Source organism: Ipomoea nil, unplaced genomic scaffold, assembly GCF_001879475.1.
Source record: "Ipomoea nil cultivar Tokyo-kokei standard unplaced genomic scaffold, Asagao_1.1 scaffold3016, whole genome shotgun sequence".
Classification (NCBI taxonomy): Eukaryota; Viridiplantae; Streptophyta; class Magnoliopsida; order Solanales; family Convolvulaceae; genus Ipomoea; species Ipomoea nil.
Genome location: NW_017619444.1, coordinates 1793356 through 1854303, shown reverse-complemented (window position 1 = coordinate 1854303; position 60948 = coordinate 1793356). Strand labels below are relative to the sequence as shown.

At 34.8% G+C, this 60948-nt stretch overlaps 2 protein-coding genes and 2 long non-coding RNA genes across 4 annotated transcripts; 1 reads left to right on the top strand and 3 right to left on the bottom strand.

The window, feature by feature from the left end:
• Positions 1-291: 291 nt before the first annotated feature.
• Positions 292-18135, bottom strand: LOC109163246. The gene is made up of 3 exons (XR_002051233.1): positions 17923-18135; positions 2358-2365; positions 292-302 (listed from the first exon to the last, which is right to left on the bottom strand). It is a non-coding gene; the product is annotated as an uncharacterized LOC109163246 (long non-coding RNA).
• LOC109163247 lies at positions 9189-10987 on the bottom strand. The gene is made up of 2 exons (XR_002051234.1): positions 10873-10987; positions 9189-9611 (listed from the first exon to the last, which is right to left on the bottom strand). It is a non-coding gene; the product is annotated as an uncharacterized LOC109163247 (long non-coding RNA).
• Positions 18136-18629: 494 nt separating the features above from the next.
• On the bottom strand, positions 18630-20242 carry LOC109163268. Its single transcript, XM_019312022.1, has 3 exons — positions 19808-20242; positions 19573-19705; positions 18630-19477 (listed from the first exon to the last, which is right to left on the bottom strand). Exons 1-3 carry the CDS (start codon positions 20240-20242, stop codon positions 18630-18632), a joined length of 1416 nt encoding a protein of 471 aa, XP_019167567.1.
• Positions 20243-57697: 37455 nt separating this feature from the next.
• LOC109163267 lies at positions 57698-59258 on the top strand. The gene is made up of 6 exons (XM_019312021.1): positions 57698-57756; positions 57867-58041; positions 58450-58578; positions 58664-58807; positions 58893-59099; positions 59220-59258. Exons 1-6 carry the CDS (start codon positions 57728-57730, stop codon positions 59256-59258), a joined length of 723 nt encoding a protein of 240 aa, XP_019167566.1. The 5' UTR covers positions 57698-57727.
• The last annotated feature ends 1690 nt before the right edge of the window (positions 59259-60948 follow it).

The following is a 60948-nucleotide window of genomic DNA, read 5'->3' as shown; positions in this document are numbered from 1 at the left end:
ACGAATCAACGCGCGACACGTGTCCAGATCTAATAAATTAAAAAAAAATGCGGTGGCATTTTCGTAAATAATTGAACATCTAGGTGCAAGTAAAATCATTTACAAGTGCATCTACTTTCACCTATAAGTGCATGTAATTTTTCCTTGTTAACATTCACTTCCCTCAACCATTCATTCACCTGAGTGTGCTTATAACTATATGTGCAACTATTTATAACTATAGGTGCAACTACTTATAACTATTGGTGCACCTACTTTCACCTATAAGTGCATGTAATTTTGCCTTGTTAACATTCATTAATCTGAGTTCAGCGGGTAGTAATACGCCTGAAAACCACTCGCAAACATTCATACACCTAGGTGCAACTACTTATAACTATGTGTGCAACTACTTAGAACTATAGGTGCAACTAAATGCTCAGTGTAAATTTTTACTTGCACCTATAATACATTTTACATGCACTTGTAATACATTTTACTTGCACTTCGATGTTCAATTATTTACGAAAATGCCACCGCGTTTTTTTAAAAAATCAGTGTTTCTCATCCATTAGATCTGGACACGTGGACGGACAACATCCATTCCTATTTCGTGCCTGGGCGAGCCGTTCGCACCCGAGTGCAACTCTCTCTCTCTCTCTCTCTCTCTATATATATATATATATATATATATATATATATATATATATATATATATATATATATGGGTTGCATTCAAATACAAACCCCCTTAAATACAAACTTGAGCTTGTGCTCATATTAACATACTTACATGCACACAGGGCGCACTGCCAACAATTTATGGGATTAGCTCGTGCACACATTAACATACTTACACGCACACAGTGTATATATATATATATATATATAGTGTCGGTTATTCGGTGACTGCAGTTTTCAATTGCTAATTAGCGATAAAATAACCGAATGGCCGAATAACCAATTTTTTTTTTCTTGTAATCGATAACCGACCGAAAATTGAAATTTTTGATTATTGGTTATCGATTTTTCGGTATTTTTGCTCACCCCTATATAAATCATATGAAAATACAAAGGACTAATATCGTTATTCACATATCCTTGTTTTAAGAGAAATTCACTCAGACGACAAAATCACATTCTTCCATATTGTTTTAAACCATATAATGATGTTTGTAATTTGACAATATACATGTTTCGATCTTTCTTACCCTTCCACAATGGGTTTTGGGTACCTTCGGGTACTTCCATGTATATATCAACTTCTAGTGATCCATATAAGTAGGCGATCACAACGTTCATTAACTGCATATCTAAATTCATTTTTGCACTCAGTGTTATTAAGTAGCGGAACGAAGTGTCATCAATAACAGGAGAATATGTCTGCTCAAAATCAATACCGGGTCTCTGTGAAAACCCTTGAGCCACCAACCTCGCTTTATATCTAACCACCTCATTATTTTCATTTCTCTTTCGTACAAACACTGTTGGTACTGATAGGGTGGTAAAAAGTCTAGATGGGGGGTGAATAGACTTTTTAAACTTTTTCACAATTAATAACACTTTGGTAATTTCAACTCTAAGTAACAAGATATGAAACTTAGATGCGCATCGGAATAATTTAAACAACCAAGTGTTACGTAGAATCAAAGAGATATATCACATGCAATATTATAACTATGCTTGGTATGGCTCAAATAATAAGTATGCTAATTTATGCCCTCATGCATACGTGAAAACCACTAGAACCAAATGAATAAATTCGCACAATATAAGATGGGTCAGTGAAATATTCAACATGCAAGACAACAAAATATTTAAAGAGATGGTTCACTCAACATGTGTGTGATATCACGTGTGAATCAATGAATGAATCCAAATGGAATAGTGTTTGCATGCACTTGTAAAGTCACATAACCCAAATAATGAGATAGATAAATATGACGAATAGTAAATGGGTTAGTATGCATGCAATAATAAATAAAAACAGTAAGTAAATGAGAGAGGCAATTTATAGTGGTTCAGAGGTGGTGTAATCCTCCTAGTCCACTCTTCTCCTTTCACTCCAAGGAGGAAATTCACTATCTCGTTCACCCAGATACAAATAGTGAATCAAGTGCACACAAGCATTTCCCGAGTGTTTTGCACACAGCTACACTCAATCCGAGTATGTCGCACAAAGCCATACTCCCGAGTATCTCGCACAAAGCTATACTCATACACTAACTAAGTGTCTTGCACCCAGCTACACTTAGCACCACCGAGCGTGTCGCACACAACTACACTCAGCAACCACGAGTGTCTCGCACAAAGCTACACTCACGAGTGTCTTGCACAAAGCTACACTCAATAGGGTAGTGTCTTGCACAAAGCTACACTCAACCCTCTTTCTACACACAGTAGAGGTAAGATTTAGAGAAAACAAATTTCTCTTCTAATGACTTGAAGAATATCTCTCGTGTAAGCTCAGACTAGATATTTCAAATTTTTGCTTATATTTTCTTCTTTGTATTGCCTTGCCTTCTCTTTTTCGTGTATTGCACTCTCTTGTCTCTACTTCATGTCTTCAAGTCTTCTGGTATATATAGCTGAAGAAGCTATATTACCGTTGTAACTTCAGTTGATCTTGATTGTTTATCTTTGATAAGCTACACATTATTGCCAACTTGCATTGTGGTGAATTAATGCAAGAGATGGGCTTCTTACAGTGAGTTTGAAAATCCTCACCTGACAAATCTTCCCAAGTCGTATATGTCGGCTCATCAGCTGAATCTTCTCCGAAAAATAATTTCCTTATCTTGACGGATTCAAAATGATGAAATCTTCCAAAAGATTTTCTGCTGATTCTTGCTTGAGTAAAAAATATATCTTCGTCCATTTCTTCTTCTGAAATGATTTGAGATATGTAGTAATAGATTTAAATGAGAAAGAAGATGTGTAGAAGAATTCACGTGCATCTTCCTTATCATGTCCACAAGCTTCCAAACTTGTAGTCAACTTAGCCTTACATGTGTCCACATTGTAGCATGCACTCAACAAGTGTCATCTTTAAAAAATATACTTCAAATGAGATTCAAACACAAGCCCAACAACATATACCTCTTATACTTTTGCCATTACACCATATTAACTCATTGGTTAATAATTCTGGATTTAATCTTTATTCCCAGAATGGCTTTAGTAGCATTTTAGATTAATTCATAAATTAATCCGAGTTGCTTCTTGGTTGTCCCCTATCAGCTCCTTCGTCGTCCCCTTCTATATATCTTACTCAAAAATGTAGAGATTAAATTTCAAACCCATGACCTCTGACTTTAGTCACCTTATTCCTTATCCACTTCACCACTTGATCCTTTGGTGTTTTCAAAGATAAATAATTCTCAAATAGTAACATTCTGGATAAGTATATTTTGCTAAGAATTCGTAGACTTTATGGCTTGACTTGGGACTTAGACTAATAGACAACTTAGACTCAAAATAAAATAGGGGGTTCTAAAAATACAAATTTGGCTCATCAAAACTATTACATTTTATTCCTAACAAATTCCCCTTTTTTGATGATGCCAAAACCTATACCCGAACATTTTGGCTTAGTCCAGTCAAAAACTATAATCTTTTATTTTTCTTTCTTTTATTTTATTTTGACTAGCCAATTTGACGAGTTTAACAAAATTTGGACCTAAGGACTTTTTACTTTTAGACACGTAAAAATGTTGCAATTTTTGAGGATTAATTTTAATTTCTTTTGTTAACTTGTTTTCTTCCATCAAATTGCATTTTACAAAGCTAAACATGTGTCTAAAAATTAAAAAGCATAAAGCTAAATAAAATATGACTAGATAGATTAATTGCATCAAATTCAACAAGCCATATTACAAACTTAGCAAAATGTACTGAAATCTTAAGCATCTTCACGGTCCTATCATGCTATTTACTCTAGCTCTTAGCTTAATAAAATTACCTTTGCAATTAGCATGATATAATATAATTGCTTCACTTGCCCTTTGAGATAGCATGAAAAAGCTCCACGTACATCTCCCTTGCTTGTTGGAAAAACATTTCTAGTGTACCACTTGGCACATTCGAAAATGCTCCTTCCTTCCTTTAGTTCGTCCACATTCGGTACGAGTGCGGCAAATGATGCAATGATATCTTCATTCGGTGAACTTCCTTCCCCCCTGAAGGTATGCACGGCTCGAACTGCTCGAGCCTTGTCCACCATGTCCAAATCCACCACCAAAATGAGAGGGTTGTTCCCTTTCCCCCTTTTTGGTGTCATCAAAAATCATCTTTACCATATCAGTGCCCTTCTTGGATAAGGTCACAATTTCCTTGACCACCGAGTCGGTACGCAAAGTCGTGCTAGCCATTCCTTGGAGAAAATCCTTAATTATGGATAACTCCTTCTTGATCATTCGAATATCATCTCCATGTGTGTCAATCTTTTCAATTGTTTTTCGTAGATCCTCAACCTTCACGCACACTTTGAAAAGTAACTTCTCATGCCTAATTTTGTGCATCATATTCTCGGCATGGTGAGACTTTTCAAGATTGACTTGAGCACTTCTTTCCTCCTCAAGGGCTATAGTTAACCTGTCCACAAAAGAATTCAAAAACTCAACAATTGTCGGGTTAGAATCTTCAGCATGTGCTTCAATGGCCTTCTTTAGTTCCTTCAAGGCCTTGATCACCTCAACATTAGAACCTTTTTCTTTGTCACTTTTGTTGATTTCTTCATCTTCATTCGAATGTTCATCCAAAATGTCAACAACAATATGCTCATCATCATCTTTTCGGACTTATCTTCCTCTGCTTGGTTGTCCAACTCAACATCTTCTTGTTGTTCTCTTTCCTTGGCCTCTGGATCAGCCCCTAAATCAGCATGTAGAACTGGTTCATCATACACCATAAAATCAGTGTTCAAATATGCCACAAGGTTAGTATCCAAATCAGCCATAATGTCATCCCCTGTGTTGTCTCTCTGGTCATCCCCTGTGTTATCCCCTGCTTCTTCTTCTTGGATTTCTTCATTTTCATCTGCCCGGATGGTGTTAGAAGTGTCCAAGACCTCATTCTGTTCCTCAACAGCAACTGTATCATCTCCAGCAGCCACATCTTCATCTCTAATCTCAACTCTTGGTGTTCTTTTCTTTCTAAACACACGACTCAAAGGAATGTCATCATCCATTTGTTCTTCTTCACTTTCATGTTCCTCAACTCTTTCTCTTTTGACATTAACTCGAAATAAGTACTTGCTAGAAAGAATTGACTTTCTATCTTTCATTTGGATGCCTTTCCTCCTTAAGAGTTCACCAATCATGAGACCATAACTAGGCTTGTCTTCTTTATTCACCATTGTGACCAATCGGTTGAAAATTACCTTGATCCAATCCAACTTCTTTCCATGAACCACAACATGCATCATACTTGCTATTTGTAATGTAGATTTATCAAATCCACCTAATTTACACAATACACACTTGGCAAGAACTTCAACAAGTTTACAAAATTCCCATTTGAACAATTCGGACTTCCTCCCAGAAAATTTGGTTACATTCAAACTGTCATTAATTCGAACTTTTGTCCAAAACTCAAACTGATCAAAATAATAATTATCTGATACCATTTGTTCAAATTATTGAGTATGGAAAATGTTCAGCTCAAGGATATCTCAGATGAATTAGATACATGCATAAAAGATACATGCAAAAATATTTTGTCAAAAAGAGATAATGATTAGTTCAACCAAATTCATTGGGGTAGATGCACAATAAATTTCATTCTCTGACACTATGTACATGTGTTATGCAAACAAGACAAATCCTTTTCCAAGGTAAATTTTTATGTGCCAGGTAAAAACTCTATGACTTTACAGATGGCTATGCTAGTGAGTAGGGTAAAAATTTTGTAAAAAATACACATTAGACACGTACAAACTTTGGTTTAATTACATGCACAAGATAACATCAAACTTTAAGGATTATAAGACACGAATTTTTATAATTTTTTTTAATAATAAAAAAAATTGCATTTTAATTTACACAAAATCACATAACATGCAAAACACAATTAACACAAATAATTATGCAATTAACACATATAGGTACGTGACAAATAAAATAAACATAATAACCAAAATTAAATTTAAATAAATTGAGCTTAAGGATAGAGAACGTGATACTTAGCTCATTTCAATCATGCCCAACTCATGCCTTAGAGTGATAAATCGTGATTCACACAAAGGCTTTGTCAGAATATCTGCTAGTTGATTTTTTGTTGGTACGTGATCGATTTTGATGTCTTTCTTCTCAACATGATCTCGTATAAAATGGCGTCGGACATCAATGTGCTTTGTCCTTGAATGAAGTATTGGGTTTTGAGAAATTGCTATGGCGCTAGTATTATCACAGAAAATACTAACTTCATTCAGGGCCGTTCCATTAAATATAGGGGCCCTGTTTAATTATTTAATTTGGACCTTCATTGTTTTTATTACGAGATGCAATCTAAATATAATATAGTAAATAGACAAAGATAATAATAGATAGATAAAAACATAGGGAAAAAGATTTTTTTTAATACTTAAATTTCGCTATAATGACAGAGATTTCTATTTATAAATGTAAGGAACATAATCCCCAAAAACCTAAATTGCAAAATAGATGTTTAGAGATCTAGAAAATCTCTATGTAATTGAGTTCAAATTCATTTGAACTCCAAGTTTTTGTATTCTATAACAAAAATAAAAATGTAATTAAATTTTTTTTGTCCAAATATAAGGCATAAAATTTTAACAAAGAAATAATACAATTCAAAAGTTAATTTAATCGTGCCATTTTTCGTTCATATTTAAATACAAAATTATTCACCAAAATTTCAATGTTAATTCATTTTAAAGTTTTATTTTCAATTACAATTAAGACCAATCTATGAATTCAAAAATTATCAAGTATTAAAAAAAAATAGATTATATCTATAATATTTTTTTAAAAAAAAATTGGGCCCCCGAAAATTGGGGGCCCTGTGCGGTCGCGCCGGGCCGGCATGGCCAGGACCGGCCCTGACTTCATTGCAGTTGACTCCATAATCTTTTAATTGTTGCTTCATCCATAGAATCTGTGCGCAACAACTCCCTGCAGCGATATATTCAGCTTCGGCTGTGCTTGTTGCAATGGAGTTTTGCTTCTTGCTAAACCATGAAACTAACCTTCTCCCTAAGAACTGGCACGTTCCTGAGGTACTTTTTCTATCAATTTTGCAACTTGCAAAATCTGCATCTGAAAAACCGGTTAGTTAAAAATTTCCTTCTTTAGGATACCATAATCCAACATTAATGGTTCCTTTAAGATATCGGATAATCTTCTTGACGGCAAGTAGATGGCTTTCTTTTGGCTTAGATTGGAATCTTGCACATACACCCACTGAGTAAGATATATCGGGTCTACTCGCAGTGAGATATAATAAAGATCCAATCATTCCTCGATATTGCGTCTCGTCAACATCTTTGCCTTCATCGTCTTTGTCTAATTTGACTGATGTGCTCATTGGAATTTTCACTGAACTCTTTCCTTCTTGACCGAATCTTTTAATAAGATCTTTGGTGTATTTGGCCTGATTTATGAGTATTCCTTCCTTCAGTTGTTTTACTTGCAGTCCAAGGAAGTAGTTTAGCTCTCCCATCATGCTCATTTCAAACTTGTTCTGCATGAGCTTAGAAAATTTCTCACATAGTAATTTATTAGTACTTCCAAAAATGATATCATCAACATAAATTTGTACTAAATAATATATGATCATTTTCTTGAATTTTAAATAAGGTTTTGTTCATTATTCCACACCCCGACCCAACAGACTCAACTGAACATGTACCGTAGAGGCCAGACAGGCTAGACCGGTGCTCATTGCACACAAGGAGCCCCCCTCACTTTGAGAGGTTGCTCCCACACTGCCGCTAGTGAGACTCGATCCCTGGTCATTATTCCAAAGTTTCACCTCTATGACCAGTTTTGTACTTTCAAAAAAAAAAAAAAAAAAAGGTTTTGTCAACAAGGCCTTTGGTAAACCCACAACTAATTAAGAACATTGATAAGGTGTCATACCAAGCTCTCGGTGCTTGTTTTAACCCATATAATGCCTTCTTTAGTTTATAGACCTTTTCAACATTACCTTTTACCTCGAAACCTGGGGGTTGCTCAACATATACTTCTTCTTTGAGTAGGTCATTTAAGAATGCACTTTTTACGTCCATTTGATAGACTGTAAAATTCTTGTAAGCTGCAAAGGCTAGAAAAATTCTTATTGCTTCCAATCTTGCAACTGGGGCAAATGTCTCATCAAAATCTATTCATTCTTCTTGTGAGTAGCCCTTTGCGACTAGCCTTGCTTTATTCCTAACAACGATTCCATCTATGTCCTTCAGTTCAACCTGAGAAAGAAAACATGAAAATAGGGTTTCTTGTAATGCGGATCTAGTTCTCACCCCATCATGAATATCTCCAATGATTTGATCTAGTGGATGATTTCTTAGCCACTTCAAATCCGGTTGAAAGTTGCTTTGAGAAGTAGAGGGTTCGTGTGAAGTGGAAGGGTTTGGATTTGCAGTTTGATCTATTTGTTGATCCTCACTATTACACAACAAAAAAACACGAAAATAGCGACGGACAGATTCCATCGCTAAATAGGGAAAAATCCGTCGCTAATCACTTTAGCGACGGATTAGCGACGGAAACGGTCCGTAGCTAAAAGTCGCGTCGCTAGAGCTTTGCGACGCAATTTATTTCCTAGCTAACTTTAGCGACGGAAATTTCCGACGCTAAATCAATACAATCCGTCGCTATTTTTCTCTCGGCGACGATTTAATGACATAATTTGCGAGAGAATAACAACGGAATATTCCGTCGCTAAATCTAGCGACGGAAATTCCATCGCTAAACCAACAAAAAATCCGTTGTTAATTTTCTACCACGACGATCTGGTGACGAAATTTGCAAGCGAATAGCGACGGACTTTTCCGTCGCTAAATATAGCATCATAATTTTTCGTAGCTATCGTCCGTCGCTATTTGCTTGCAAATTTCGTGACTATACGTCACTATCGTTCGTCATTATTCGCTTGCAAATTAGCGGGTTTAATATTCACTTACAATATTTATCTGTTGTATGTTAAAATTTAAAAATTTAAAAATTTTTTAAAAAAAAACTACCCGCTAATTAATATCACATACCTACATTAAACCTATAATATAGTACTTCAATAATATAATTATAAAATATATTATATTAAAACATTCAAACTCAATATCAATAACAAAAGTGTAGCACTGTGCAATATTACATTGTTAGAAATAGTACCAAAAAATATTAATAAATATAATCTAATCGTCTCCTATATTTTTAGCATTTGAATTAGCATAATGTTCAGCTTGAGTAGTTGGACGTCGTGGCATAGAAGTTGATAGCATACCGTTTCAACACAACTCATCCATCACACTTGTAATCTGAGCTTGCATTTGAGCATGCATTTGAGTTATTTCAGTTTGTAGTTGAGCCTGCATTTGAGCCTGTAGTTGAGCTGCACTGCTGCAATCTACCACCTCTTGCTTTTTACTTTGCCATGTCACCAAGTTCCTCCAACTATTATATCAAATGTGTTACTATTGAGTGATAAGTAAAAATAATCTATGGGGACAAGATATCAGTTCTCATTTATTCAGCATCTTTTTAGGAAACACAAAGGGTATGATATTTGTTTCTGCAAAGTGAGAACACAACAAACAGCTAAACATGATGGCATTAATTTTATTTCATTTTAACAAGCAGCAGCAACTAGAAGTGCATGTTAAAAGAGAAAAACATCAACTATAAATTATAGACTACATCTAATTGAGATCACTGCCAGGTTTGTAGGTTTAATAATATCAGATAAAGATAATCAGATAATTAAAGATAAAGACCAAGTGCAAGGTCATCATCTCACTACGTACATTCTGTAAATGCAAGGTTGGAACTTATAAATATTGACAGATAAACCTATATTTTACATATATCCAAAAAAAATTCAATAAAGTTGTAGATATTTTATGTCATTTCAACTACATAACATTGACTTTCAATTTTCAAACAAAACTTTTTATAAGTTGATTACATAAAACAAGGATAACAGATATACATGAGATTAATATTATTGTTTAAAGAATTTTCTTATCATATGTCTCTAGGGAATAAGAAATAGAAACAAATATAAATCCAATCTACATCATATTGTTAATCAATCATAAAAAAATAATAACATCATATTATAGAACACGTAAAGTTTTGAATCTTTTTTAACTTTAGTCTATAATATAATGACTCATAAATATATATAAGAATAATAGCCTTATTCGATCTTAATTTAGGTATTTAGTTCAAAAACAGCATCATTTTTAATGTATACCATTATATACATAATTGAATAACACATAAATGATTACAATATTTATCCCCCAAATCATCATGAAAAATCACTCACTTTATTCCCCCAAATCTGAATTTCTTGAAAAACCACTCATACAGTTCATGTGGTTATCTAAGTCGCCAAAACACACATTTCATAGTTTTGTCAAAAAGGAACTACCGCCTAAGCAATCTAAGCAAATCAAGTTCTGTGCAGATATCTAAGCAATTGGGGTTAGTCACTAATTGAATCTACCGCCTCCAAAACACTGTAAATAATTTTACATCAACCCACAAAATTAAAATATATATGGATATTGATATTAGATACGAATCAAATTCATGTACAGTGACCTACTTGTGCGATGATCGAAGCCTAGAGTGAACAACAAATACATACCAGCAAAAGAAACGCGGGTAAAGGACGGGGACTCTAGCAGTAAAAGAAACAAATACATACCGGCAGAGAGATGCGTCAGAGGAAACGACGGTGGGCGGTGGAGGCAGAGCTGACGACAGTGGGCGGAGGAAAATAGCACCGCAGCAGTGGGCGGTCCGAGACTACTGAGATGATTTTAAGATTGATTCTGTTTAGGGTTAGGGCAGCGTTTATAATTGCTTCATCATTTAATTTGGGGAAAATCGCACTTTTGGTCCCTCAATTGTTCCCAGATATGCAATGTAGTCCCTCATTGTCAATTTTGCAAAATTAGTCCCTCAATTGTTTCAATTGTAGCCAATGTAATCCTCCGGTCAGATTTTTCACTAACTAGTGTTAAAACTATGGACAATTTTGTAATTTCGCAACCCATCACTTTTACCCCTAATTTCTTCTTTCTTCTGAATTGACCTACGCAAAGTAGACCTAGTACTTCACGGCACTCTCTCAGCCAGAAAGCTCATGTGTCACCGGCCAACGAGAAGGGCTCACCTCCGGCACGACGGCGTCTCCACCGAACAAGAAGACTGATGTCTACGAATGATTTTAATCCGTTATCTGTTGATGTTTGCTCCGGCGGCCACCAAATCCGGCTCCGGCCGATGGAAGATTTCTTGACTGTTTTCGAAGATTTCGCTCCCCTGTTTTACACCTCCGGTCAGGCTATTGCTGAGTGCTGACTGGTGGTAAAGATTTCCTGAAACTTCTTTGGTTGTCATGAAGGTTGGACGTTTTTACGTCCATTTTTTCATGTTGGTGGTGTTCTTTTGCTGTTGGTTTTTTGTGTGAGATTTTCTGGTGTTAAATTGACTCTCTAGCGAATGGATTACCTCTGGCGTGCCTATTGACTCCCCCTTTTGGACTGCTTAAATCCAAATGGCGTCTGGAGTTAGGACGTAGTTGGGGATGGTGAATGGTGGCCTCAGGGTCCAGCATTACTCTCTGATGATCCATGCTCTTTTCCGGTCATATTGGTTTGTCTGTGATATGTACTGTTGTGTGGTCGTCAAGATGGTGGTCTCAAGCTAAAACAATTTTCGTGTTGTTTTGCAGTTCTCCAATAGCATTTTAGATAGCGCAATTGACATGAAAGATGCTCAACACAACGAACATTCTCAGACTTGTAAGTAAAATCCAAAACTTGATCTGTGTTTGTACTCAAGCTCCTTCTCATTGATGACGACATTTTGTAGAACCACATAGAAGGGTATCATGAGTTGTTTGCAAAGAGAAAATGTTTCTTCTCCACTGCTGTTGCGAAATGGGATGCTGAGTTTTATGTCAAAGTTGACGATGATATCATGTCAACTTGGGTATATCTGCTTACCACTTCTCCTCCTGATATGTAACACTCCTTTATATGGTTTTTGCTGATTGTTTTCGGTGCATTGAAAACAAATACCTGATTATCATAATACATACGCAGGTACTGGACCAGAACAACCAGAACTCAAATTCAGTAGCCATTAGTCCACCAAGCTACATGGACCCCCCCCCTCCTTTTTTTCTGGAACACATTCAAGCAGTAGCAGCCCCTCCCTGAAAATAGTTTGGAGCTACTACTGTCCAGGCTTCATTTCCCAAAGTGGGATCAACCCAAAATAATGCCCAACATACTCTAGATTTCCTTCGGCCATCATAAGCCAAAAACACCATTCCAGAAGCTTCATTTCTCCATCCAGACGCAAACCAAACTCCAGCATTCAAACTGCAAGGTTCCAGAAACAGACCAGCCTGCAGATTTATACCATGCTTCTACCTCAAAACAGCCAAGCCTCACTCATCATCACTTTAATTGTAACAAAAATAAAATGATGCTTCCCTCCTGAGATTTCCTGGAAAACAGAATTAATTTTCCAGACCCTACTACAGCCCCCTTCCCAGTCCACACAAATTACTCGTTTGGATATCCCCGGCCATGTTTTCTCCATGCCCACCGACACAATTTTCCTCCTAACCATTCTTGATTTGTTCTTACTTTGCTTTCCACTTCCAGCGGTGATTTCCTGGTAGGTGGTTCTGGGTCTATGGATCCCGGTGGTTCGCCGGCGACACATGAGCTTTCCGGCTGGGAGAGTGCTTGGATATGTGCCGGAAGCACTCGTTCACTTAGCATAGGTCAATTCGGGTGAAGGAAAAAATTAGGGGTAAAAGTGATGGGTTGCGAAATTACAAAATTGTCCATAGTTTTAACACTAGTTAGTGAAAAATTTGACCGGAGGAGTACATTGGCTACAATTGAAACAATTGAGGGACTAATTTTGCAAAATTGACAATGAGGGACTACATTGCATATCTGGGAACAATTGAGGGACCAAAAGTGCGATTTTCCCTTTAATTTGTCTACCTTAACGACGGATTTTAGGACCCGTCGTTAGAGTTAAATATTCTGATTACATTATTAAGAAATCTCGTTTGTAAATATGGCGACGGATGCTCAAATCCGTCGCTATAGTGTTTAAAAAAACAAGCTTCATAAGTTTAGTGACGGATTTAAGAATCCGTCGTTAAAATATTAAAAATTCGGTTTGCAAACTTAGCGATGGAATAGATAATCCGTTGCTAGAGTGTTTAAAAAAAATCTTGCTATATAATGTAGCGACGGATTTAAAAATCTGTTGCTAAAATATAAACACAATCAAATCAAACTTGAAAATATAGCGACGGATTAATATATCCGTCACTAATTTGTAGCAATTAAAATTATGAAATTAGCCCGCGAAAATTTTGTCTCAAATCCGTCGCTAATTTGTCTCTAATTTTTGCGCAAAAATTTACCGCTAAAATTAGCTACGTATTTAACGACGGAAATATTCCGTCGCAAAATCGATTGCAAATCCGTCGCTAAATGTCTATTTAGTAAAAAAATGAAAATCTGTGCTAAGTTGTCGCTATTCCGTCACTAAATTAGCAACAGAATGATTCCGTCGCTAAATCCATCACTATTTTCGCGTTTTTTTGTAGTGTTAGTTCCAACTCCAACCCCAACACATTCCCTTACTTCTTCCCTTATATCATCTTCCACATCGGTTTCTGTTCCGGAGCAGTTTAGATTACTATTTCCTTGCAAAATATCTTCAGAAATTTTATTAGTATTATTTTCATTATTGATGCCAACTGTCGGATGTTCCTTGTTCTTCGAGAACTCATCAAATGCGACATGAATGGATTCTTCAACCGCCATTGTTGATTTATTTAATACTCTGAATGCTCTGCTGGTGGAAGAATATCCTAAGAATATTGCTTCATCTGCACGTTCATCAAACGTTTTTAGATATTTTTTACCATTATTAAGAACAAAACATTTGCAACCAAATGAATGAAAATAACTAAGGTTAGGTTTTCTCCCTTTCCACAATTCATATGGTGTCTTGTCGTGCAGCTTGTAGATTAGACTTCTGTTTTGGGTATAGCAAGCAGTATTGATTGCTTCGGCCCAAAAGCGTTTAGGTAGCTCGGCTGCAGCTATCATTACTCGTGCAGCTTCTTTAAGCGTACGATTCCTCCTTTCGGCAACTCCGTTTTGTTGTGGAGTTCTTGTAGCTGATAGTTGATGCATAATTCCTTGAGTATTGCAGTAATTTTGAACTACGCTATTCACAAACTCTGTTCCTCTATCGGTACGAATTTTGACAATGTTGGCTTCCTTTTCATTTTGAAGTTGTTTGAGAAGTTCTGGTAGCTTCTTCTCTACTTCATTTTTCTTCCCGAGAAATATCGTCCATCTGTGCCTAGAAAAATCATCAACAACAACAAGAGTATATTTCTTACCACTCATACTTACTGGCTCCACAGGACCAAATAGATCCATATGTAGTAGACTAAGAGGTCTTTGACTTGATTCGTGTGTTTTTGTCTTGAAGGATGATTTGATTTGCTTTCCCTTTTAACATGCATCGCAAATCTGATCCTTTCTGTAAGTGATGTTGGGTAGTCCTTTGACAAGATTTCTCGTCATGAGCTTGTTAATGGTTTTGAAGTTGAGATGACTCAACTTTTTGTGCCATTCCGAACCCACATTGCTTGAGTTGTTTGCTACAAGACACACAGAGTCTTTGGTTGTGTTCCAGTCTACAACATACATATTTTTCTTTCTAATTCCTTCTAGAACAATCTCGCCTTTGGATCCGTTCTTCACTTGACACTTGTCTTTGAAAAACTCTACAAGATAGCATTTATCGCAAAATTGACTTGTGCTCAGCAAGTTGAACTTTAATCCTTCAACATAGGATACGTCTTCTATTTTTAGACCATTGCGGGATACTGTTCCTATTCCTTTGGTTGTGCCATATCGATCATTTCCTCCAAACACAACTTTTGGTCCTTCGATATATTTAAATTCCACAAGACTAGATTTATTTCCAGTCATGTGTCGTGAGCATCCACTATCGAAGTACCAAATTTCCTGCAAACAGATTACGCATTTTTAGGTACCCAACTTAACTTGGGTCCTTGAGTGTTAGTCTTTTTTGGTACCCAAATCCACCTAGTTCTTATTGATCCAAGATTAGGTGATTCGTAACCATTGAAAACATTATAATCATACTTAATTTTCGAAAAAGGTTTTGGTGCCGGATTTTGAAAATTGACTCGATCTTTTGGCACTTGGGAAGAGATTTGTTTGAGCTTATGAAAGACATTAAATCTGGACTTAGTCCATGGTTTAATATCATCAAACCAATCTTCTTCAGAGGGATAAAGTCTCCCTGCCCCAATCCTTGGAGTTCTTCCTGTTCTCCTATGAGGACTTTGTGCACTTGACTCATTGGTATGTTTCCATTTAGGAACAAACTTTTGCCCATTATTTGACTGCTTTGGCGAATTGAATTTTCTTTGAGGCTTCGGCCTTGCAGTAACATTTTTGGCATTAGCTTGATAACCAATTCCTTGTCTCATTGTGCTATCTTGACCTTTTACAAATTTTACTACTTGGACTTTATTATTTAAAGCAGTAGTAGAATTGGTCAATTTTTCAGAGGCTTGAGAACACGATGGATCATAACCAAGTCCGGTTTTATCTCCTGAGGATTTTTGCATATTTACCATTTTATCCATTATTTTGGATGAATGAGTAAACGTTTCTATAACTTCCCTTAGGTTGTGTTCTCTCACTTCCCTTGATTTACACTCTTCTTGAAGTCGAATATTTTCGACTTTCAAGTCTCGTATTTCAGATGGAGCATTTTGCAAATTTTCATTTAGTTAATCTTTTTCAAGAATCAGTAAATTATTGCGCTCCTTGATTTGCGAGTAAGTGTCCATCATGGTTTGACAATCCTTCATCATATGAAAGATAGACTCTTTAGAAAAAGATGAACTTACAGAATCAAAGGATTTAGAAGTTACCTCACCATCATCTGTTTCGTGTGCCATAAGACATAAATCTTGACTATTTGAATTGCTTGACATGCTCATTCCAAATAGTGCATTATCATCTGTAGAACTGTCACTTTCGTTGCTAGAAGATTCCTCAGACTCACTTATTTCTAGTGGGTCACTAATAAGAGCTTTTCTTTTGTCTTTCTTGTTGAATCTCCTATCCTTGACTTTGGTTTCCTCCTACACGATGTTAGGTTGATTTTTGCTTACCTTGGGATAAGGACATTCGGCCATAAAGTGTCCAGGTTTTCTACAGTTGTAGCATAAATTTGAATTGTCCTCCATGGGTTCCTTTTTATGCCTTCGTGATGTGCTTGCTTTAGGAAAACTTTTATGATTGTTTTTCCTCAAAAACCTCTTGAATTTCCTGACAAACAAAGCAAAGTTTTCGTTATTTAATAATTCACTATTATCTACTGACCTTGACGTGGACGGTTGTTCGGCAACTAGTGCGTTGTTCTTTTCTTTGCGTTCTTCCTCCGTCCTTGACTTCATTTCAAACTCATAAGCTTTTAGATCACTAAAAAGCTTATCAGTTGATAGAGTCTTTAGATCTCTACGATCACGCATGGTAGTGACTTTCATGTCCCAACTTGACGGTAAACCACGTAGGATTTTGAGTGAGATTTCCTTTTGATTAATGTCTTTTCCAAGATCATTAATTTCTCCCAAGATTTTGGCAAATCTTGTTTCCATGTCGGTAATATTCTCGCCACTTAGCATTTTGAAATCCTCAAATTTCTTTAATGCTATGGTGAGTTTATTATCCTTTTCCTGTTCGTCTCCTTCACCAATTTGGATGAGTGTCTCCCAAACTTCTTTTGCGGATTGGCATTTTCGGACCTTTGGAAATATCGTATCGTCGATAGATTTGAACAAAATATCTTTGGCAATATTATCCAAGTTATTTTGTGTTCTATCTTCACGAGTCCATTCCACTTTAGGCTTTGAAACATACTGTGGAGTATCACTTGTTTGTACAGAAGCAGTGATCACTTGCAAGATTTCAATTGGACCATTAGTGATTACTTCCCACATTTCATCATGTAGTGCATGTAAATGTACCTGCATGCGAATTTTCCAATCATCGAAATTTTCAAGAGAAAATAATAAATTTTGGGCAAGAGCCATGTCTCTTTTCATCATCTTGATTTTTTGAGATATGTCTAGCAGCCAAAATTGACTCAAATAGACAACTGCTCTGATACCAATTGTTGGTCCCGATAGGGTGGTAAAAAGTCTAGAGGGGGGTGAATAGACTTTTTAAACTTTTTCACAATTAATAACACTTTGGTAATTTCAACTCTAAGTAACAAGATATGAAACTTAGATGCGCAACGGAATAATTTAAACAACCAAGTGTTACGTAGAATCAAAGAGATATATCACATGCAATCAAACTTTTTAAAGCGAAAAAGCGCACTAAAGCGACAAGCCCGAGCTTTGCTTTAAAGCGAAAGCGCAAAGCGAAGCGTCGCTTTTTCACAAAAAGCGACGCTTTAAATATATATAAATTATACATATATATAGTCAAAAACTTCAAATAATTATGCAAAAGATCATCCAAAATAACTCCTAAAGTGATAAAGTCACAACTCACAACATCATAATAATACAAATATCATAAAGTCAAAACATCATAACAACACAACATCATAAAGTCACAACACAAATACACAATCATTCATAGACTCAAAGTCATTCAATCATCCATATCAAACTCATCTTCTTCTTCACACAAATCCAAATTGTCAAATTCCATAAATCCATCTTCCTCACATGCTTCTTCCTCATCTTCCTCATCTTCATCTTCATTCACTTTTTCCTTTCCCTTAGACCTTGAAGTTGAACTCCCAACCTTTTCTTTTCCTTTTGAAGCACGCCTAAGAGAATAAGGAGTTTCATTTGCACTTGAATATTTAGCAATTTCACCCCAAGTCAAGCTATCCCCATCACCAAACACCAACTCCTCATTTGCATCCTCCGGGATACCTGTCAACCATTCATTGGCAAAATCAATTTGATCTAAACAAATTGGATCAATGGTATCCCGCATTTCCCATCGTCGCCTCAATGCCCTATTATACTTGATGAAAACTAAATCATTAAGGCGATTGTGTTCAAGGCGACTCCTCCTTTTTGAATGCAACTGGAATATTTAAAATGAATTAGTACATGAATATGTTATAATTGCTAATTACTTCTAAATTGACTAACTTACATGCTCAAAGACACTCCAATTCCGTTCACATCCGGACGCACTAGTTGTGAGACTAAGAAGCTTAATTGCGAATTCTTTCAAATTGGGAGTTGAACCCCCAAAAGAAGTCCACCAATTAACTGTAAAATTTGAAAATTATTCAAAATTTGATTATAAATAAAAATTGTAAGTTAAATCGTTAATCGTTTAAGAAGTAAGAACCTGGAGTTCTAGAACCACGTTGCTTCTTTGCAACTGGCAAGCCAAATAAACCCTCGCCAACTTCCCACATAGATACTTCCTCGGTAATTTTTTCCTGCAGATCTTGATCTGGAACCAACCTCTCCAAACAAGAATAAAAGCCAGCAACAACTTCTGGCGAATGAATTGAAGGAGAAACCTTTTGCTCACTCCTATACCGGAAGTAATCTGGATTCAGGTAATACGCACCTGCATGCAATGGTTGACGAAGTTGGGAAGTCCACCTTCTGTCTATGATCTCAAATACCTTCTTGTACTTGCTTGTGTTGTTGTCGAAAGCTTTTTCAATTGCTTTCTTTGTGATCTCCATCGCAGGATAAATATATCCCATTGATGGCTTAACATCCCCATCAACTAATCGAAGAGTGCTAATCAATGGACCGCCTATTTTAAGTGCTTCTAGAATTGTATTCCAAAAGCTTGGCATTTGCACAATTCTAGAACACTCTTTTCCTGCCTCTTCTTTGAAGTAAGAGCTAGTGGGGAATTCTTCTGAGTTGAACAATTTTCTCAAATTGTTTTTCTGCTCGTGAAGCCTCTTGAATGTCAAGAATGCTGTAGCAAACCGAGTCTTAGCAAACTTGACCAAGTCACGCTTCCTAGTATACTTCCTCAACCAATTCAAAAGCTTTGTCTTTGAATGGATATACACCGATAATTTCAAAGCCCGCTTGTACGCCACTGAAAAATGACGAATTTCAAAGATGTCTTTAAACATTAAATTGATGCAATGGGCAGCGCAAGGCGTCCAGTACAATGTCGGGTACAACTCCATTAAATCCTTGCCTAAATTATGTAAAGAATTAATAGGTTAAAAATTTAAAATTTACAAATCTTAAATTCTTATATAAAAAAAAAAAAACCAAATATTTTTAACATACCAGCTCTCACATTCTCTGAAGCATTGTCAGATATGACTTGCACAACTTTGTCCTTCCCCACTTGATTGACAAAAGTTTCAAAGAGCTCAAGCATTTTCTTAGCATCCACCATGTTCGTGCTAACATCTACCGACTGGAGAAAATACGATCCAAGTGAACAATTAACTAGGATATTTATAAATGCACGACCTCTCCTATCTGTCTACTTGTCCATCATCAAAGAACAACCATATACATCGCATGTCTCCTGATGTGACTTGAACAACTCCTTAACATGCTCAACCTCTTTCTTAAGATATGGCACTCTAACTTCATGATAGGAAGGTGGCTTCATTCCCGGTCCATGTTGTGCAACACACTCAATAAAGCCTTGTAAGCTTTTAGTGTATTGAACACAATTAAATGGTAATCCGGCCTCGTACATCCACCGTGAAAATTGCACCATAGCCCTTTCCCTCAACTCCTTCTTACATGCCTCCAATGTTACTTGCTCGCCGCCTTTTGCCCTTTTCAAACTTTGGTGTTCCTTTTTATTAAAATACAAATCCATAGGACCTTTAGTTGATTTGTTAGAAGATCCTAAACTAGATCCCATAACCGGATTTCCCGCCACCTCCGGGAAATCCATACCATCATCATCTTCGTCATCAAAGTTTGAAGGAACACCCATTGTCGCCGTTGAACTTACCTCCTCCTTTCTTTGCTTCTTATTGAGCATAAACTCTCTCATTGCATCCCTAACAACTTGAGGACATTTTGTACATGCTTGGACATTTCTATTTCCTCCCACGAGATGCAATTTATGCCTATAAATACCACCCTTTGTTATTTTTTCACAATACTTGCAACGCACATGTGTAGTGCCTTTATCCAAAACCGGTATGCCATGCTCCCATCCCGGATCTTGATTTCTTGAATTAGACATTATTATAAATGATAATATTCACCTACAAAATTACAAAGTATTCAAGTCTTCAAGATTCAAGAATAAAATACTCAACTAATTAACTAAATGACTAATAACTAATTAACTGTAAAACTGTAAATTCTAATTTTTAAAATTAATTAACTTTTTAAAGTTTATTAACTCTTAAATAGTTAAATATTAATCTTAATCGTATATTCTTAGTAGTTATTAGTTATTATCATTTATTCATTTAATCAAAATAAATTATTAAATATTTAAATGACTAAGAATCCTAAGAGAACGCAATAACAGACTACTGTGAATGCTACTGCCTTCAACAATCAACCATAAATTAAGGCTTCAAGCCTTAAACTCATATATAAATATACATTATCTTCCATCTTTACGGAAGAAGAGAAAAAAAAAAAAAAAAGAAGTAAACGAGAGTACAGTCACCACTCACCAGTGTGAACTGTGAACGGCGAGCGGGCGAGGAGTGGAGGAGGACGGCGACTGGTCGGCGGCGAGCAGGGAGCGGCAGTCGGCAACTCGGCGAGAAGAAGCTTAGCGGCGTAGTGCAGCAGCAGCAGCTTAGCGGCGGCGACTCGAGGGTTTCTATTCTATGCGAACGACGAAGCTTCTCCTCCACTAGTATTATTAGCTTAGTTTATTATTTTTATTATTTTTTTTAACTTAAAAGACCGTTGACCTGCGCTTTTCATGACAAAGCATCGCTTTTTTGCGCTGCACCGCTTCGTCGCTTCGGTAAAAAAGCGCATTAGGTGCACGCCTTCTCACGAAGCCGCGCTTCGTCAAAGCGAGGCGACACTGCCTCGCACGCTTCGCTTTTGCGCTTTAAGCGCAAAAGCGAGCGCTTTTCACAAGTTTGCATGCAATATTATAACTATGCTTGGTATGGCTCAAATAATAAGTATGCTAATTTATGCCCTCATGCATACGTGAAAACCACTAGACCCAGATGAATAAATTCGCACAATATAAGATGGGTCAGTCAAATATTCAACATGCAAGACAACAAAATATTTAAAGAGATGGTTCACTCAATATGTGTGTGATATCACGTGTGAATCAATGAATGAATCCAAATGGAATAGTGTTTGCATGCACTTGTAAAGTCACATAACCCAAATAATGAGATACATAAATATGACGAATAGTAAATGGGTTAGTATGCATGCAATAATAAATAAAAGCAGTAAGTAAATGAGAGAGGCAATTTATAGTGGTTCAGAGGTGGTGTAATCCTCCTAGTCCACTCTTCTCCTTTCACTCCAAGGAGGAAATTCACTATCTCGTTCACCCAGATACAAATAGTGAATCAAGTGCACACAGGCACTTCCCGAGTGTTTTGCACACAGCTACACTCAATCCGAGTATGTCGCACAAAGCTATACTCCCGAGTATCTCGCACAAAGCTATACTCATACACCAACTAAGTGTCTTGCACCCAGCTACACTTAGCACCACCGAGCGTCTCGCACACAGCTACACTCAGCAACCACGAGTGTCTCGCACAAAGCTACACTCACGAGTGTCTCGCACAAAGCTACACTCAATAGGGTAGTGTCTTGCACAAAGCTACACTCAACCTTCTTTCTACACACAGTAGAGGTAAGATTTAGAGAAAACAAATTTCTCTTCTAATGACTTGAAGAATATCTATCGTGTAAGCTCAGACTAGATATTTCAAATTTTTGCTTATATTTTCTTCTTTGTATTGCCTTGCCTTCTCATTTTCGTGTATTGCACTCTCTTGTCTCTACTTCATGTCTTCAAGTCTTCTGGTATATATAGCTGAAGAAGCTATATTACCGTTGTAACTTCAGTTGATCTTGATCGTTCATCTTTGATCAGCTACACATTATTGCCAACTTGCATTGCGGTGAATTAATGCAAGAGATGGGCTTCTTACAGTGAGTTTGAAAATCCTCACCTGACAAATCTTCCAAAGTCGTATATGTCGGCTCATCAGCTGAATCTTCTCCGAAAAATAATTTCCTTATCTTGACGGATTCAAAATGATGAAATCTTCCAAAAGATTTTCTTCTGATTCTTGCTTGAGTAAAAAATATATCTTCGTCCATTTCTTCTTCTGAAATGATTTGAGATATGTAGCAAGAGATTTAAATGAGAAAGAAGATGTGTAGAAGAATTCACGTGCATCTTCCTTATCATGTCCACAAGCTTCCAAACTTGTAGTTAACTTAGCCTAAATATACTTCCAATGAGATTCAAACACGAACCCAATGACATATATCTCTTATGCCTAAATATGCTTCCAATGAGATTCAAACACGAACCCAACGACATATATCTCTTATGCTTTTGCCATTACACCCTATTAACTCATTAGTTAATAATTCTGGATTTGATCTTTACTCTCAGAATGGCTTTAGTAGCATTTTAGATTAATTCATAAATTAATCCAAGTCTGCTTCTTGGTCGTCCCCTTCTATATCTCTTAGTCAAAAGTGTAGAGATTAAGTCTCAAACCCATGACCTCTGACTTTAGTCACCTTATTCCTTATCCACTTCACCACTTGATCCTTTGGTGCTTTCAAAGATAAATAATTCTCAAATAGTAACATTCTGGATAAGTATATTTTGCTAAGAATTCGTAGACTTTATGGCTTGACTTGGGACTTAGACTAATAGACAACTTAGAATCAAAATAAAATAGGGGGTTCTAAAAATACAAATTTGGCTCATCAAAACTATTACATTTTATTCCTAACAAACACCCATTTGGATCCTATTGGGATCACACCCTTCGGGGTAAGTACGGGAAGACCAAGAACTTTTCTTTTATTAAGTGAGGTAAATTCTGCCTCAATTCCCTTTTTCCATTTTGGCCAATCAGAGCGCTTCTGGCACTCTGCTATAGATTTTGGTTTTGGATCTAGATTATCATAAAAAATATTAAGGGCAATTGTGTAGGTAAAATGGTTGTCAACGATTGTTATATTTCTATTATAATTTTCTCCTATTACCACAAAATTTATACCAGTTTCTATATTTACATCAATTAAGTCGTTATCACTTATCAAATATATTTTGATAAAGACGTTTCACATCCCAAGTATTATTTTTAGTTAAAGCACGTGCATTTTTACTAGGTTCTCCGTCTTCAGGACCACCATCTTCAGGATGGATAATAATTGATTTATGGAGTGATTGTGATTGTTTATTAATTTTTCTTTTCCGTGAATTTAGATCTTTTGTACCAATTGTCCTTCCTCGCTTCTGGCGATGGGGAGTATCGGTGCTAATACTTGGTCCTTTGGGGACAGTAACTCTTGACGGAGCATTTTCTGAAGGGATATGGGACCTAGTCACTCCTTTATAATCAGTGAATGCATATGGCAGGTTTGTTGCTAACTTTTGCAAGTTTATTATTTTCTGAACTTCTAGTTCAGTCTGACTAATACGTGGAACAAAGTACTGAAGATCTTTCTCTAGCCAACTAGGCATGCAATATGGCTTTGCACCAATAGAAGGGGGTCGGTGGAAATCAATTCAGGATGTTTCGCTTAATTCTTTGCCCAAAACTGCTGTTAGAGTACAAGATTATTCACGTGAAAAGAGGACAATGTCTTTGCAATCAAGTCCGTGTTAGAAAAATTCTGCTTACACAACTTAAGTTGGGGCACAATTTTGTGTAAAGCTGATATATCATTAGTCATTTGCTTAAAATCTTTAAATCTCAAGGTAAGTCAAACAAATTGTGCCTAAGAGAGGACCAATGATTTTTGCTAGTCATTAATGGTTCTTGAGGGATTTCCATAAGACATAAGGGTCCTTTTCAGTAAGGTATTTATTTCAGGCCATGGTTTAGATGATGGCATAAAAAAATTAGGGTTTTTAGCTTTCTGGGTTGCATCACTCGTGGGGGTTTGATTATATTACCCTTACAGCACGTTTGGTTCACGGAATGAATTTTGAGGTAATAGGAATGCTATTCCATAAGGAATAGAATATGCAAGGAATAGAATAGGATTTGTATTCTATTGTTTGGTTCGCGGAAGGAATAGACTTTAGGAATTATATTACAGTGTTTGGTTGATTTAAGGAATAGAAATGAAATATGTTTTAAAAGACATAAATACCCTTATAAAAATATGTGATGGTGGCGATAGTGACGGTGGTGGTGACAGTGGTGGTGGTGGTGGTGGCGGTGGCAGTGGTGGGGGCGGCGGCGATGGTGGTGGCGGTGGCGGTGGTGGTAGTGGTGGTGGCGGCGGTGACAGTGGTGGGGGCGGTGACGGTTGTGGCGATGGTGGTGGTGGTGGCGGCGGCGGAGATGGTGGTGGTGGTGGTGGTGGCGGCGGCGGTGATGGTGGTGGTGGTGGTGGCGGCGGCGGTGGCGGCGGCGACGATGGAGGTGGTGGCGGCGGCGGTGATGGTGGTGGCGGCGACGACGGTGGTGAAATAGGATAAATTTATATATATGATAAAAAAAAATTAGGTTAAAGAAAGGGGTAAAAAAGGAAATAGATTCTAAAATCTATTCCTGAGCGTTCAGTAATAGGCTAATACCAGGGGGGGCCCTAGTAATAGCTATTACCTTATTTGAGGTAATAGACTATTACCAGGAATATTATTCCTGGTAATAGAAATGGTTACCAAACAACGGAATAGACCTATTACGGGGAATGCTATGCCATTCCCGACCTATTCCGTGAACTAAACGGGCCATTAGGCCTTTGATTATATATTGCTATTTGGGCCCTAAATAATTCTTTTCTCTTTTATTTGGGCCTCATATAATGTTTCATTTGAGCCTGTTTTCATACCTTAATACTTTGTTCTAAGTTTTTGCAACCCACAGACATATCTTTTGGGCCTATTTTTTTTTCTCAAAAATTAAATTATATGTGGGCCGTTTTTGGAATAATAAAATATTCCTAATAATTTTTGTAGATTATGGTTGTCCTCACCAAGCGTGAATTTACCGAACTAGCCCTAGACGGGAGAAACTATATGACTTGAGCTCTTGATGTTGAAATCTATCTCACATCAATTGGGCTAAAAAATACTATAGTTGCTGACTCCACGAGCGATGCGGCCCAGAAGGCCAAATATCTCATTTTCCTCCTCCGCCACCTAAATTACGACCTTAAAAATGAATACCTTATAGAAAAGGACCCCCACATATTATGGAAATCCTTCAATGACCGCTTTGACCAACAGACATCACTTGTCCTTCCCCAGGCACAATATGACTGGCTGAACTTAAGATTCCAAGACTATAAGTTAGTGGCTGATTATAATTCAGCATTACACAAAATTGTGTCCCAGCTCAAACTCTGTAAACAAGAAGTTTCTGACAAAGACTTGATCGAAAAGACCTTGTACACCTTCTATGTTAGTAACCTTGTACTCTAACAGCAGTATAGGGCCAAAAATTATAACAAGCATGCTGAGTTGATCTCCACCCTCCTTGTAGCTAAGAAGAACGACCAGCTGTTAATGCAAAACCATAATGCACGCCCAGTTGGCTCTGCACCAGTGCTCGAAGCACACCATGTTGCCCAGTCGAGCAATACTAGGGGAGCCAAGGTAGAGGACGGGGAAGAGGTCGAGGAAGAGGTCAAAGACGTGGTGGCATGAATGGAGGCGATAATAATAACTCCCGCAACCAGCAAAGGCAGCCAAATGATCAAGCTCGGTAAGGACGACCAAGTTCATCCAACAATCCTTCTTGCCAGCAGTAAGTCTGCTATAAATGTGGGTGCAAAGGCCATTGGTCCCGTACGTGTCGCACCCCGAAGCACTTGGTTGAGGCATATCAGCGAATGATGAAGAGGGACAAAGAGCAATCCAAAGATGAGTCCCACCATGTTGCGTTGCTGGAAGAAAATGCAATTGTCAATGCTGACGATGATGGCCTCCTGACATACGATGATGATTTTATCGACCAAGAATGATTTGTTTTCTCTCTATTATATTCTTTTGATGTAATGTCGGGGGTTGCTCTCGACAGTTTCTTTTATAGTTTTCCATGCATGCATGCATTTTGAATGAATCCTCTATGTCTTTGACTAAATCTTTCTTATGAATAAAATATCCTTTCATCGCCCCTTTACATTATGCTAATTACTCATTTATGGCATGTTTTGTGTTTCCACTGTTTTGACAAATAGAAGATTTTACAATAAATTTTGTGGAAACACAAAACAGGCCATAAAATGAGTAATTAGCAGAATGTAAAGGGGGAATGAAAGAATATTTTATTCATAAGAAAGATTTAGTCAAAGACATAGATGATTCATTCAAAATGCGTGCAGGTATGGAAAGAATATAATAGAGAGAAAACATAACATTCTTGGTCCATAAAATCCTCAAGCTCGTACTTCAGGAGGTTATTATCGTCAGCATTGACAAGTGCGTTTGCTTCCGGCAATGCAACATGGTGGGACTCATCTTTGCGTTGTTCTTTGTCCCTCTTCATCATTCGCTGATATGCCTCGACCAAGTTCTTCGGGGTGCGACACGTACGGGACCAGAGGCCTTTGTACTCACATTTATAGTAGACTTGCTACTGGTCAGAAGGATCATTGGATGAATTGGGTCGTCCTTGCCGAGCTTTATTATTCGGCTGCCTTTGCTAGTTGCGGGAGTTATTATTGTTGCCTCCATTCCTGCCACCACGTCTTTGACCCTTTCCGCGACCTCTTCCCGTCCTCACCTCGGCTCCCCCTAGTATAGCTCGACTGGGAAACATGGTGTGCTTCGGGAACTGGTGCTTAGCTTATTGGGCGCACATTATGGTTTCACAACAACAACTGGTTGTGCTTCTCAGCTACTAGGAGGGCGAAGATAAGCTCAGCATGCTAGTTTTAATTTTTGGTCCTATACTACTGTTAAAGTACAAGGTTACTAGCATGGAAGCTGGACAAGGTCTTTTCGATCAAGTCTTTGTTAGAAACTTCTTGTTTACAGAGTTTGAGCTGGGACACAATATTGTGTAATGCTGAATTATAATCAGCCACCGACTTATAGTCTTGGAATCTCAAGTTCAGCTAGTCATATTGTGCTTGGGGAAGGACAAGCGATGTCTGTTAGTCAAAGCGGTCATTGAGGGATTTCCATAAAATGTGGGGTGTCCTTTTCTGTAAGGTATTCATTTTTAAGGTCGTGATATAGGTGGTGGCGGAGGAAAATGAGAGCGTTGGGCTTCTGGGCCGCATCGCTCGTGAAGTCAGCAACTATAGTAATTTTTTTTAGCTCGGTTGATGTGAGATAGATTTCAACATCAAGAGTCCAAGTCAGATAGTTGCTACCGTCTAGGGCTAGTTCGGTAAATTCACGCTTGGTGAGGGCAGCTATAATCTACAAAAATTATTAAGAATATTTTATTATTCCAAAAATGGCCTACATATAATTTAATTTTTGAGAAAAACAATAGGCTCAAAAAATATGTATGTGGGTTGTAAAAACTTAGAACAAAGTATGGCAAATTATGTTGTGCAACCGTGTGCACCATGCATGCTGCACACAGGTCTAGATTCATAATTTCTATACTGTAAATTCATAAAATCTATATTGTAGATTCATAATTTTATGAATATATGTTCATAATTATAGAGCTATATGTTTATAATTTTCGATGTTCATATTCTCAATTGTTGAACTCTGTATTCACAAATCACATAACTATATGTTCATAATTTGATAACTATATAGTTTAGAAATTATGAATCTACAGTACAAAAATTATGAATCTACAGTACAGATATTATGAATCTGCAGTATAGAAATTATGAGTCTACTGTATAGAAATTATGAATCTACTGTATCAGTTGCACAACATAATTGACAAAGTATTAAGGCATAAAAAACAGGCTCAAATGAAACATTATATGAAGTCCAAATAAAAGAGAAAAGAATTATTTAGGGCCTAAATATCAAGATTATATCGAAATGATCATGTAGTTGTGTTTTAATGAAACTATAGTGTATATAAAATAAAATTAAATAACATTTTCACATATTTGAGTGTATAAATATTGAATGCAACTGCAGTTAAATCGAAATGAAATTGTAGTTGTGTTGAACTGAAACTGTAGTGTATACAAAATGAAACTGAATAATAGAGTTACTTTTTGGCGAAACTGGTGCCGTTTCTTTTCATTAAACCAAACGATGTCGTTTTGAAGCTCGGTGCATAACCGATTATGCACTGCGGTGCATGATATAATTTGCCGCAATATATGGCAAATTATACTGTGGACCGCGGTACACATGCATTGTGGTCCGAACATCAAATATACACTGCAGTTTCATTTCAACACAACTACAATATCATTTTGATATTACTACAGTTTCGCTGGACAATATACACTCAAATATGTGAAATTGTTATTCAATTTCATTTTGTATACACTGCAGTTTCATTTCAACGAAACTATAGTTTAATTTTAATAAAACTATAGTTTAATTTTAATTCAATTGCACTTTAATTTTATAACATAAAAATAATACGTGAAACCATATCAGTTTAGATACACTATAGTGTCTGTCATTTTTAGACCGTGATCCACAAAGGCCCAAGGGTAATAAGAAAACACTTTCTTCCCCTTCCCCATTCTGCTCAACAGGAGAGAGAGAAAAAAAAAAAAAAAAAAAAAAAAGGGAGCGCAGAGCGCCGCGGAGATGGGGCGGAGAGGGGTGATGCCGTCGCCGACGGCCCGAAGTTGCCTGAACGTCGCCGCCAGCTGAGCGACGCCGACGGCGTTGTACAAAACCGTGGATCTCGTCGTCACCGTCGCATCGACACGCAGGAACGCATATGCACACTATGGACGCCGATCGGCAACATAGAGGTAATGCATATATACAGAAAGCATTGCATATGAAATATATACGGAGAAAAAAAACATAAACGCTAATCAAAGTTCTTTGTTTCGAACGCTGAGTGTAAAAAAAAAAAATTGGGTGTTTTGCTGTTGGGTGTAAAAACGAAAACTTGAGGATGATGATTTTTCTTTTGAAAAAAAATGACAATTGTTGATGAATCTAGGAGATTTGCTGCAAAAAAAATATATAAAAAAAAAATCCAGCAAAACAAAAAAAAAAATTCGTGTGAAACGATTTCTTTTTATTATTATTTCTGTTGTAAAAAAAAATTGTTTTGCTGAAGATACGTTGCCCCTTTCTCCGTAAAAGCGATTGGAAAGAAAAAAAATTGGTGAAGTTCTAAAAGAAAATAGTATGTTTCTTGGGTTTGTGTTTTTCGTAAAGATAACAAAATTTTGTGAATCAATTGTGAAAAAAAAAAAAAAAGGGCCAGCAGGAAGCCAGGAAGGCATAAACACAAAACAGGTAATATTCATATACACACAAGGCATATAAATTGCATAGTTGAAGCATACGAATTGCATATACTGTTGATGATAATGAACCAAAATCGATTTAATATCGCAAAATAATATTTATATATACACACACAAGTATATAAAATATTATTTGATATTTTATCCGTAATATATATATACACACAAATATATATAAAACGGATCCAAAGGTTATATATATATGTATATCTACGAAAAAGATATACCAATATATATCAACCAAAATTGAAACTAATAATCCTCAGATTATGAGTCCAATCCAAATAATATATCAAAAGAGAAAGAACGGATTTTTGCTTAAAAGCATAATCCCAACAAGAAAGAAGGAGAAGGAAGATAGAAGGTACGAGTTAGGCAAAGTGTCTGTCTTTCCTTAAAACCTTATTTGTCACCTCCCAAAAGTGCTAGGAGCGTTGTGGCCTAGGTTTCCCAGGATAAAACGTACAACGGTTCGACGTTTGAGCACCCAAACGAACGAACCCGGCGAACGAGAGCACGGGCAAAAACACAGCTTCAAGAACGAAGTAGGAGCAGAGTTTTGGAGCTGGGAAAACCAGAATTTTCTGTGTTGTGTGTGTTGTTCTCTCTGTGTGTACACCTGCTGCTCCTACACTCTTCTTATATAGGAGTTGAAGAATCAATAGCATTTAATTTGACACTTAATGCACGATTTGTAACACCTGAAACAGCCACCATTATTTGAGTTTTAATTCAAAAATCAAAACTGGAATTAATACTGTAACAGTCCAGAACCAAACCAAAGAATGGTTCATACTTTCGTGCAGTGCCATATTTGGCCAAGGCCGAAACCAGCAGTGTGTTGTGCTAGTTTGTTTCGGCCTTGGCCGAAGCCGAGGAGACTTCCTCTCGTGGCCGATGTTTCGGCCTTGGCCGAAGCCACCAACACGAGAGGAGCAGTGTGTTGTGCTGGTTTGTTTCGGAGCCACCAACACGAGAGGAGACTTCCTCTCGTGTTGGTGGCTTCGGCCAACTTCCTCTCGTGGCCGAACCCACCAACACGAGAGGAAACTTCCTCTCGTGTTACACTGGTCTCTTTCGGCCGAACCCACCAACACGAGAGGAAACTTCTTCTCGTGTTACACTGGTCTCTTTCGGCCTTGGTCGAATCCTCTCAGATCGGCCTTAGCCGAAACAAGTGACTATTATGTTGGAAAAGTATACCGAAACTTGACATAACTTAGCCCGCAAGGCCAGCCAATTTTCGGACAACATTCGTGCCCGTAGGTGCCGGCGCACACGAGCTCGGGCTTAAATCAAGCCTTTTCGATCTCGTTTCTAGTTGGAATTTGGAATTTGAGCCTCTATGCTATACAATTCTATAAGCTCCAAAAGAGCCCTTGTATAAAAGGGGGGTGAAATCCTCTTTCCAAATCAATGTGGGACAAAGCTCACTTTTCCCTTCATTTTTCCAACTCAATGGGTCTACTTTGAGAATCAATATCTCATTCACCCATTATCCGTTTTGAGCGTACAATATATCAATCTCTTCGTCTCACTACGAAGAATCCGAATCCATTTTGACCCGACCCAAATCGGAAGTGGACCCCACTGATAATTGTACCACAAAATAGCCACTTAAATGCCATTTTAATGCTATTTTTCCAACATATACAAGAAAACATACGAATATACATATAACATATATCAATTATGAAAAATTGCATATTCGAAAAGGAAATTTGTACCATTCACCGTAGTTCGTGCTGAAAACATGTTGTATTGCAGTTTGTTTGTAGGCCTTAGCTCCTTAAGTCTTGAATTTGATGAATGCGAAGAACTGCAGGAAAAGTAAAGATCAAAGAGATATGGAAAGACCAGAAAGATTTCTTATTCCGCTACTAATATAATCTTTAGTAAAGAGCACAAGATATATATAGGAAATAAATGTAATCCTCACAATAAATGTACAAAATCGTTACAACCGTTACAAATAAAAAATAATAATAATGTCCATAAATAGTAGCTTTATAACAAAACTGATGGGCCCTATTTGGTAAAAAATTAGCCTATAAGCCAATATTGACTTATTTGACCACTATTAATTGTTTGATTTAGTTAAAATATCAATACAAGTGTTTGATTACTTAGCTTTTTGCAACTCCAAAATATTAAAATTCAAAAAGATATTCTAAGCAACTTTTTCAATTAGCTTTTTCAGAAAAGAAACTATACCAAACAGCTATCAGCTAACAACTAATTTACCAAACACTTTTCTACAACAGCTAATGTTATCAACTAATTATATCCTCTAATGAACACAATTATATCCTCTAATGAACACAATCAGCTATAAAATTAACTACTTAGGGAAAAAAAACACAGAAGATGAAGAACGCTGGGAAGGGTGGTACTAAGAGCTCCAGATTTGTGCCGGACACCAAGAAGAACCTACGATCGGCAATTGGGATGAGTGGATCGTCGAAGAAAGGAGGTCATGGCGGGAAGTTCACGTGGTCTGATGACGGTTACTCTCAGGCTGAAATGGGGTTGGCTGAGAAGAAAGCAGTTGATGCTCATATGACCCCAACTTTGAAGATCCAGAGGAGATCGATCTGGTCGCTGATTCATGAAAGAACATTCCGATCTGCTCTTGTTTCAGAGGATTGTACTGTGTTTGATCTCTATATTGGGAGTTTCTAGATGTAAATACTACGTTGACAAACAGTGCACACTCATCACTGCCATGAATGGTGGGAAGCATGTCTACAGTACCTACTGATTGCATTTAAGGGAAAGAAGAGCCAGGCAAGGAAAGAGGAAAAGTGGAACAATTCACCGGAAAAGACCCAGTTCGCCTGAGAAGATAAACGGAACTCTGTATTTTGAGAAGTTCGAAGAATGAACGGATGAACAGATTTTTTTTTGCTTTGTTTTAAAAGTCAACCTTAATAATTTCCATGTAACTATTTTGAAAAAAAATAATAATTCCATGTCATCTATGTTGACAGGGAACCGGAGAGAAACCTGAGAAAAATGCTAATTGAACAATTTTATGAAGTTAATGTGTCTAATTACATTTTATTTTAGTTGAAGGGGTAAATTGAACACTTGCATATAGTAGATGAGTCCATTTGACAATTGTGCCTTTAATTTTTGTCTGGTGATTGTAATTAACTAGTTTTACGGTTGTCATGTAGAATCTTGTAATTATTGTTGAGCTTTATTATTTTGATTTTTTTTTTTTGGAATGGATTTATAATTTTGGGTTTACTCTCAGAATTTTCCAGTTTTTTGGGGAACTAGATAATAGAAAATAGAAAATATGTTTACTAGCACAGTTTTCTATTTTGAAAACTGAAAATAATTTCTAATTTTCTAGTAAACTGGAACACTCTTGAAAACTGTTATATGGTTATATCTATCTACTATACTAATAAGAGCCCAAGAGAGTTATGCCTATAATGGGTAGAAAAAATGGCGGTCAAATTTTTTAATCAAATGAATGGCTCAGATTGATCAGATTTTAATTTTTCCTTAAGATTTCCTAATTTATCCTTAATGAATATGATTATCCGTTATCTTTTCCGTTAAATATTATCTTTTCCATTAACTTCTGTTAGTTCACCGTTAACTTACTCATTTATTTCAATAAGAAAGGTCTTAGGTTCGAATCTCATCCCAATCAAAGTTGACATAATTAGTACTCTATTTTACTCTTATTAAATTAAATAATATTTTAGTAGCTATAACAAAAAAAATAATACACATGCATTTCTTTAATTTAGAATTATGTGTCTACAATGTCTTTATTCAAAAAATAAATAAAAATTACTCATTATCAATAAATTAAATAAGAGAAATAATTTCATTAGTTATATTTTATTTATTTTACTCCAATATAAAAATTCTTTACATTCAAATTCATGAGGATATTGTGCATTCTTTGATCACATGTGGCTATACAACAAACATTTGGATACAATCTCACCTTCCAATCCCCAATAGTGTCACAAATGTTTTCAGTGATTGGTTTAATGATTTGATTTGATGAATGTTTTAGGTGATAATGAGATTATTTATGCAGTGGCAATTCTATACTACACTTGGCGTGCGAGGAATGGGGCTGTGTGGGATGCATGTTTGCCCAGGCCTCAGAAGGTAATTGCAATGGCGTCTTCAGCTGTACACTCTTGGAAAATTGTGCACCCGACACATACACAGCCGCGAGTAAATGCGGCCGTGATGGAGCAAGTAGAAGCCCCGACCACACGGCAGCAAAATGCCGTAGGTCTCACTGCCGAACCGGCAGAAACTGGGCTGCCTTTGAGCAGCAGTATAATGCAGCCACACGGACAACAACAACAGCCGAATGTGCCTTACGGGACTCCCCTAATGTGCTACTTCGACGCGGCATACGACCCACGAACGAGCAAGGTGGCAGCGGGTGCAATTATTCTAGATGCGCAAGGAGGGTATATTGCCGCAATGACCACCCCTATGTCAGATTGTTTTACACCTTTAATGGCGGAGGCTCTAGCGTGCAAAGAAGTTTTGTCATGGTTGAGAAACTGCGGTATAGACTCTATCCAGCTCTTCACAGATTGTTTAGTACTACAGCAATATCTATCATCTACGACTCGATCACCACGGTTTTATCTGGGCTATGCTATTGATAGCTGCAGGACTAGTATATTGGCTTTTGAGAACTGTTTAATTCGATACGTTCCTAGATTAGATAATTATTTAGCTCATACTCTAGCATCTATTGCCTCTACTCAGACGACAATTATGTATGCGGACTCAAGTCCACCAGCTGCTATTTCAGCATATTTTGAATAAATGCCGCACAGGCTCCTTTAAAAAAAAAAAAAATTCATCAATTGATTATATTCGCTACACTGCCCCTACAATGTCTTTATTAAAAAAAATTATTCATTATCAATAAATTAATTAAGAGAAATAATTTTATTAGTTATATTATCTTTATATTTCTTCAATGTAAAAAGTATTTACATTCAAATTCATTAATTGATTATATTCAGTACATTGTCTATTATCTTTTTTGCGCACTATTTTTTAATTAAATATCAAAGTTATAATACAAAATAATGCTATATATTTATTTACCAAGTATTTTATTAATACCATGAAAAAATTAAAAATATATATATAATTAATAAAGTCAATCATATTAACTACTTGAGGGATTTGTTGACAAAGAGAGTATTCAAATCACACAACAAATTGAAGTGAGAACTACCTCGCAATGTCCTTGTTTGACAATCAGCAGTTATCGGTTAGCGTTAGCGGAGTATATTAGTGAATTTGACCAACGAATTATATCAACGGTTGGTAAAAAGATATTTGAAAAAATTAACTGTTTAGATTAACATGTAAAATGACCTAAGGGTATACATATATTTAATAATAATAATAATAATAATAATAATAATAATAATAATAATAATAATAATAATAATAATAATAATAATAATAATAATAATAATATTTTTTTAAAAAAAATAAAAAATAAAAAATATAATTAAACCAATCATATTAATTACTTGGGGGATTTATTGACAAGAAAAGTATTCAAATCACACAACAAATTGAAGTGGGAAACTATCTCGCAATGTCCTTGTTTGGCAATCAGCAGTTAGCTCTTCAATATTAATATATATATATTTAATATTTTATGCCCTAATTTTTATTTGCTCTCCCTTATGTCCCGTATTTGGTTTCAACCATACCTATACAATTATTTTATTAACAATTATAATCAATCTTGACTATATTATCTTACATTTGTAAACTTAGGATGACCTATTTAAATACGTAAATTTGACATTCAATTATCTATGTATGAACAATTTCAATATAATCTTGCATTGATATACTTTAAAGTACTTATTTAAAAAAAAAAAAAAAAAAAAAAAAAAAAAAAAAAAAAAACATTGGACATTATCCCAATCGCGCAATGCGCGTAAAAAACTAGTTTCCGTTATAAGTAACAAACACTTTTTTTTTTTTTTTGTACCCAAGATTTCCACCGTCCGGCACAATGAATAGTCCCTCGCTAGATTGTAGGCACTTCTTTTGGGTGTGACAGCTGACCTGGAGATCTAAGGCTATTCCATACCCAAAGTCAAGGATCGAACCCTTGACCTTTAATTTATTCAAACACTTTATTCATTATTAATATTATATTTTTCAATATAAATCTTATATTTTCATCTAACCTGACCGTGTGACGATATCCCATGAGAGTCAACCTATAAAATATGTATATTTCACACAATTTAAAATTATATATCAAAGGTAACTAAACTCTAAAAAAACACTCATTGATAATTTGGTTTTCAAAAACAAAAAGTTTACACATTATAATCGCTAACTAATACGGAGTAACTTTTTTTTTTTTTTTTTTTTTTTTTAGTACTATTGACCCTGTTACATGTAGTATCCTTTTATATATACTTTTTCAACCTACTGAAGCCTAACGAGTCAATACGGAGTGACTAATTTAACATAATTGAGTACTAATACCTTATAGAGTTATAGATGAAAAATAAATTAGGAAGCTAATTCTTATGCGAGAATGGAAACACATCACGATCATTCTCGTTCAGTTAATAAATCTTCAATAGACCACCAACGAACTTAGCCCCGACTCATTCTACTGATATTGTAAGCGTGATTGTATCAAAAAATCACCTATTAATACATTACTCCCAAACTTCTTCTTCTTAAAAAAAAAAAAAAACCTCCCAATTAAAGTCATTAACAACTATTATCATAGTTCCAAAGTCATTATGTAATCTATAATTCTAATCATAAAGAGTCAATAGTCCGCCTTCACTAAAGCTCAAACCCACAACTTCGATCTCACATAGAAAAGTAACTTGATGTCACTAGACCACAAAGTTCTTAACTAGTCATCAGCTTAATTAACCATTGTCAATGCTATAGAACTGTAGGTTAACTAATCAACTATTGTACATGTGTTATCTCAAACGCAGAAAAAGCATACTGATAAAGTATATATGGATGCCTCTACGGTTCCGTATGCGTGTCTAGGGCTTGAGCTTGGGATGGCCAACAGTGGGTCGAACAGCTCCCGATCAAGCTCAGAGTCCAAAAGTCCCCCTCAGTGTCATAAATGCGGGTATTTATAGGGGTTGAGGGTGGAGGTCCGGGGTCTCGGCATGTCAGTCGCGTGGCCGACATGCACCCGGGCCCTCTGCCAAGGAGCACTGCCACGTGGCGTAAGCCTTTTGCCGTTTTTCTGTGGGATTCCGCCCCGACCGAAGCGGTCGGGTCTTCCGTGTGGGTCGGCTCGGTGTGACCGGTCGGTATAAAACGGGCACTACATCCCCTATATGTCCCGACCAACAAACCGTACGTATGGCGGGTAATAGTCTACCACATACAAATATAAGTAATTAAGTACATATTCGTAGCCAAGGACCTTGTAATTGAAGCATGTATCTCAACTAAAAGTTTTTAGTTTAAGCTGATAGTTGGATTGTACATTAATGGTTATATGCTCAACATGCCCCCTCACGTGTGAGGCACATTAATGGTTATATGCTCAACACGCCCCCTCACGTGTGTTCGTTACTTTTGATGGGCTCATGACCTTTAGCATGACTCTAATACCAAATTGAAACATGTGTTTCATCTCAACTAAAAACTTAAAGATGATAGTTGGATTGCACATTTAATGGTTATATGCTCAACACTTGTTGTCCAATGACACTAAGTTGATCGAACTTCCACATGAGAGATTGCGGGTTTGAGTTTTAGTGGAGGCGTTGACTCTGTTAATAGTATTCAAAAAAAAAAAACTACATATTTGTAAATATTATTTCTTTAAATAATATTAATTGTTTATTAATATCTTTTTAGGATATATATTTTTATTTTTATTTTTATTTTTATTTTTATTTTGATTTAGGAAAACAATCACGAATCATTTTATGAAATTGTTATAAGTTTTTTAAAAGAAAGTATTCTGAAAATGAAAATACTTACCACCATTCACTCTTAGATTTAAAAAGAAAACATTATTTATTTTTACAAATTAGTGGTGAATTAGCTTAGCTCACCTTGAATTAATAAGAAATGGTACGGAGTAATTGTTAAGGTCACTAGCATGATCCTTTCAAAAGTATGGAAATGCTTACTATGGGTTTTATAGGGTTGTTCCAACATAAGTCCGAAAATAATATATAAATAAATTGTTGAGAAAATAAGTAGACAATATGTGTGTGTGCGCGCGCGCGTGCTTAATCAGGTGAGAACATGTGGATGACAAATCTAAACCATTGATCTAGTAGATCTAACGATTGAAAATAAACAAAACTTTGTAATATTTTTGAAAATGATCCTCCTCATTTTAAAATTTTGTAATATTTATGAAAATAACCCGCTTATTTTTTACTTGATTTTCCATCAATTAGATCTTGCATATCAATAGTTGTCATATGATTAGGATTTTTCACACACACACACACACACACACCTATAGTATTTTTTTAGGGTGTTGCTATTTGCACCGCCCTTTGACTAAAATGAGGTATAAAGTACATTAAAAGTATAAAAAGGTAGTAATTTCTAATAAATACATATGTGGTGCAAATAGCCTAATGGGTGGTCAAAATGCTATTTGCACCACCTTAATAAAACTGCATTTATTAGATTTAAGTAATAATTAATTAATTCAAAACGTCGCCTTCTCTGCTGCCTTCTCACCGGAGAAGGCAACTGGGCTGCCTTCTCGTCGCCTTCTCACCGGAGAAGGCAACACACAGTGGGTTGCCACAGTGGGTTGCCTTCAGGTAGAAGCCTACCTGGGTCGCCTTCTCCGGTGAGAAGGCGACCCACTGGGCTGCTTTCTCCGGTGAGAAGGCAGTCCGTCGCCTTCTCACTGGAGAAGGTGACAGATCTCCTTTTTTTTTTTTTTTTTTTAATATGTTGATTTCTTTAAAAAAAAAAAAAGAATAATAAATATTACTTTTTGACTATATTTATTAATGGTGGTTAAATAGCACTTTGATATTTGCACCACCTATAAAGTTATTTGACCCTATTATATAGATGATGCAAATAGCAAAATAGGTAGTGTGAATAGAATTTCCCATTTTTTATGGATACCCAACGGCCAACACCCTTCCATAACCCCCAATTAATTACCCTTTTTATTACCCATTAGTTACCCAATTAATTACCCCTTTATTACCCATAAATCCCAATAATTACCCTCCCAATAATTACCCTATTAAAATCCATTGAATACCCCCTACTCACCATATGGTATTCTTTGGCTATAAGAAGAGGTGAAAACGAGGGGGGGGGGGGGGGGGGGGGGTCCACTTCTCTCTAGACTAGATGGCATGCAATGTTATATGTACAAAATTTCCTACAAAATAATAAAATTTTGGCCAATCATTATTGTGTGGACCATGATCTATACAAGTTTTGTGGGCTATATTTCGTATACTGTAAAATAATGTACATTTAATACAAAAATAATGTACATTATATTCAGGGGATGTACATTATTTTTGTTCTGAGTATACATTATATAGTATAATGTACATTCACTACAAAACTAATGTACATTTAGTATATTAAAAATGTACTTTTTGTTATGGTCCATGTAACATTATATGGACTATGGTCCACACAATAATTTGACATTTTTGGCTTAGCACCACTTAAAAGGCCCATATTTTTTATCATTTAGTTTTCACGTAAAAATAGTGTCTCTCTTTCTTTTTCTTTTCCATTATCTTTATTTTATTTACTCAAATCAATTATGTTAGCTCACCGAGTGAGTATCCCGGGATCATAAAACCAACAATTTCCATGGCCTTTTTGGGAAAGTGTCACGAGGTTTAAAGAGTGAAGATTATTTTGATGTTAGATGAAAATGATCCTTAAAGTCTTTGACCATGACCTGCCATTTATAAATAGCATGGAGATTTGGAGGTAGTGTGTACGGTACTCACGTTTCCTTATGGTACTTAACTACTTATATAGGGTGGCATTATTAATAGGAATAAGGGTCAAATAGGCCATCGAACTGCACACAATAATTCAATTAGGCTATTGAACTCAAAAAAGCAACAATTAAGTCCCTAAACTAACTCATTTCAAACAATTTGTCCAATTTACAGGTTTTTCCCTTTCTAACAGGTCACTTCCTTAAAAATATATTTTAAAAAAATTAATTAAAATAAACTAAATAAAAATATTTTTTTTAAAAAAAAAACTAACTTCGTCTCCATGGCCGGAGACGAAGATCCCTTCTTCGTCTCTGGTCGGAGACGAAGGTCCAGGTCCCTTCGTCTCCATGGCCGGAGACGAAGAGTCTCCTCGTCTCCATGGCCGGAGACCAAGAGACTCTTCGTCTCCGGCCATGGAGACGAAGGTATCTTCGTCTCCGGCCAGAGACGAAGAAGGGATCTTCGTCTCCATGGCCGGAGACGAAGATACGTTCTTCGTCTCCGGCGGAGACGAAGTTAGTTAGTTTTTTTTTTTTTTTTTTTTTTTTTTTTATAAATATTTTTTATAATAAATTTAGTTTATTATATTTAATTTAAAAAAAATTATTTTTAAAAAATATTTTAAATTGAGTGACCTGTTAGAAAGGGAAAAACCTGCAAATTGGACAAATTGTTTGAAATGAGTTAGTTTAAGGACTTAATTGTTGCTTTTTTGAGTTCAATGGACTAATTGCATTATTGTGTGCGGTTCAATGGCCTATTTGACCCTTATTCCTTATTAATAAGATGAGGAGGTGATTAGGATTGACTTTATTGATTTTCTATAATTACATAATGTCATAATGATCACTATTCATTGTCTTCCTTTAAGAGCATCCACACTAGTGGATAATATGAAAATAATGTAAGAATAAATAATTTGGGTGGGGTTATTTATAGATGTGGGGTGGGGATAATACATGAATTATTTCTCCTACAAATGTTAAGATATTTCTCTTTCCAAGGGAAGAGAAATATCAGAAATGATAAGCTGCTGTGCGCGTTTCGCGCACAGCAGCCAGACACACGGGCGCGTGCAATGCACGCACCCATGGGCGCGTCAGGCGCGCCTGACCATGTTTTTTTATTATTAATTTTTTTTATTTTATAAATTAGTTTTGTTTTGTTTTTTTTTTTCCTCCCATTCTCACATTCTCTTTCCTAATCACTCTTACATTATCCCTCAATTCTCCCCAACCATTGTGGATGCTCTAATGCGTAACTACTATTTTTAATTATTATTTTGACTAAACTAATTAATAAAGGAGTAAATACCAAAATGGTCCATCGACTATAGCTAAATTTATAATTTGGTCATCGACTTTCAATTTCAACCAATTAAGTCCTTAACTTTGTAATTTTAACACAATTTGGTCCTCTGTCTATTTGACCGTTTGTTGACTGTGATTTTTGAGGATATATATGTAATTTCATGGTCCATCGTCGGTTTTTTAAGGTTCCGGTTGCATTTCCAGACCGCACTGTTACATTCGAATCCACAGCCAAAAGCGATCTACCAAATCTGGTCGTCTTTCTTCATCCTCCCTTTGGATTCAATGTAGTTGAGTTCGTACCAGAGCGAAGAAGACGACATGTTTCCGAACCGGTGCAACGTCATCTTGGAGGCCTCCACGTGCTTCGACGAGAGCTGAAAGTTCTTCTAGAGATCGTCGATCACGGTCAACAAACTGCAGGGCCGTTCCAATAAAAAATGGGGTCTTGTGCAATATCTTAAATTGTGCCCCCTTTTCAAATAATATATATATATATATATATATATATATATATATATATATATATATATATATATATATATATATATATATATATATATATATATATATATATATATATATATATATATATATATAATAGTTGTTCAAAAATTGTGTCAAAAATTCAAAATATAAATATTGTATAAAAATACATTTAAAATGCTGACGAAAATCTTCTAGAGAATTTATCTTTAGGACTTTTATTTATTGATAAATCTCTTTTAGGACTATCTTTCACAAGAATATCTATTAATTTAGAATCAAGGGCATCCCAATTTTTTGGATCATATCTACAATTCTAATAAGAGCCAATAATGTTAGGCCCTTAACTGGAATAAAAAAAAATGTCGGTACTACTTGTTTCTTAAAATGAATGGTTCATAGTATTTTGATTTTAGTATTTTTAATGATTTTCCTTATTTACCCTTTATTATATTATTTTCATTCCTTAAATAACCTTAAATTCCGTTAGTATAAACTTTATTAACGGAATATTCCGTTAACTATTTATTATTCTTAACTTACTCATTAATTTCTATAAGAAAGGTCTTAGGTTCGAACCTCATTCCAATTAGAGTTAGCATAATTGTTAAATATATACTACGAATATGTTAAAATGTATTAAAAAATAAAATATAAAATTTAACATAAACTTTGGTCAAATAATTAGCCCGACTAAATACATAGCATTCAATGATTATAAATCAGGAACTTTGATAATCATTTGATTTTCTTTCATTAAAAAATAATAAATTAAAGTTCAGTTTTTTTTTTTTTTTCGTTTAATTAATCTTCTTTTGATTATTGAGAACAAAACTTAATATTTCAATTATGCTTTTATCAATGCATGAAAACTTCTAAAGAAATTTGTATGTTAATTTTTACTATATTATTATAACAATCTCTATTATAACCTTATATTTTGAATTATTTATTATCATCATCTATTAACAGCAATTGTCATTGACAAACTCTCAAAACAATTTGTCTCAACAACGAATGGAAATTTAAAAAAAAAAATCAATGATTTCATTATTGTGGATGAAAAGTATGTACGCCACTTTATTCAATCGTTATGCCGTGGAACTGTGTCCACCTTGCAATGTAGACACAGTTCTATGTTCATAATTACTGAACTATATGTTCATAATTATAAAGCTATATATTCATAATTGTTTAACTTCATATTCATAATTATTGAACTCTATATTCACAATTACAGAACTCTATGTTCATAATTATTGAACTATATGTTCATAATTATAAAGCTATACATTCATAATTTTTTAACTTCATATTCACAATTATTGAATCTCTATATTCATAATTACAGAACTATATGTTCATAATTATGTTCACAACTTTATGTTCATAACTATAGAATTATATGTTCATAATTTTTGAACTATATATTCATAATTATGAACAGTTTTGGAACCGTGTCCACGTTTGTCCACCTTGCAAGGTGGACACGGTTTCACATCATAATTTTCCCACTTTATTGCTCTTATTACTTATATTAAAAAATAAATTAGTAGCTACAACAAAAAATAATATATATGCATTTAATTAATTTAGAATTAGATGTCTCACAGCACATGAAACATGTAGGGAAAACTACAACTACCAAATATCAACATGTGCTTATAAGATAAAGAGTTCATAGCACAACTAAGATCTTAGTCATATACACAACAAGACAAATCTAAAACTTCATACACCATAATCTCATTGCATGATGAATCCCTCTATGATACTAACAATAAACCAATTGCACATGACACACTACCAATAAAAAAAAAAAAAAAGACATGTACTGAATGAAGATGAAAACAATAACAATGCTACCTAAAAGAGAATTAGAAACATTTAAACCAAAAATAGTATTTATTTAGACTATCGCTTTTAGACTTAGTATTTAGATTAACGTTATTACAAAGTTGCAAACATTTATTTTTGTGACAATTATATATAATCAATCTCTCATATATTATCTTGCATTTATATAATTTAAATTACCGATTTAAATAAACAAATTCAAAATTTATGCATGAACATCTTCTATATAATATTGCATTGATATACTTTGAAATACTTGTTTAAAATTAAGTATTGGGCATTATCCTATTCGCGCAAAGCGCGTAGAAAAACTAGTGTTCCTATAACCACATTACTATGATTACATTCATTATCATCTTCTTTACACAACCTCCCATATGGGAGTCCAACCCGGGTGCCATTAGACCACAAGGTCTTGGCTAAACATAACTTATTTGCTTACACTTTAAAGTTAGACATTATTTATATTATCAAAATTAAGAATTGAACTCTATACTATGTTTTAGATTTTGATTGAACTTAATAGATTATTAGTTCAGATATTTTTAATTATGTTATATCGTAATACAAGTTCGATCCGGATATCGGATATTGAAATCTCACGTATATTAAAATTCAAAGTAAAAGTTATATATTCATATACATGTTATTCAAATGAATATATCCAAAAAATAATTTTAAATATTAGCTCAAAAAATATTAATATTATCTAAACTAAATTTTAGGTGGACTTAGTAGGTTATTAGTTCGAATATATTTTTTAGTTATTATGTTATATACAAATATAAATTCTGCTCGGTTATCAAATGTAAAAATCTTACATATATTAGATTTAAAAATAAAAAATTAAAATTAAATTTATTCCATTCCAAACATATGTAAAAATATTTTACATATAAGATCTAAAAATCACTCGAAATTAACTTGCGTTAATTTTATAACGTTAATCTAAAAAATTAAATTTGAAAAAATAAGTGTTAGTAAATAAGTTTTCTAAACAGAAAACATAGAATGAAAACTGAAAAATTAGAAAACAGAGAACAGAGAACAATTTTCTGTTAGTAAATGGGTCCTAAGTTTTTTAGAACAATGCTCAACTTTCGAGTTTTTGCACCCGACCCGGACCGAAATCGAGTTGAAGCACTCGAACCCAAAAGTTTTCGGTTCGGTTTTCGGGTTTGGAAAGTGAACACCCAAAAACTTTCGGGTGACCTATATTAGCACGGGTCGAATCCGAACTCGACCCGTGCTCACCCCTATCTTGAGCATAGAAAATAGAATTGATTAGACTCTAATACAAAGTGGTATTAGAGTAGATATTAAAGTCTAGGTTATGAACTTTCGTTATAAAAATAAAATTGGCTAGAAATTTAAAATTGGAAAAACCGTAGTGAAGATGTGTGACATTGCATATTTAGTATATTGCATATTTATTGGTACCTTTAAATGGTGTTCTGTAATTTGGAGATTCTATGTGGCCTTGGTGATTTTATTTGGATTTTATTTTATTTTATTTCTTAAATAGATATGTGTAATAATCGAAGTCATATCATTAATTTTTATTTTTTTTTAAATGACATACGACATCGGTTTCGGAAAATTGATGTTGTATCATTTATTTACTACGGCGTCTACAACTACGTCACAAAATAATCGACGTTATATATATATATATATATATATATATATATATATATATATATATATATATATATATACATATATATATATATAACGAACGTTAAAAGGATTTAAGGATTTTTTGTAGTAGTGTAGAGTAAATACCACCTATGGTCCCTCGAGTTTGGTGGCATCGCCATCAATGGTCCCTAACTTCCGTAATTACCCTCCGTCATCCTCCAAGTTGTGAAAAGTTACCTTCTAGCGTCCTTCCGTTACTTCCTCCCGTCTTAGCCGTCAAAATGGAGGGTAATGTTGTCATTTGACTTATACGAAAAGAGTTAATACCAGCCAAGGTCCCTTGAGTTTGGTGGTTTGGCTATCTTTAGTCCCAAACTTGGCCAAACAATATTAAAGAAAGTTGGTGGTTTCTCAACTTCCAACTCAAACTCCCTCTTCTCCTATACAATATTAAAGAAAATTTACAAATGTATAAGGGTCGTTTACTTCATTTATCTGTTTTTCCATTTCCATTCCTCCAGATTTTTATTTTTCTAATTTTCTGATTTTATTAAATACACTCATCCTATATAGCATTTGCACATTTCTACAACAACAACAACAACAACAACAACAACAACAACAACAACAATAATAATAATAATAATAATAATAATAATAATAATAATAATAATTTAATAATTTAATAATAATAATAATAATAATAATAATAATAACAATAATAATAGTAATAATAATAAGAATTTAATAATAATAATAATAATAATAACAATAACAATAACAACAACAACAACAATAATAATAATAATAATAATAATAATAATAATAATAATAATTTACAAAAATAATAATAATAATAATAATAATAATAATAATAATAATAATAATAATAATAATAATAATTTAATAATAACAATAACAATAATAATAATAATATGAATATGAATATAATAATAATAATAATAATAATAATAACAATAATAATAATAATAATAATAATAATAATAATAATAATAATAATTTAATAATAATAATAATGTAATAATAACTTCAAATAATAGTAATAATAATAAGAATTTAATAATAACTATAAATAATAGTAATAATAATACATTTGAAGAAGAGAATATGAAAGAAGGAAAATAATGGAATATGATGCAGCGAAGAAGCGTGTAAAAAAAAAAAAGCAATGGCAACAATGAGATTTGAACCTAGGTGGTTGAGTGTCTAGGTGTAAGGGCACTGTTCACCCATATATTACCATTTCTCCATTTAGAGACATTAGTTTTTCCTTTCTACAAATTCGTTAAGAAAGATGGAGAAAGGAGATGGAAATAGGATTTGGAGAAAGAATTTTAGTAAACAACTTTTCCATTTTTCATTTTTCTACCTCTCCAATTTTCTACTTTTTTTGGAAAATTCTCCATTTCTCCATTTTGGTAAACAACCCCATAGTATTCTCCTCTTCAATTTCTCTCAACGCCATTGCCTACATATTAGTAGAATTCATATATATTCACACACAAAAAAAATTATGATATGATAATGAGAGAAGAAATTTAAACCTGGGAATAGTGGTATTGAGCAGCCGGATACACTCTAATATACATCCTGTGGGGTAAGGTGGAGGGAAACGGTGGAGGAGGAGAGGGCGTCGAGGAGGTACTGGGTAGAGTGCCAGAGAGTGGTGGCCGGCCAGTGGTTGATGGCGGAAGAGATCCAATTCCATCCTTGAGCACCCAAACTTGGGACTAAAGATGGCCAAACCACCAAACTCGAGGGATCTTGGCTGGTATTAACTCTTTTCGTATAAGTCAAATGACAATATTACCCTCCATTTTGACGGCTGAGACGGGAGGAAGTAACGGAAGGACGTTAGAAGGTAATTTTTGACAACTCGGAGGATGACGGATGGTAATTACGGAAGTTAGGGACCATTGATGGCGATGCCACCAAACTCGAGGGACCATAGGTGGTATTTACTCTAGTAGTGTAAGTAGCGGAACTTAATGGGTCTCTGCGTGAACCCTTGTTACTAAACTCGTTTTATCACACCACCACATTATCCTTATTCCTCTTACGTACAAACACCAATTTGTAACCAACAAGGTTAACATTCAATGGTGTACATGTTATAAAGAGAATGCATTTATCTTTAGCGAGTTGAGCTATGCCTTAATTGTTCATTTATATGTTAAATAGTCATGGCGCACCTGGTGCCTAGCTCTGGATCCAGATTATCACATAACGAGAGCAATGTGTAAAGGCGATTATGTTGTCGACAACTATAATCTTTTCATATATAAATGTCTCTCATATTTATAAAAGTCATGGGAATTTCTAAAACAACCAGATTCTAGACATTTTTCAAAGATATTTTGATATGGCCGTTCCACACCACTAATATTATGTTTATTTGGTGCACATATACATTTACTGAGGTTTTTCGTCTTCTAGACGAATGTCTTCAAGACATAATTGTTCAAGATATTTCAAGAGTGACAATGTTTATCTTTTGCACCGATAGGTCTTCCACACTTTTGGGGTCGAGTATCGATAGATATATTTGGTCTAAGTTGGGGAAGGTATATGAGACCTAGTCTCTCTTTTATGATCAGTATGATCAATAGATATATTTGGAAATTATTTGCTTAAATTTCAAATTGATTATGTTCTGAACTTACAGTTCAGTCTAACTGGTACGTGGATTTAAATAATGGATTTAAATGATTTCTCGACATTATATTAAATTTGGGCACATATCTCCCCCTAATACCGTGAACCGGTCTTCATAAAGTATGCAGTCTGCGTACCCAATTATGGATGGATCCCCTACTATGAGCTCTAGGTATTTAGGCAACAGACGGAGGTTTACAACAAACACGTGTACCTAGTTTCTGTGATAGCTCCTAGAGGTACGCTATGGTGGTGACATATGTATATAAACTGCATACAAATACTAAAAACGTAGATGGTGAAATGTTTGATTCTTAAACCACGTACTAGGTATCGAGGGAATAATCATGATATGAAGTGACTCAGATTTAGATTAAAAAACGATAGTACATACAGTGTATCAAATTGGATGTTCCCAAACAAAACACATAATATAGAAATTTATCCTTCACACATGCTTTATAAAATATTCATGAGAAGAAGGTTGACTACTGCTTGACATATATATGATGTCAACAAGATTAGTAAAAACTGACTCATTATATTTTGCCCAGGATAACCCAATTGCTTGTGCCATAATTTAAAATAATTTGGGTCTTTAAATTTTACGATTTATCGCAAATGAGTACTCAAAAGTATATGCAATTCACAACAAGTGACATATAAAACAGATAACGCAAGCATACACATTAAACAAAAAGTATTAGATCACTCAACAATCTTAGGAAGATTAAATACCAAATAGAAGGATAGATGGTGAGATCATTCAAGGATTCTAAAAATTCATTTTCTCAACTTATGAGAGGTCATCATCAAATATTGACAACTCGTTTGCTTTAGGCAAACTAGCATGATATGATTCACTTCTAGCTTTCAACCACATAGCATTTTAAATAATTATATCATGTATCACTTTGTAAATGATCATAAAATATTTTGATAGAATAACAAAGCACTAAAGATAGCAATTTAAGACTTCTTTCATGAGTCATAAGTCACACAAAAAGCTAATCCCTATAGACGGCGGTTATTTAAAATATCGTCGTCTATTAAGTGACGTAGTATATCATTTCTGTAGTAGTGTGAATGAGTCAATGAAAACATGTAAGATTTTTACATGTGTTTGAGAGCTGTGACTTGAAGAGTCATAGTCGCATTGTAATCTCATACTCACATGTGGTCAAATGAGAGTAATGAATCAACATGTAATGATTTTCTGCTACTAATTAATTTCATTGAACAGATCTCTTAAATGTGGTTTTACAAGGTTGTAGCTTTGGTTAGTCGTTATATGATGACTGTTAATTGCCATTACAGAAGCTTTGTGATTCCTTGCAGCTGTGTGAAAACTGTTTAGGCGGAGGAGGGGAGGGTGTGATAACCAACTATATTATTTATATGTGTGTGTATTTATTTATTTATTTGTATGTATGAATGTATATCAATGCTTAAATATTAAAAAACTAAATATATGTCAAACACTTCGTGCTCAGATGGCATCTAGTGACTCTCTCTCATATAAGAGGTCATGAGATGAAGTCTGGTAATGTTATACTACAATCTAATAGAGTTAGTAACATTCAAAAAAAAAAAACTAAATATATAAATATACACACATGTATATTTGATTATATAAACATATATTTATTTCATTATTATTATTATTATATAAAGATTAGTTAACAAATGCAAAGTTGGAATAATTCAAGGTAATATAAGATTACCTAAGAAAATGAGGGTAATCACATTACCTTGAAACATTACCGCCACATTAGCTCAGCTTTGAGGTAATATAACATTACCAGTAATCTCATAACTTAACCAAATAAGGTAATATAACATTACCAGACTCATATTACCTAGGTAATCTAAAATTACCTGAACCAAACGCCCCATAAGGGTAAAATTGTCAAGCCACCTCAATTTTTCTTCCCAATTCTCATGGAAAACAAAATATCATGTCCTACTAAGGATTTTGTTTTCCTCAAATATAAAGAATTCATTTTCCAATGGAAAATGAATTCCATGAACCAAACCCCAAAAAATAACATTTTCCTCTTTAAGAAAAATATTTTCCATGAAAAAACTTTTCCATTCAATCAAACATCCCCTTAGTATTCTGAAGTGATTTAACTAAAACCTCCCCAACATCATGATTCTTCCCTACTTATAAAAATAGTACTAGTTTTTTACGCGCATTGCGCAATTAAGATAATGTCCAATGTTTTTTTTTTTTTTTTTTTTTTTTTTTTTTTTTAATATGTACTTTAAAGTATATCAAAACAAGATTATATTGGAATTGTTCATGCATAGATAATTGAATGTTGAATTTGCGTATTTAAATAGGTAATTTTAAGTTTACAAATGCAAGATAATATAGTCAAGATTGATTATAATTATCAATAAAATAATTGTATAGGTATGGTTGAAACTAAATACGGGACATAAGGGAGGGCAAATAAAAATTAGGGCATAAAATATTAAATATATACTAATATTAAAGAGCTAACTGTTGATTGCCAGACAAGGATATTGCGAGGTAGTTTCCCACTTCAATTTGTTGTGTGATTTGAATACTCTTTTTGTCAATAAATCCCCCAAGTAGTTAATATGATTGGCTTAATTATATATATATATTTTAAAACAATTATTATTATTATTATTATTATTATTATTATTATTATTATTATTATTATTATTATTATTATTATTATTATTATTATTATTATTATTATTAAATATATATGTACACCCTTAGGTTATTTTACATGTTAATCTAAACAACTAATTTTTTCAAATATCTTTTTACCAACCGTTGATATAATTCACTGGTCAAATCCGCTAATATAATCCGTTAACGCTAACCGTTAACTGCTGATTTTCAAACAAGGACATCGCGAGATTGTTTTCACTTCAATTTGTTGTGTGATTTGAATACTCTCTTTGTCAACAAATTCCTCAAGTAGTTAATATGATTGGCTTTATTAATTAATTATATATATATATATATATATATATATATATATATATATATATATATATATATATATATATATATATATATATATATATATATATATATTATTTTTCATGGTATTAATAAAATACTTGGTAAATAAATATATAGCATTATTTTGTATTATAACTTTGATATTTAATTAAAAAAATAGTGCACAAAAAAGATAATAGACAATGTAGTGAATATTATCAATTGATGAATTTGAATGTAAAGAATTTTTACATTAGAGAAAAATAAAGACAATATAACTAATGAAATTATTTCTCTAAATTAATTTATTAATAATAAATAATTCTTTTAGCGAATATAATCAATTGAATTTGAATGTAAAGAATTTTTATATTGGAGAAAAATAAAGTCAATATAACTAATGAAATTATTTCTCTTATTTAATTTATTGATAATGAATATATTTTTTTAATAAAGACATTGTAGACACATAATTCTAAATTAAAAAAATGCATATTTATTATTTTTTTGTTGTAGCTACTAAATTATTATTATTTAATTTAAAAGAGTAAAATAGAGTACTAATGATACCAACTTTGATTGGGATGAGGTTCGAACCTAAGACCTTTCTTGTTGAAATCAATGAGTAAGTTAACGGTGAACTAACAGAAATTAATGGAAAAGATAATATTTAACGGAAAAGTTAACGGATAATCATATTCTTTAAGGATAAATTAGGGAATGTTAAGGAAAAATTAAAATCTGATCAATCTGAGCCATTCATTTGATTAAAAAATTTGACCATCATTTTTTCTACCCATTATAGGCCTAACTCTCTTGGGCTCTTATTTTTTTTTTGAAAGCAAAGCACTGCATAAATTAAGTGGGCAAATCTGCCAAAAAATCAGGAAGTACAGACTCCCAATACATAGAGTTTGCCTGTGCATAGGTTACTGAAGCTAAAGAGTGAGCTAAGCTATTAGAAGTGCGAGGAAAATAAACAATAGAGTAAGAAACAAAAGAAAGCAACAAGTTTCTGCAAGCTGAAACAGCTAATCCATCATAAGAGCGAAATTCGGTCGTTGACGAAGAAAGATATTGGGTAAGCTTTAAGCAATCAGTGCGTAGCCGAACAGACATAACATCCCGTTCCCGCAGCCATAAAGTGCCTCCTTACATGCTGCAGCCTCGACCATAAATGAACTCGCGCAAGTCGGCAATCTACCATTTTTTGCCGCCACAAAACCCCCTTCTGCATCCTGCAAAATAAGGCCATACGTAGCAATTCCAGATACAGGATCAAACCCCGCATCAAAGGCATAGATGGGCAGTCCGGAGGGAATCGCTTGGTCGGCAGCCTGGTGCGTGACCGGTGGATGTGTAGCATTGGCTGCCTGCCAAGCCTCCAACACTGTGCGAGCCAAGAGCCAAACACTCCTAGGGATGACCAACTTCGATTCCCACACAGCCTTATTATGCTACTCCCAGATTGCGTACAAAATAGCCACCATGCAAAGTAACGATGGCTCCTCCGTCTCATGCAAAATAGCGTCGAACCAGCCACCAAAGTCATGCTCGTTCGTATGCTGCAGGAACAAAGCAGACGCATGCCAAATCTGCTTAGAATAGTCACACAACAATAGTGAATGCATGATAGTCTCACGATGTAGTCCACACATAGGGCATGCTAGATCAACCTCTTGGGCTCTTATTAGTATAGTAGAAATAATGAAATTCAGCCGAGGTTGAAACTTCAATGTTTGGTTGGAGAGATTTGCAATTTAACCAAATTCAGGTATCTCAATTCAATGAATTGTTATTCATACCGGTTATAAATATTTCACTTATTATGGACATTATTATTGATTTGTAACTGTAAGTGTAAAATTATTGTATGTTAAACCTTATTGGCTATTTTATTTAGTAGTGGTATTATTAGTTTTTAATTAAGATGTTAATTAGAGTTGTTAGAATTAATTTTCCTTTGGACCATATGATGCTTAAATGAGTGGACAGTATGTATTGGTGAATGAAGTCAGCAGCAGCGCATGAAGCTTTCAAGAAACAAAAAGATGTGGCTATGATTTATTCGAACAAAGAAAAGGGCTAAGATTAAGGATCAAAGATGAGTCTTAATACTTGCTATAAAAAGAAGCCACACCAAAGAGGAAAGTTGCCAATTTCGAATCTACAAATTTGAGTGCACACTTTCCTTACAAAGCTTCCTGATTTAATCTGCTATGTTATTTAATTGTTAAGAAGATTTAATCTGTAATACATGACCTGTACGTGGTACTGCTGAAGCATCTTGTGAAGATTGTTCAGGCATACGTGTGTTAGTCCTGGATAGGTGTTAGAAAGAGTGGTAGTGGTAAAGGATGGAGGCCATCTATATTTACCTCTTGTAATACTTCTTTTGGTGAACATCTATAGTGGATTGGGCAGACGTGGGGTGCCCCGCAGACGTAGGAGAAGGAGCTCCGAACTGCGTAACAATTCTTCTGTGTTTTTACTTTATTTTATGCTTTCTGTCTTCATTATTTATATTTGTTTAAACAAGTTTAATTAATGAACGTAACTGGTGCATAACTTAAAAAAACAAGTAAAAATACGTTATTTGTTGATTTCAAGTCTCACGGTGCAATTTCAGTAACATCTGTAACGATTATGTCATTTATTAAAATATTTAATGATGGTACATGTGTATATATTCATATATTGGAACAGGAGATGTGTGGCTCTATATGGCTTATTGTGTTCTTCATCTTTTCTCTACCTTCTTTATCTACATTTCAGTTGATCCATATGTTTGAACCAATAGGCTGATTACAACAATACCTACCCCATATAAATTCAGTTGTTATGCCATGGAACAGTGTTCACCATGGTTGGTGAACACGGTTCCATACGACACCGTTTAGAGTGAGTGGGACTAACGGTGCCCGTAAGTGGCACCGTTAACTCCCACCACTCACATTATTATTATTATTTTTTTAAAATTAAACGCGCCAATAGCGTTTCCAGTTCCCACTACACCATTTCACTTCCTCTCCACGCAACCTCCATCCCTCTGCTCTCTGAACTCCACTCTCGAGCTCTCTTCTCTCACTTCGTCTTCCACAGCCATTTCCTTCGATCACTCTCAAACTCTCTGCTCCACAGCCATTCCTCTCTGCTCTCGCATTTCTCGTTCTCGCATTTCTCGAACAAAACTTCGCGTTCTCCCGTAGCTATCAAAGGAGACAGCCTCTCCATCGCTCATTCTCAACGTTGCTTCACTTGTCTTACAGGTATTTTGTACATGATGTGTTTATGATTTAGGGTTTTTGTATTCTGTGTACATATTTTGAAATTTTAAAATGGGGTTTTGAATGTAATGTTATGAGCTTATGAATGTATATCTGATATGTGACTGTTATTGATGTTATGAACTTTCTAATATGTGCTTATGTATTTTCTGTGAGAGATTATGAATTTTCTCATAGGAGATTATGAATTCTGTATTGTGAGTTGTGAATTTTATGTTCTGTAGTTATGAATTTTCTGTTCTGGGGTTATGAATTTTCTGTTATGAGGTTATGAATTTCCCTTGTGATATTATGAATTTTATGTTACTATATTATGAATTATATGTGACTGTTATTGATGGACAATATGAGATTATGAATTTTCTAATATGAGATTATGAATTCTACAATGTCAGTTGTGAATTTTCTGTTCTGTATTTATGAATTTTCTGTATTACAGTTATGAACTTTCTGTTCTAAGGTTATGAATTTTCTGTTCTGAGGTTTTTTGAATTTTCTTTGTGATATTATGAATTTTATGTTACTATATTATGAATTATGTGTGACTGTTATTGATGGACAATATATTCTTTTTGGTAGAGCATGGCTGGATTTATTCGGCACTCCCATCCCCCCTCTACTGAAATAAGGAATATATTTTCCATCAATCTATATTATATGTTGTATATGACTTACTTGCTTTCTAACATTTTTAATAAAAGCAATGGACACTGCTCAACGAAAGAGAACACGCTCACAAACAAAGGCAGTCTTGAGCTCTCAAGTTGCACAACCATCACAACCCTCACAGACAACAGCTGAACAAAATACTGCAGTCAAAACTACGACAAAAAACAAGAGAAAACGAACAACAAGGGCTGTACTTGACTCACAAGCTGCTCAACCATCCCAGCAGCAGTCCGATGACCTGCTCGAGCAAGAAGTGATTAGAGAAAAGAGATCAAAACAGATAAATGATAGACATAGGGGTAAAACAGCCATTGTGCAGAATACTGAAGCAGATGGAGGTGATCGTGCAGAAGGGAGTTCTACTTCCTACTTCAGCACACGGATGGGACCAAAGACCATGTTCAGGCTTGTACAACAGCTAACGCCAGAACAAAAACAATCTGTCCGTGATATTGGTTTCGGAGCCCTGTTGGACCTTCAATTGTGTGCAAATGAGTCACAATTAGTCCAGTATTTGCTAAACAACTTTGAGCTTTTCCAAACACATTTCAAACTGGAGAACGACAAGCTCACTATTGAAGAAGAGGACATTGAGTACACTCTTGGCATTCCAAGAGGAGAAAAGAAGGTTGTTGAGGCCCCAAAATATGATGAACAGGGGACATCGGAGTACAGGGCTCTCTTGCAAAGATGGAGGCAAAGGTGGAATATTAAGCTTGGTTCCCCAATCACTACCAAGATGGGAGATGTCATAGTTCAAAGGGGAGATTATGGAGATGAATTTAAGAGAGACTTCATGGTCTTAACTGTTTCGTGCATGATGCGGGGATTTCAGACACGCTACTGCAACAACAGAATCCTCAACTCCTTGATTAATGTTGATGAGATAAAGGAGTACAACTGGTGTAGCTACACCTACAACTCTCTGATCAAATCCATCGAGCAGTACAAGAAGAAAAGTAGTAGCTTCTTTACTGGACCAATGACATTCATATTGGTAAGTTCTAGTTCCACTTATGAATCTTATGATATTCAGATTGTGAATTATATGTGTCAGATTATGAATTTTCCTCTAAGAATTTTCCTCTATATGATTATGAATTTTCCTTTATGTCATTATGCATATTCCTCTATGTGATTATGAAGTTAAAGTATGTACTTATGAATTTTATGCTGTTTGGATTTTATGAGAATTATATGTGTCAGATTATGAATTTTCCTTTATCAGCATATGAATTTTCCTTTATGTGCTTATGAATTTTCCTCTATGTGATTATGAATTTACAGTATGTACTTATGAATTTTATGCTATTTAGATTTTATGAGAATTATATGTGTCAGATTATGAATTTTCCTTTATTTGATTATGAATGTTCCTTTATGTAATTATGAATTTTCCTTGTTGTCATTATGAATGTTCTTTTAATGTTATGCAATAATGAATCTCATAATAGAAAGTTCATAATTGCATAACATAAAATCCATAATATGATAGTTGAATATAGTGTTCATATGGATTATGAATTTTCTATTATGGTATTATGAATTTTCTGTAATGTAATTATGAATTTTGTGTTAGGATATTATGAATTTATAGTTATGGAATTATGATTATAACTTTTTTATTTTACCTTTTTCTTGAACATTGTAGCTATTCTACTTTGATCAGGTCCAGTTCAAAGGAATGAGGGTTCAAAGAACATATCCAAGCATTACTGCATGGACAAAAAAACTTGCACGACAAAGCGTTTCTGCTGAGAAAAGGTCGGGCGGATATGGTAAAGGGAAAGTTATCCCTCGTATTGCAAAGCCTACTGCTGACTGTATTGCTTCTACTTCAGCCCAACCAGTCCCAACCATCTCTGTGCCGCCATCCAGTGTTGACAGGGTCACGCAAGTTCTACAACGCCTTGCTGCTGATGTCTTGGAATTCGGTGAGGCTATGGTTGAAGTTGGAAAACAAAACGCCCCTGTGGATGTTATGAAGGCTGCATTTTCTGGGATTTCTACCTTGATTGGCGTAGCAAGCACGATAGAAAGACCACCAACTCCAACCTCCTCTCAACTTGACGACATCTTCTTTGGCCAGGAGTCTTTCACAAAGGCTGTTGATGCCTTGGTTGAAGCCTTCCAAAAGACCACTCGGCAAATGGAGTTTGACCCTCCCTCGTTTGATTTAGGGATTTCTTATACCTCGGCGCCATTGGTTGACGAACCACAGGAGCAGGGCGCATTGGATGAAGATCAATTGGATGTCCTTGTTCAGAACATTGTGAAAGACGCTCCTGGTGCTGCTGATGCTGCTACACTCGCTGCTACTCCTACCGCTACCCCTGCTGCAACCCCTGCTGCTACGCATGGTGCTACGCCTGTTTCTTCCCCTGCTGCTTCATCTTCTGAAACCCATGCTGCTACCCCTGCTGCATCAAGTTCTGAAAGACGAGAAATAATTCCATTGATTGAGGTTCCATTCGCTAGAGATGTCCCTGGTGCTGCTGATACTTCTACGCCTGCTGCTACACTTCCTGCTACCCTCGATGATATTGATAGGTAAACTAATTAGAATATGAAATTGTGTTATGAACTTTCTGATATTATATTATGACTTTTCTTCTGAAAGATTATGAATTTTCACATATGAGATTATGAGTTTTCTATTATGAGTATGAAATTACAGTTTTGATATTATGAACTTTCTGATATGCAATTATGTATTTTCTGTTCTGTATTTATGAATTTTCTGTACTGCAGTTATGAATTTTCTGAACTGAGATTGTGCAATTATGATGATATTAACTAGCTTCATGTGTTTACAGTGCATTTCTGGACAGTGAATCTGATGTCGAGGATGTCACCATACGAAAGAGACCAATCCGAAAATACAAAAACATCCCGCTAAATTTGAGGTCACCTTTCTGGACAAAGAATTTACCGTCTGACCATAATGCTAGTGTCACCGAGAGGGCCGTATCAAACTACGCCTTCATGGATGCTTCTACAAATCATCCAATAGAGTATGTTTGAATCTAACCATTTAAAAAACTTTTTATTTTCATGAATATTTCACATTTATAACCATGTATTAATTCATTTACCTATTTATCAAACTTTTTTGTTGATGTAGTGAAACTCTGTTTAGCTTTGATGATTTCTCAATGACAAGAGGAGATTTCCACACCCTACGCAGCGGTGAAATTTTTAGCACATTCATCGATGTATGGGCGTTGAGGCTTACACTCCTCAACACAAAACGGGCATTGGGGAAGCCAAAGTGCATCTATTTTAGCACGTTGGTACATGTAAGTTAATACCAACAATTTTTACTCTGCTCACTTATGAATTTTCTGTTAAACCATTCTGTATTTTATGTCATGTAAATATGTATTTTCTGTGTGTGATTATGAATTTTCTCATATGAGATTATGAATTTTCTATTGTGAGTTTATGAAATTACATTTTTGATATTATGAACTTTCTGATGTGAGATTATGTATTTTCTGTGTGAGATTATGAATTTTCCCATATGGCATTATGAATTTTCAATTGTGAGTTATGAAATTACAATTTTGATATTATGAATTTTCTGTTCTGTGGTTATGTATTTTCTTTGTAATATTATGGATTTTATGTTATGATATTATGAACTATGTATGACTGTCATTACATATTGCACAACTTATCATTGATACGTATTTTTTTCCCCTTAGCTTCAACTTGACCCAACTGAACAGTGGATGAAGAATCTTCCGCTTCAAAAGCGGAAGGAGAATTTCAATGAGCGGTTACAATATGAAATTTCCAAATTTGGAAATCTTGACGTCAATGATGCTGATTTGGTAATTTATAATTACCCACGTTCAACATTTATTCATTAATGACATATTTCTTCTCTATTCTAACTACTTCTTCTTTTGATGTTAGATATTTTTCCCCGTGCTTCGACACGAACACTACTTTATTGTCTATATTAACACCATCTCAAAAAGTGTTGAAATCATAGAAAACAAGATGCTGCCTAAGGATGTTACTGAAGCTGACAAGTATGAAGATTGCCCTAGTCTACTGGTAACTTAACCTTAAACATGACCTTCCAAACATTTGTTATACATTTCCTATGAATCATTATCACACTAGTTTCATTTTTGTCCAGATGACTGCTTTGAAAGAGTACTTGACTGCAGAAAAATCACCCCTACTCCGTAAGATACAAAAGCTTCCTGTATCATACTTGGCCATTCCTTGGAAGGAGCTTGACAATGTCATTGACTGTGGCATATATGTCATGCGACACATGGAGTCGTACAAGGGGAATGTTCAAGATTGGGACAGTGGATTCAAGATAGGCACCTGTGTAAATGTAAGAGTATAAGATATATTAATTTCAACTTAGATTTGCTTTTTTTTTATTTTTTATTTATTTTTTATTTTTTTAACATCTTTTTTTTTTTTTGTTTTTTGTTTTTTGTTTTTTTTGAAGGCTGACTTCCTTTGGGAACTTAGAGTTAAATACGCGTAAAACATTATCACATGGGGTAGGAACACTGAAAGATTGCGAGTTATGAAGGCAGCAAAGGATCTCTCAAAGAAGAAATGAAACTATACCGCTTTTTGGTGTTTGAATATGTTGTGAACATGAAGCATTAATTTTGTCAATACTTCATTTTGAAATATTGACTGTTGGTACCCTAGATTGAGAATCTCTCATTTTGTAATGTGCACAGATATTTTGCACCTGTGAATATACAATCTATTACTCTTAATTCAGATTACATATGGATCATGTAGATTTATGAATTTTCAACTACCATATTATGAATTTTCTATTATGCAATTATGAACTTTCTATTATGAGATTATGAATGTATACGTGTTAGCTATAACTGAAAATTCATTATTACATAACATTAAAATAACATTCATAATGACAACAAGGAAAATTCATAATCACATAAAGTAACATTCATAATCAAATAAAGGAATTGAACATTCATAATCTGACACATAATTCTCATAAAATCTAAATAGCATAAAATTCATAAGCACATACTGTAAATTCATAATCACATATAGGAAAATTCATAATCACATAAAGGAAAATTCATAATCACATAAAGGAAGATTCATAATCTGAGACATAATTCTCGTAAACTCTAAATAGCATAAAATTCATAAGTACATACTGTAAATTCATAATCACATAGAGGAAAATTCATAATCACATAAAGAAAAAGTTCATAAACTGGTAAAGGAAAATTCATAATCTGACACATAATTCACAGTCTAATATCATAAGATTCGTAAGTACATACTGTAAGTTCATAATGACATAAAGAAAAATCCATAATGACACAAAGGAAAATGCATAATCACATGAATGAAAATTCATAAACTGACACATAGTATTTTGCATAGTATTCATCACAACACTGCTAAACATATGAAGTTCTATTAACACAATCTCAATCTATAGCTACATCGTGGTCTACATTCTTATTAAAATGAACAAACTGTGAACCCCCAGTGCTTGGATGTACAAGATATCCATCACAAGCAATCTCTGAAATATTTTCCAAGACCAATGATTCAGAGCCCTTTGTAATTGAAGCAAGCTTGTTTGCAGCACTCTTTCTCCCCTTTGCTGCATTGTACTTCTTCTCAATAACACTACTACTCCTTTTATTTCTCACACCTTTACTCCTCCGGCTTGAAGGGTCTTAGACAATACCACTTGACGAAGACACAGCACCCTCCTCAATATTCACATCCCCAATCTCAGCTTCAATGTTTTTCCTTGCATTCTCAACAGCTTCATCACAGAATTGTCTAGCAACACTGTTATCTTGGCTACAAACAATAAGCCTTTGAAATTTCCTACTAATCTCAACAGCCCAAATTGAAGAAGGGACACCACCATTATAAAACACGGATGCAATGTCCACATTTCTACCCTCAACAACCTTTTTAGTCCATCTTTTTAGAATGTATTTATCGGGAATACTGGAAACACAGTGCACATGAAGTATACGTAAGTAGTGGCAGCAAAGTATTCCCAATTCTGAAAACAGCTTGCAACTACAGCATATATCCAAATTGATTGGCTTAAAAGTTACTTCATGCCTTATGATATCTATGTCTGGTCGCCACACGTGATACTTGCACTTACAACCATCGTTCAACACCATTTCTTGATAACAAGAGCTACCTTT

Coding starts and splice junctions, on each gene's coding strand:
- LOC109163268 (XM_019312022.1), bottom strand. CDS start 20,242: ATGGGTGTTCCTTCAAACTTTGATGACGAAGATGATGATGGTATGGAT. Junction 19,706..19,807: donor CACATCAGGAGACATGCGAT/GTATATGGTTGT, acceptor TATTTTCTCCAG/TCGGTAGATGTTAGCACGAA. Junction 19,478..19,572: donor TTCAGAGAATGTGAGAGCTG/GTATGTTAAAAA, acceptor TACATAATTTAG/GCAAGGATTTAATGGAGTTG.
- LOC109163267 (XM_019312021.1), top strand. CDS start 57,728: ATGGATGCTTCTACAAATCATCCAATAGA. Junction 58,579..58,663: donor ACGTCAATGATGCTGATTTG/GTAATTTATAAT, acceptor TTTTGATGTTAG/ATATTTTTCCCCGTGCTTCG. Junction 59,100..59,219: donor AGATAGGCACCTGTGTAAAT/GTAAGAGTATAA, acceptor TTTTTTTTGAAG/GCTGACTTCCTTTGGGAACT.